General features: G+C 42.5%; 1 protein-coding gene across 2 annotated transcripts; it reads left to right on the forward strand.

Annotated features, from left to right (window-relative positions):
• Window positions 1–14,888: 14,888 nt before the first annotated feature.
• Window positions 14,889–40,755, forward strand: LOC106562158 (uncharacterized). 2 transcript variants are annotated; one of them, XM_014126844.3, is made up of 14 exons: window positions 14,889–15,084; window positions 24,276–24,412; window positions 24,515–24,614; window positions 24,939–25,024; window positions 32,008–32,179; window positions 33,445–33,624; window positions 34,640–34,762; window positions 35,124–35,221; window positions 35,446–35,488; window positions 35,659–35,752; window positions 36,024–36,147; window positions 36,424–36,585; window positions 36,809–37,012; window positions 37,152–40,755. In XM_014126844.3, exons 2-14 carry the CDS (start codon window positions 24,278–24,280, stop codon window positions 37,923–37,925), a joined length of 2,295 nt encoding a protein of 764 aa, XP_013982319.2. In that variant the 5' UTR covers window positions 14,889–15,084; window positions 24,276–24,277; the 3' UTR covers window positions 37,926–40,755. The 2 variants fall into 2 exon arrangements, with proteins under 2 accessions (XP_013982319.2, XP_013982354.2); XM_014126879.3 differs by lacking the exon at window positions 36,424–36,585.
• Window positions 40,756–72,089: the final 31,334 nt, after the last annotated feature.

Raw genomic sequence — 72,089 nt, forward strand, 5'->3', positions numbered from 1 at the left:
AGACCACGATTTGAGGGATTTTCACAAAATGTAATCCATAGAAAGGTCATTTGGAAGAAGGATTGTCGACATATACTGTATATAATATCTGACTAAAACAATCATTTCAAAGCTTGCTTTGTATACGGTGACATATATCAATCAATCAAATGTGTTCATAAAGCACTTTTTACATCAGCAGATGTCACAAAGTGATATACAGAAACCCAGCCTAGAACCCCAAACAGCAAGCAAGGCAGATGTAGAAGCACGGTGGCTAGGAAAAACTCCCTAGAAAGGCAGGAACCTAGGAAGAAACCTAGAGAGGAACCAGGCTCTGAGGGGTGAACAGTCCTCTTCTGGCTGTGCCGGGTGGAGAGTAAATGGCCATTAAATGGGGAAAAACACTAATCTTTTTTAGAACTTCTTTAAACCCTAAAAGCTCATTTGCCAACATTTCTGAAGATGGATAAACGATATAGTGTTCTGGAATTAAATTGTTTATATGTAATGTATAGGCAACAATCAGAAAATAGAGAAAGTAACTAACTGTCAGAGAGTATTATCTATATCATTATGCTGTAGGTAGCCTAGCAGTTACAGTGTTGGGCCAGTAACTGGTAATGGCTCCAGGGTTGCTGTTGATAATGTCTGACCCTGGGTATGACCCCACTCTCTGAGGGTGTCTCAGGGGGAGTTGGGATATGCAAAAAAAACATACCCATACACACACTTGTATATGTGTGAAACAGTACAAATATAAGCACCCACCAAATTACTATTATAATATCCACTACCTCGTCCATACATGGATGAACCTACTTGTCCATATGCTTACCTGGACAAGCTACAGTACAAACTCTGGGGTAGAAACAAACAGGTCTGCAGGCTATAACTAGGCCATAACAAACCGGTCTACAGGCTGTAACTAGGCCATAACAAACAGGTCTACAGGATATAACTAGGCCATAACAAACAGGTCAACAGGATATAACTAGGCCATAACAAACAGGTCTACAGGATATAACTAGGCCATAACAAACAGGTCTACAGGATATAACTAGGCCATAACAAACAGGTCTACGGGATATAACTAGGCCATAACAAACAGGTCTACGGGATGTAACTAGGCCATAACAAACAGGTCTACAGGATATAACTAGGCCATAACAAACAGGTCTACAGGATATAACTAGGCCATAACAAACAGGGCTACAGGATATAACTAGGCCATAACAAACAGGTCTACAGGATATAACTAGGCCATAACAAACAGGTCTACAGGATATAACTAGGCAATAACAAACAGGTCTACAGGATATAACTAGGCCATAACAGACAGGTCTACAGGATATAACTAGGCCATAACAAACAGGTCTACAGGATATAACTAGGCCATAACAGACAGGTCTACAGGATATAACAAAGCAATAACAAACAGGTCTATGTGATATAACTAGGCCATAACAAACAGGTCTACAGGATATAACTAGGCCATAACAAACAGGTCTACGGGATGTAACTAGGCCATAACAAACAGGTCTACGGGATGTAACTAGGCCATAACAAACAGGTCTACAGGATATAACTAGGCCATAACAAACAGGTCTACAGGATATAACTAGGCCATAACAAACAGGGCTACAGGATATAACTAGGCCATAACAAACAGGTCTACAGGATATAACTAGGCCATAACAAACAGGTCTACAGGATATAACTAGGCCATAACAAACAGGGCTACAGGATGTAACTAGGCCATAACAGACAGGTCTACAGGCTATAACTAGGCCATAACAGACAGCTCTACAGGATATAACTAGGCCACAACAATCAGGTCTACAGGATATAACTAGGCCATAACAGACAGGTCTACAGGATATAACTAGGCCATATCAGACAGGTCTACAGGATATAACTAGGCCATAACAAACAGGTCTACAGGATATAACAAGGCAATAACAAACAGGTCTATGGGATATAACTAGGCCATAACAAACAGGTCTATGGGATGTAACTAGGCCATAACAAACAGGTCTACAGGATATAACAAGGCAATAACAAACAGGTCTATGGGATATAACTAGGCCATAACAAACAGGTCTATGGGATATAACTAGGCCATAACAAACAGGTCTACAGGATATAACAAGGCAATAACAAACAGGTCTACAGGATATAACAAGGCAATAACAAACAGGTCTATGGGATATAACTAGGCCATAACAAACAGGTCTATGGGATATAACTAGGCCATAACAAACAGGTCTATGGGATATAACTAGGCCATAACAAACAGGTCTATGGGATATAACTAGGCCATGACAAACAGGTCTACAGGATATAACTAGGCCATAACAAACAGGTCTACAGGATATAACTAGGCCATAACAAACAGGTCTATGGGATATAACTAGGCCATAACAAACAGGTCTACAGGATATAACTAGGCCATAACAAACAGGTCTACAGGATATAACTAGGCCATAACAAACAGGTCTACAGGATATAACTAGGCCATGACAAACAGGTCTACAGGATATAACTAGGCCATGACAAACAGGTCTATCGGATATAACTAGGCAATAACAAACAGGTCTATGGGATATAACTAGGCCATAACAAACAGGTCTACAGGATGTAACTAGGCCATAACAAACAGGTCTATGGGATATAACTAGGCCATAACAAACAGGTCTACAGGATATAACTAGGCCATATCAGACAGGTCTACAGGATATAACTAGGCCATAACAAACAGGTCTATGGGATATAACTAGGCCATAACAAACAGGTCTACAGGATATAACTAGGCCATAACAAACAGGTCTACAGGATATAACTAGGCCATAACAAACAGGTCTATGGGATATAACTAGGCCAGAACAGACAGGTCTACAGGCTAAACATATATCTTTTTTATAAGTTCTTTAAACCAAAAAAGCTAATTTGCCAACATTTTTGAAAATTGATATATATATATATATATAGTGTTTTGGAATTAAACTGTTCACATGTAATGTATAGGCAACAATCAGAAAGACAGAATGTAACTTACTGTCAGAGAGTATTATCTACAGTTGAAGTCAGAAGTTTACATACACCTTAGCCAAGTACATTTAACTCAGTTTTTCACAATTCCTGACATTTTATCCTAGTAAGAATTCCCTGTCTTAGGTCAGTTAGGATCACCACTTCATTTTAAGAATGTGAAATGTCAGAATAATAGTAGAGAGAATTCTTTTTTTCAGCATTTATTTCTTTCATCATATTCCCAGTGGGTCAGAGGTTTACATTCACTCAATTAGTATTTGGTAGCTTTGCCTTTAAATTGTTTAACTTGGGTCAAAAGCTTTGGGTAGCCTTCAACAAGCTTCCCACTATATGTTGGGTGAATTTTGGCCCATTTTGGCCCAGTGCTGGTGTAACTGAGTCAGGTTTGTAGGCCTCCTTGCTCGCACACGCTTTTTCAGTTCTTCCCACAAATGTTCTATAGGATTGAGGTCAGGGCTTTGTGATGGCCACTCCATTACCTTGACTTTGTGGCCCTTAAGCCATTTTGCCACAACTTTGGTAGTATGCTTGGGGTCATTGTTTATTTGGAAGACCCATTTGCGACCAAGCTTTAACTTCCTGACTGATGTCTTGAGATGTTGCTTTAATAATATATCCACATAATTTTCCCTCATGATGCCATCTATTTTGTGAAGTGCACCAGTCCCTCCTACAGCAAAGCACCCCCACAACATGATGCTGCCACCCCCGTGCTTCACGGTTGGGATGGTGTTCTTCGGCTTGCAAGCCTCCCCCTTTTTCCTCCAAACATAACGATGATCATTATGGCCAAACAGTTCTATTTTTGTTTCATCAGACCAGAAGACATTTCTCAAAAAAGTACGATCTTTGTCCCTATGTGCAGTTGCAAACCGTAGTCTGGCTTTTTTATGGCGGTTTTGGAGCACTGGCTTCTACCTTGCTGACCGGCCTTTCACGGTTATGTCGACATAGGACTCATTTTACTATGGATATAGATACTTTTGTACCGGTTTCCTCCAGCATCTTCACAAGGTCCTTTGCTGTTGTTCTGGGATTGATTTGCACCTTTCGCACCAAAGTACATTCATCTCTAGGAGACAGAACGCATCTCCTTCCTGAGAGGTATCACTGCTGCATGGTGTTTATACTTGCGTACTATTGTTTGTACAGATGAACGTGGTACCTTCAGCCTTTAAGAAATTGCTCCCAAGGATGAACCAGACTTGTGGAGATCTACAAACGAGTTTTAATGACTCCAACCTAAGTGTATGTACTGTAAACTTCCGACTTCAACCGTACGTGTTAGGCCTATCTGGCTTATATGATTATGATGGTTATAATGCTTCTTGACAGTGTTATAAAGTGCATTTATTACATTTTTGTCAACAGTGGACGACACATATTAGATAAACAAATGAACAAACTCTGAAATACACAAATTAGTTATTTGACACTCTATAAACCACAGGTGGGTCATTCCACCAATTGAGTGCCTTTTGGGTAGTGGAATTTGGTTAAAAGAAACGTAGAATTTAGTTAACTTTCCATAGTCCCTGTGCCCAAGGACACCAAGGTAACCTGTCAAAATGACTATCGCCACATAGCACTCACATCTGTAGCCACTCTACCTCAACGTTAGCAAGACAAAGGAATTGATCGTAGATTACAGGAAACGGAGGGCCAAGACACGCCCCATTCACATTGATGGTGCTGTAGTGGAGCAGGTCGAGAGCTTCAAGTTCCTCTGTTTCAACATCACTAAGGATCTATCATGTTCCAAACACACCAACACAGTCGCGAAGAGGGCACAACAAGATTTGGCATGGGCCCTCAGATCCTCAAACAGTTCTATAGTAGCACCATTGAAGGCATTTTGACTGGCAGTATCACCGCTTGATATGGCAACTGCGTGTCATCCAACTGAAAGGCGCTCCGGAGGGCAGTGCTTACGGCCCATTACATCACTGGGGCCAAGCTCCCTGCCATCCAGGACCTCTATACCAGGCGGTGTCAGAGGAAGGCCCCCAAAATTGTCAACTACTCCATCCACCCAAGTCATAGACTGTTCTCTATGCTACTGCACGGCAAGCGATACCAATGCACAAATTCTGGAACAAACAGGACCCTGAACAGCTTCTACCCCCAAGTCATAAGACTGCTAAATAGTTATTATATAGTTATCCAAATAGCTACCTGGACTATCTGCATTGACCCTTTTTGCACTCACTTTTTTGACTAATCACACTGCTACTGTTTACTATTTGTCACTTTATTCCTAGTTATATGTACATATTTACCTCAATTACCTTGTACCTCTGCACATCCACTCAGTACTGGTACCTTGTGTATATAGCCAAGTTATCATTACTCATTGTGTATCTATTATTACTTTTCTATTATTTCTCTATTTTCTTTCTACCTGTATTGTTGGGAAGGGTCTGTAAGCAAGCATTTCACTGTTAGTCCACACCTGTTTTTTATTTTATTTGACAAAATATTTACATTCTGTCATAAAGGCCACATCATTTTCAGCTCCATTAAATAAAGCATGTTTTCCCATCTCAAGAGGTTAAATTACGAAAAAGGACTATATTAAGTGGCAATTAAGTGGCAATTAAAGTAACAGGGTTGAAGATTATCTTAAATCAGCCAATACTCTTAACCAATTGTGTGATTTAGTGATTTTTTTCTACATTGTTTGTAACTTATTTTGTACATGGCCTCCGCGACCGGGAGACCCATGAGACGGCGCACAATTGGCACAGCGTTGTCCAGGTTAGGGGAAGGTTTGGCTGGTTGGGATGTCCTTGTCTCATCGTGCTCTAGCGACTCCTTGTGGCAGCCGGGCGCATGCACACTGACTTCAGTCACCAGTTGTATGGTGTTTTCTCTGACTCAACGGTGCAGCTGGTTAAATGAGCAGTGTTTCAAGAAGCACTGTGGCTTGGTGGGGTTGTGTTTCGGAGGACGCATGGCTCTCCGCCTCTACCGAGTCCACACAGGAGTTGCAGCGATGGGACAAGACTGTAACTACCAATTGGATATCATGAAAAAGTGGTATTTTTTATTTATTTTGTACATAATGTTGATGCTGCTGTCTCTTATGACCGAAAATAGCTTCTGGATATCAGAACAGCGTTTACTCACCTTGAACTGGACGAAGATTTTTTCTTTAATGAGTCTGACGCGAAAGACATAATGTTGCTCCCAGACAAGGCCCAAATCCCCGTCATTCGCATGACGAAAATAAGGAAATACAGTGGGCGGAGATCAGGGTGCCTTGTGAGAATTCGTCAGCGAGTGGGAAACCCGCATCTACCATCCGTTCTATTGGCCAACGCACAATCATTGGAAAATAAACTGGATGAGCTCCGTTCAAGACTATCCTACCAATGGGACACTAAAAACTGTAACATCTTATGTTTCACTGAGTCGTGGCTGAACGACGACATGGATAATATACAGTTGGCTGGGTTTTCCGTGCATCGTCAGGACAGAACAGCTACATCCGGTAAGAAGAGGGGTGGGGGTGTGTCTATTTGTCAATAACAGCTGGTGCGCACGGTCTAATATTAAAGTAGTCTTGAGGTATTGCTAACCTGAGGTAGAGTACCTCATGATAAGCTGTAGACCACACTATCTACCAAGAGAGTTTTCATCTATTTTTATCGTAGCCGTCTATTTACCACCACAAACGGACGCTGGCACTAAGACCACACTCAATGAGCTGTATAAGGCCATAAGCAAACAAGAAAATGCTCATCCATAAGCGATGCTCCTAGTGGCCGGGGACGTTAATGCAGGCAAACTTAAATCCGTTTAACCTCATTTCTAACAGCATGTCACATGTGCAACCAAAGGGAAAAAAACTAGAGACCACCTTCACTCCAAACACAGAGATGTGTACAAAGCTCTCCCTCACCGTCCACTTGGCAAATCTGACCATAATTCTATCCTCCTGATTGCTGTTTACAAGCAAAAACTAAAGCAAGAAGTAACAGTGACTCGCTCGGTAGGGAAGTGGTCAGAAGACGCGAATGCCTGTTTTGCTAGCACAGACTAGAATATGTTCCGGGATTCATCCAATGGCATTGAGGAGTATACTTCCTCAGTCACCGGCTTCATCAATAAGTGCACCGACGACGTCGTCGTCCCTTTAAAAAAAATGTATTTCACCTTTAATTAACCAGGTAGGCTAGTTGAGAACAAGTTCTCATTTGCAACGCAGATGGACGTTCAGGTTACGTCGTGACGGAGGGGCCAGTTGGATAACTGCCTCGGGCAGATAACGTCGGTAGTCCAGTCGTGAAGGCCCGGTGGGGCTCCGCATCGGCAGTAAAACGGGTCCGGATAGGTGATTATAGCCCAGGAGTGGCTGACGGAACTCTTCAGCTGGCTAGCTCCGGAATAATTTATGTTTGCTCCGGACCAATGTTAGCCAATAGTCACTCGGATAGCAGCTAGCTAGCTAGCTGCAAGATCCAGGTGTAAATGTCCAGAGCTTGCGGTAGAAATCCGGGGATATGGAGAGAAATTAGGTCTGATATGCTCTGGTCTGAGTCGCGTTGTACAAAAACTGGCAATAGCATTTCGAGCTAAAGGATAGCTGATGACAGTGAACTGGCTAACTTCTGGCTAACGTCTGGAATATGGAATCATCTAGTAACCAAAAAAGTGTTAAACAAATCAAAATATATTTTATATTTGAGATTCTTCAAAGTAGCCACCCTTAGCCTTGTTGACAGCTTTGCACACTCCTGGCATTCTCTCAACCAGCTTCACCACGAATGCTTTTACAACAGTCCAGAAAGAGTTCCCACATATGCTGAGGACTTGTTGGCTGCTTTTCCTTCACTCTGCAGTCCAACTCATCCCAAACCATCTCAATTGGGTTGAGGTCGGATGATTGTGGAGGCCAGGTCATCTGATGCATCACTCCATCACTCTCCTTCTTGGTCAAATAGCCTTACACAGCCTGGAGGTGTGTTGGGTCATTGTCCTGTTTAAAAACAGATGATAGTCCCACTAAGCGCAGAGCAGATGGGATGGTGTATTTTTGCAGAATGCTGTGGTAGCCATGCTGGTTAAATGTGCCTTGAATTCGAAATAAATCACAGACAGTGTCACCAGCAATGCACCCCCACACCATCACACCTCCTCCTCCATGCTTCATGGTGGGAACCACAAATGCAGAGATCATCTGCTCACCTACTCTGCGTCTCACAGAGACACGGCGGTTGGAAACAAATTTGGACTCATCAGACCAAAAGACAGATTTCCACCGGTCTTATGTCCATTGCTCGTTTTTCTTGGCCCAAGCAAGTCTCTTCATATTATTGGTGTTCTTTTGAAGTGGATTCTTTGCAGCAATTTGACCATGAAGGCTTGATTCACACAGTCTCCTCTGAACAGTTGATGTTGAGATGTATTTATTTGGGCTGCAATTTCTGAGGCTGGTAACTCTGCTGAACTTATCCTTTGAAGCAGAGGTAACTCTGGGTCTTCCTTTCCTGTTGCGATCCTCATGAGAGCCAGTTTCATCATAGCGCTTGATGATTTTTGCGACTGCACTTGAAGAAACTTTGAAAGTTCATGAAATTTTCCGAATTGACTGACCTTCATGTCTCAACGTAATGATGGACTGTCATTTCTCTTTGCATATTTGAGCTGTTCTTGCCATAATGTGGACTTGGTCTTTTACCAAATAGGGCTATCTTCTGTATACCACCCTACCTTGTCAAAACACAAAGGATAGGCTCAAACGCATTAACAAGGAAAGAAATTCCACGTATTAAATTAACAGGGGACACATACACGTGCTTAGCAGATGTTATTGCCGGTGTAGCGAAATGCTTATGATGTAGAATGTACAATGTAAAAAATAGTAAAAATAAAGAAAAACCATTGAATGAGTAGGCGTGTCCAAACTTTTGACTGGTACTGTATATGAAAAAGGTAAACCTTATTTACATAAGTATTCAGCCCCTTTGTATGAGACTCGAAATTGAGATCAGGTGCATCCTGTTTCCATTGATCACTCTGTTTCTACAACTTGATTGGAGTCCACCTGTGGTAAATTCCATTGATTGGAAATGATTTGGAAAGGCACACGCCTGTCTATATAAAGTCCAACAGTTGACAGTGCATGTCAGAACAAAAACCAACAAGCCATGAGGTCAAAGGAATTGTCCTTAGAGTTCCGAGACAGGATTATGCCGAGGCACAGATCTGAGGAAGGGAACCCAAAAAGAACCTACAGCATTGAAGGTATCAAAGAACACAGTGGCCTCCATCATTCTTAAATGGAAGAAGTTTGGAACCACCAACATTCTTCCTAGAGCAGGCTGCCCAGCCAAACTGAGCAATCGGGGGAGAAGGGCCTTGGTCAGGGAGGTGACCAAGAACCCAATGGGTGTTGGTCAACTCCCTGAATTTGCTAAAAGGCACCTAAAGGACTCTCAGACCATGACAAACAAGATTCTCTGGTCTGACGAAACCAAGATTGAACTCTTTGGCCTGAATGCCAGGCGTCACATCTGGAGGAATCCTGCCACCATCCCTACGGTGAAGCATGGTGGTGGCAGCATCATGCTGTGGAGATGTTTTTCAGCTGCAGGGACTGGGAGACTAGTCAGGATCGAGGGAAAGATGAACAGAGCAAAGTTCACAGAGATCATTGATGAAAACCTGCTCCAGAGCACTCAGGACCTCAGACTGGGGCAAAGGTTCACCTTCCAACAGGACAATGACCATAAGCACACAGCGAAGACAATTCAGGACTGGCATTGGGACAATGTCCTTGAGTGGCCCAGCCAGAGCCCGGACTTGAACCCGATCGAACATCTCTGGAGAGACCTGAAAATAGCTGTGCAGTGATGCTCCCCATCCAACCTGACAGAGTTTGAGAGGATCTGCAGAGAAGAATGGAAGAATCTCCCCAAATACAGGTGTGCCAAGCTTGTAGCGTCATACCCAAGAAGACTCGAGGCTGTAATCATTGCCAAAGGGGCTTCAACAAAGTACTGAGTAAAGGGTCTGAATACTTATGTAAATGTGATATTGTTATTTTTTTATACATTTGCGGAAGAAAAAAAAAACGTTTTTGCTTTGTAATTATGGGTTATTGTGTTAAGATTGATTAGAGAAAAAATTATTTAATCTATTTTAGAATAAGGCTGTAACGTAAAAAAAAATGTGGAAAAAGTCAAGGGATCTTAATACTTTCCGAAAGCACTGTGCATGTTGATATTGGACTCCCTGCGGTTTCTCCTTGCTCTTATCACTTAATTAAATTCCTTCCAGTAAATGCAGTGAAGGTAGAGAGTCTCCTCTGGAATCTGCAGAGTAATTCAGATAGATTTACCCTGGCTGAGAGTTAGGAGGCCCCAGCCCGAAAAACACTACGATAATACCATCGTACACGAGACATGCCGGCCATCTTGCAACAGAACCCTGTCAGTCCACCTCTCTGTCCTGTCTTTGGCCTACACACTAGGGCGTTTGTGAGCACCTCCGTATCACATTAGCACTGTTATTATTAAGTCCTGACGCTGCTCCTCACTCCTGGAAGAGCTTTAAGTAATTAAGGAAGACCGAACACAACACTCTTGATTGTCTGGCTGGCTGGGTAATGAGACGATGTGGTGGAGTGTGGGGTTAGGGTACCAGTTCATTATTCATTTTGTGGTTGGGAGAAGGTATAGGTTGGGGTGTGTGTGGGGGGGATTGTGTGTGTGTGTGTGTGTCTTTCAGAATCACTTTTATTTGGCAAGTACAGTCGTATGTACCAGTGGCCTCATTTATAAACGTTGTGCAATTACAAAATATCTGCTAAAACATGCGTGCGCCAGTTTTCACAAAGTTGGCATTTATAAAAACTGAACTTGACATGAGAATGTGCTTAGCTTTTCACAAACTTTAGACCTTGTGTTTCTAGTGGTTGAACCACAGTTTCTAGTGGTTGAAGTTATGGATTTCAATTAGGGAAGTAGCCTAGTATTGTATATGTGCAAATGGGGGATATGATGACACACTTATTCATAAAAGAAAACTAAACATAAATATAATAACCAGATATAATCATTTTATTAGGTTTCAGGTATGAACCATATGCAGACAGTGTCGAAGAAACAAAAGTGTATTTCTAATACAGGGGCAGACAAACAACAGGTCAAAGGCAGGCAAGGGTCAGTAGTCCAGAGAGGGTGCGAAAGGCCCAGAACGGTGGGCAGTCTCAGGGTCAGGGCAAGCAGGGGTCAATAATCCAGTGATGTGGGGCAAGGTATAGAACGGCAGGCAGGCTCAGGGTTTGGGCGGGCAGAACAGTCAAAACTGGGTAGGACTAGAAAACAGGAGCAAGGGGAACAAATGCTGATAGGTTTCACGACACAAAACAAACTGGCAACAGACAAACAGAGAACACAGGTATAAATACACAGGGGATAATGGGGAAGATGGGTGACGTCTGGAGGGGGGTGGAGACAAGCACAAAGACAGTTGAAAAGATCAAGGTGTGACACATTTGCCATTGGTGAGAAGAGTGAAGTTAAAAAAGTTTGGCATCTTTGCATTCGAAATAGTTAGAACAGGGATGGGCAACTTTGATGGGGGTGAGGGCCACAAAAAACTGAAACTCATGAGGGCCTGTAGTGGCTCATGAGCAAAATATTTTAGCGGCACCCCTTGTGACAGTGAAGTTTTAAAGTTTCCTGCAATTCTACTCATTTTGCCATGGGGTGTAGAGAAAATTGTGCAGTTTTACCAGAAATTTTCTGCAATTCTACTCATTCTGCCATAGCGTGGAGGCAAATGTTTGCAGTTTTTAATATGATAACCGATGATCAATGGGCCCCACCCCGGTCAGTAATTCAACCATGCTTACTACAAGTTTAGATAGCAAGCCACTAGACTAACTTACCAATCTAAAAACATTTAGCTGTCATGGGCTAATTGAATGACTGCTGATACACATCCAAATCTTGAAATTGCACCTTGTGTACTCATTCTATTATTCTAACAGTCAACAGTAAGTTGAGACCCTGACTGAGTTATTATTTAAAACAAAATGTGAAATTAATCTGCAGGCTGCCTATCCCTTTAATAATTTCCTTAAAACTTTTAAGACTTTTACTAACACGGCTCTCTTATTTTGATTAACTTTTTTGAACTCCAAGCACAGATAGGACACATGGAAATTCATTTCCTTAGGCATTAATCATGCAAACATATTTATTTTTTATTGTTACACAGCATCAGTGACATTCAACCCTATAATCGTCTGTTCTCTACCCATGGAATTAGTCCACTGTGCCACCATGTTCTTGGATTAATTTGAGAACATGAGTTTAAATAGAACCCTGAGGAAACCTGTAAGAACTGTTACACTGAAGTACTGAAATTCCCACAGAAGAATGTTGTGTCTTAACGTTCTCTGAACTATTTGAGAACATTCCCAATGTCAAACCAGTTGGAGAATGTTCCTAGAAAATTACCAAAATTGAAATGAAATGTAACCATGTTTGAACTTTTAGGAAACATTCTGCTAAAGTAATGAAATATTTTTAATACTAATATATATATATCTTTTGTCAAGTTCCTTAAATGTGCTGAGAATGTTCCAAAGCCAAGAATCTATCCTGCACCATTCCTTGAAAGTTGTGGGAAGGTTGTATGCAAAATAACCATGGGACAATCATGCTCTCACAAAGCTCTTAGAAACACATGGTCCTTAGAATGTTATGTGCTAGCTGGGCTATTTCCTATTTCATTTCCATTATCATTTCAGAATAAATTCCTCACCTTGTCTGACTGTGATGGTTTCATGCTCACAAAGTAGCCTATAGGCTTACAACATCCCATCTCTCATTTAATTGGACCCACTTTTCAATAGTAAATAGATAAACTATTTAAAGTATTTTTCTCTGTGGTCAGATCCATTTAAAAATGTTTTGTTGCTATTGTGTATATATGCACCTGAATCGCTTCCTGTAATTGTAATTGTCGCATGCAAACATTATTTCATATAAACATAATACACAATACATATTTTTATAACCATTGCTGAATACATTCCTTGCCACCTTTTCTGGTCATGATGGGTTCATATTCCCGAAGAATCTTTAGCCTTCAACAAATTACCATCTCTCATTAAATTGGGCCTATTAGAATGGCTATTATTTCAAATATTTAGCTCTATGCATCAGAAAGCAATGTAAGGTTTATAACATACAGTAGAATTTAACAGATGAACAGGCAGTTTATATTTTGCTTTGAAGTTTTTAGGCTAGCTAACCCTGTAGTTTACCCTTTTTTTTTTATAGACATACTAGATATGTTTTCAAAATTAGTGGGCGTTGCAGCATATTTAGGTTCGAAAAAAGTGAATGCAAAACGTTATTGAATTCAAACTATCTGTTTACAGTTCCACAGTTCCACAGCAGACATCACTTTAAAAGTTAAAAACAATTGCTATTTCCTTTAGAAACCGTCTTGGCCTAATTCCAATACTTCCAACGTATACAGCAAATAGGGGCTTTATTGTCAACATACTGAACAACAATGCAAACGCAACATGCAACAATTTTAAAGATTGTACTGAGTTACAGTTCATAGAAGGAAATCTGTCAATTGAAATAAATTCATTGGGCCCTAATCTATAGATTTCACATGACAGGGCAGGGGCGCAGCCATGGGTGGGCCTGGGAGGGCTAGGCCCACCCAATTGGGAGCCAGGTCCACCCACTGGCGTGGATTCTCTGGCAACAGCTGTGTTGGACATTCCTGCTGTCAGCATGCCAATTGCACATTCCATCAAAACTTGAGACATCAGTGGCATTGTGTAGTGTGACAAAATGGCACAGTCCTTTTATTTTCACCAGCACAAGGTGCACATGTGTAATGCTGTTTAATCAGCTTCTTGATATGCCACACCTGTCAGGTGGATGGATTATCTTGGAAAGGAGAAATGCTCACTAACAGGGTTGTAAACAAATTTGTGCACAAAATATGAGAGAAATAAGCTTTTCTGTGATCTTTTATTTCAGCTCATGAAAAATGGGACCAACACTTTAAATGTTGCTTTTATATTTTTGTTCAGTATAAAAGGTGAATAATGCCGTTTTTCAGGCGTTGTTTTAATGCTTGTTCATGCATGCACAGTTTCTGGACAGGTCTGATTTATAACAGAAAACATGCTTATGTGTGGTGTGCCCCAAGTAGATAAATCTCAATATTTTTGTATTTGCACATTTTTTTTCTTCATAAATGGCACACACAGATATTTAGTGTGAAATGTAGGCTATGCAATGGTTATAAATGAGCCCCCTGGTTTACACAGGCAGACAATTCTGATATTCTTTGTCACTAATTGGTCTTTCGACCAATCAGATCAGCTCTGAAAAAGAGTTTTGACTTGAAAAGATCTGATGTGATCTGTCTGGCTGTGTAAACACAGCCTACTATGCCCACTCTTGTTGCTGGGCTGAAAAGAGAAGCATTTCTCAATGATTTGACTCCATCTACTGTTCAACGGCTGCGTCTACACAGGCAGCCCAATTCTGATCTTTTTTTCTCCACTAATTGGTATTTCGACCAATCACATCAGATCTTTTCATATCATCTCTGTAATTGTAAAGCACCAGTATCACACACACATGTTGTGAATATATTAATATGTAGCCTAGTCTAGGATAACTTCAAATAAATGCTTTTATGATATCAGAGAAACAGTGCAAATCAAGTTCTAACTTGGAAAGAATTTAGAGGATATAGGCCACTATATAAAAAAAAAACAATCTTGCACTTTGCTCTTATAATGTTTTAAATAAATATTTGAGACATCAGTCGTATTGTGGTCCCTGGTTGGGTATGTTTGCATTGCACATTCTCTCTGACCCAGCAGCCAAAGAACGGAACGCGCGCATCATGGGGAGCGTACGCACTGTTGCGCAGGCTACAAGCTATTAGCAACCTAGGCGTTCGTGGGTTTAAAAAAAACATTCAAGGAATAAACCGTATAGTTGGTGCAATAGAAGTAAAAGAAACTGCCTACGTGTCATCAGCAGGATTAAGGTACATTTCCGATTATTTCACGAACAACACAATGTAGTTTAAATTGGAGATATTTGAAGATTGTTGCGGGAGTGTTTGGAGTCCCGAAACGCGCTGATGTGAGATGGTTGGTGTGGCCACTGCTTCGGCCCTGCTGATGAGGGGAAGCATCACTTTAGACAGGATTACAGAATGACTCACTGAGAACAGCTACCATTTTCGAATTTTAAATGTACGTATGGGGTGGTTTTTTTTTTAATTTAGGACTGTGTTGGATGGATATGTTTGGATAGGGCCGGTGTTTTCACAAGTGACGGCATCCAAGAGCACTGTAAGGAATTTGGAAATTGAATCTTAAGTATCGGGTGACGTGCTGTGGGAAATCGGGGATTCACAGAAGATTAGGGCCGAAGTTATTGTTCGTTCACCTGTGTTACTAGATCTAATTGCATGTCGCATTGTGTTTGTTTGATGAACTTCGATAGGCCTACATAGTGGCACGTTTTTGCTGACTCGGCCCTAACGCTGCCACGCCTCTCCTATAACCTACGAGAGATCGTAAAGTTGATGTGCGTGTGTATTGTACTCTTCTCGTTCACCAAGGCAAAATTATAGTATAGGAGATGCGTCCCTCTTCTGACGTTTCACATTATTGCCACCAGATAGGGCTAGGCTACTTAGAAACGTTAACACAGAGTGAAGGTCTGGATAAGGAATGTTATGCAACTTCAGAGAGGTGTGTTTTTATATATACATCTCCCAGAGAGAGGGGATGTGTGAGGGTATGTAAGGAAAGCAATCCATTATGTTACAGCAAGCAAAACAATGTTTCTATAACGTGTGTTAAAACAAGCAAAACTGTTCAAGATTTTACACTTCGCTATTGGTATCATTGGTATCTGAGTGCACACACTATTAAATGTGTGTGTGGTGGCTATAGGGCTACATCTGCTGTGTGACATCACACATTCTATATGTACCTATGAGCAAGCTCTGATGCCCCGACTGGGTGTCTGTTTCCTGCTCTGCCCCTATAGACCAGTGTTATGTAACATATGCTACACACAAGTGCACAGCCTGGCATGCACACAAACGTGCAGTCGAGAGTTAACTACATCAGGTATTTACTGTGTGTGCGTTGGATAGGTATACGTTGTGCTTTTGTTTCTATTTGGTTGTTTGATGGTCAATCTGGATTAGAATGTTTTTAGTGCAATTAGTGCGGAGCTCTTTTGGCCTTTGTCAAATAAAATAGTATTTGTAACATGCGCCGAATACAACAGGGGTAGACCTTACAGTGAAATACTTACTTACAAGCCCTTAATGAAATAATGCAGTTAAGAAAAATATGTGATAAGTAAGAAATAAAAGTAACAATTAAAGAGCAGCAGTAAAATAACAATAGTGAGGCTATATACAAGGGGTACCGGTACAGAGTCAATGTGCGGGGGCACCGGTTGGTCGAGGTAATATGTACATGTAGGTAGAGTTAAAGTGACTATGCATAAATAAACAGAATAGCAGCAGCATAAAAGAGGGAGGGGGGGGGGGGGGCAGGCAATGTAAATAGTCTGGGTAGTCATTTGATTAGCTGTTCAGGAGTCTATTGGCTTGGGAGAAGAAGTTGAGAAGCCTTTTGGACCTAGACTTGGCGCTCCGGTACCGTTTGCCGTGCGGTAGCCGTAGAGAACAGTCTATGACTAGGGTGGCTGGAGTCTTGGACAATTTTTTGGGGCCTTCTCTGACACCACCTGGTATAGAGGTCCAGGATGGCAGGAAGCTTGGCCCCATAGATGTACTGGGTCGTACGCACTAACCTCTGTAGTGCCTTGCGGTCGGAGGCCAAGCAGTTGCTATACCTGGCAATGACGCAACCAGTCAGGATGCTTTTGATGGTGCAGCTGTTGAACTTTTTGAGGATCTGGGGACCCATGCCAAATATTTTCAGTCTCCTGAGGGGGAAAAGATTTTGTTGTGCCCTCTTCACGACTGTCTTGTTGTGCTTGGACAATGATAGTTTGTTGGTGATGTGAACACCAATGAACATGACGCTCTCAACCTGCTCCACTACAGCCCCGTTGACGAGAATGGGGGCGTGCTCGGTCCTCCTTTTCCTGTAGTCCACAATCGTATCCTTTGTCTTGATCACATTGAGGGAGAGGTTGTTGTCCTGGCACCACACTGCCAAGTCTCTGACCTCCTCCCTATAGGCTGCCTCATCAAAGTCGGTGATCAGGCCTACCACTGTTGTCATCAGCGAACTTAATGATGGTGTTGGAGTTGTGCCTGGCCATGAGTGAACAGGGAGTACAGGAAGGGACTGAGCACACACCCCCGAGGGGCACCTGTGTTGAGGATCAGCATGGCGGATGTGTTATTTGTGTTGCACTTTTTTATATTCAAAGGTGGGAATATATGGGAATTAATATTAACACCATTTAAATGTAGATGTTTTTTGCATTGAATATATTTACCATATCATATGGAGACAGAAACAAACCTTTTACCTTATCATAAGTAGACATAATTGCAAATGATGACATCCTTCCAAAATAAGTAATAAAAAAACGATTTAGTTACGAATTGAACTTTAATTGAATGAGTTGACTCCTCACATGGGATGATTTCACTGAACAACAAAATGGAAAATTGAATGATCCCCCAATGATCCATCACATCTCCCAAAATGTTTTCAACATGCATCTGTTAAATGACAGTCTAGAAACTAAAGCTTTGGTTGTCTTCCTCAGGCTTCCATGTCATCTCCCTGGACCTCGTCAATGTTCACCTCTTGAACACTCTGAGGCCTCATCTTCACTGTCACTTTCCAACCTTGTTGAGGATGGCTTGTCAGGCTCAAAAAGCCTCAAGTTTGCCCAGATGGCCCCCAATTTTTCAACCCTTGTATTTGTCAGTCTGTTGCGTGCTTTGGTGTGTGTGTTCCAAAACAAGAACCAGTTGCACTCCGAGTTGGCTGATGTTGGTGGGATTTGGAGGATGATGGAGGCAACAGGGGAAAGAGCCTCGGAGCCACGAAGTCCCTTGCACCAGGTGGCTGATGAGCTATGTTAGCACGACTGCCATATTGCATCTCCATCCCAAAGCCCTTGCTTGGAAGTGTACTTCACCAGACTGCCAAGAACCTTGCCCTCATCCAGGCCAAGGTGGCGAGACACTGTAGTGATGACACCATAGGCCTTGTTGATCTCTGCACCAGACAGGATGCTTTTTCCAGCATACTTGGTGTCCAACATGTACAGTTGAAGTTGGAAGTTTACATACACTTAGGTTGGAATAATTAAAAATTGTTTTTCAACCACTTCACAACTTTCTTGTTAACAAACTGTAGTTTTGGCAAGTCGATTAGGACATCTACTTTGTGCAATGCACAAGTAAAATTTCCAACAATTCTTCACAGACAGATTATTTCACTTAATTCACTGTATCACAATTCCAGTGGGTCAGAAGTTGATACACTAAGTTGACTGTGCCTTTAAACAGCTTGGAAAATTCCAGAAAATGATGTCATGGCTTTAGAAGCTTCTGATAGGCTAATTGACATCATTTGAGTCAATTGGAGGTGTACCTGTGGATGTATTTCAAGGCCTACCTTCAAACTCAGTGCCTCTTTGCTTGACATCATGGGAAAATCAAAAGAAATCAACCAAGACCAGTCAGGTTCATCTTTGGGAGCAATTTCCAAACGCCTGAAGGTACCACGTTCATCTGTACAAACAATATTACGCAAGTATAAACACCATGGGACCACACAGCCGTCATAACGCTCAGGAAGGAGACGTGTTCTGTCTCCTAGAGATGAACGTACTTTGGTGCGAAACGTGCAAATCAATCCCAGAACAACAGCAAAGGACCTTGTGACGATGCTGGAGGAAACGGGTACAAAAGTATCTATATCCACAGTAAAATTAGTCCTATATCGACATAACCTGAAAGGCCGTTCAGCAAGGAAGAAGCCAGTGCTCCAAAACCGCCATTACAAAAGCCAGACTACAGTTTGCAACTGCACATGGGGACAAAGATTGTACGTTTTGGAGAAATGTCCTCTGGTCTGATGAAACAAAAATAGAACTGTTTGGCCATAATGAACATCGTTATGTTTGGATGAAAAAGGGGGAGGCTTGCAAGCCAAAAAACACCATCCCAACCGTGAAGCACGGGGGTGGCAGCATCATGTTGTGGGGGTGCTTTGCTGCAGGAGGGACTGGTGCACTTCACAAAATAGATGGCATCATGAGGGAGGAAAATTATGTGGATATATTGAAGCAACCTCTCCAGACATCAGTCAGGAAGTTAAAGCTTGGTTGCAGTTGGGTCTTCCAAATGGACAATGACCCCAAGCATACTTCCAAAGTTGCAGCAAAATGGCTTAAGGACAGCCAAGTCAAGGTATTGGAGAGGCCATCACAAAGCCCTGACCTCAAGCCTATAGAAAATTTGTGGGCAGAACTGAAAGTGTGTGCGAGCAAGGAGGGCTACAAACCTGACTCAGTTACACCAGCTCTGTCAGGAGGAATGGGTCAAAATTCACCCAACTTATTGTGGGAAGCTTGTGGAAGGCTACCTGAAACGTTTGACCCAAGTTAAACAATTGAAAGACAATGCTACCAAATACTAATTGAGTGTATGTAAACTTCTGACCCACTGGGAATGTAATGAAACAAGTAAAAGCTGAAATATCATTCTCTCTACTATTGTTCTGACATTTCACATTCTTAATAAAGTGGTCATCCTAACTGACCTAAGACAGGGAATTCTTACTAGGATTAAATGTCAGGAATTGTGAAACTGAGATTAAACGTATTTGGCTAAGGTGTATGTAAACTTTCGACTTCAACTGTACCTTCTGTGGTCCAAGGTCATTGATGACTGCCTTCAGCTGATCTGCAATGTAGAGACCGGTGTGTCTGTTGTCCCTTGTCTGTGCTCTTGTAGAATACTAGTTGAGGGGTGGAGATGTAGTTAATTATTCCTTGCCCATGAACGTTTGACCACCCATCAGAGATGATTGCAATACAGTCTGCTTTTTACATGATTTGCTTGACCTTCACATGAACTCTGTTGAACTCTGCATCCAGCAAATTAGTAGATAAAGGATGTCTGGTTGGAGGGGTGTATGTTGGGCAAAGACCATTCAGAAATCTCTTCCAATGCACATTGCCTGTGAGCATCAGAGGTTGCATACACAGCTCGAGCAAGACATTCATCAGCATTTATCTGACTACGTTCCTCTATTGAGTCAAAAAAACGTTTGATTCCAGGAGGACCATGAGCTGTTGCTATTGATAAGGTGTCTTATTCATCATTTTCACCTCAAATAGAAGTAGAGGGACTTTTGTCAGAGGTTGCTTGTTGTGAGCGCTTAGGGAACTTTATGGACTTGCCCAGATGATTCTGCATCTTTGTTGCATTCTTCACACATGATTTGGCACAGTATTTGCAAATGTACACAGCTTTTCCTTCTACATTAGCTGCAGTGAAATGTCTCCACACATCAGATAGTGCCCGTGACATTTTCCTGTAAAGATTAGTAAAAACAAATGCAGTTCCATGTACAGATAAATAGTTAAGCAGTTAGATTAAACATCTCCTTTTGTAAGAAATGTTTTTAAATGAAACGTGTATGGAAACAGGTGAATTAACACTGCTCAGTTAGCAGGCTCAAGCAAGCTAAAACCCACATGGTAGCAAAAACTAACTAGCAGAAATTGTTAGAAATGGGTTAAACAGACTTTGCTGTAGGCTACTATTTACTAGTTAACAAGCAGTCATATAAAATATATTAACCCCACCCAGTATTGTAATCAAAACTTACCAGAAAGCATGTAGTCCTTGGCTCAGACAGTGTAATAGTGTGGGCTCAATAGCATTTAATTTAGTGTGCAAGATCTTGAGAATCAGCTGTACATGTGATGGAAGAATGCACTGTGCATGCAGAGGGTTTCAATTCCATTGAATTGGGGATAGTTTAACCAAAACATCCCGCAAGACCTAGAATTGCCTTGTGTGTCTCACAAAAAAGGCTCACTGTTATAAGCTAACCTTTCTTGATGAATTTAAGCAAAATTCCCGTTCTTAACTTCCCATGGAAAATTTCTGAAAAGATTTAGTTGTTACCTACCCTTACCACATGGGGGCAGCCCGTCAGGAAGTTCAGGATCCAGTTGCAGAGAGAGGTGTTTAGTAGAGATGGAAGTTTAACTTGAATTCACATCTCCACTGCACATAGACGCACTACATAAGATCACTTAAACACAGACTTCTCAATTTCCAAGCAATAACAGCAGTAGGTTTTCCTCAAACTATTCAGAAATGAAGAACCTACTATAGTTACGCTGAGATTATATCCCCCTGCTTATTATCTCCAATTTCCCCAGTGTGACAGTAGCGTGTAACATGGGAGCAACCAGAAATGGTTCACAGGAGCAGCACAAAATGTCAGCAGGGAACAGGGCAGGTTTTGTAACACCACACCCCCGCCCTGGCCTAATGGAAAGCAGAGCAAAGCTCTGGAATGCCATGGTAAAGTTCTGCGGGTGGGGGGGCGATTCAGAGAGTGTCTGTTTCTGATGTTGGGAGAGGGTTGATGTGTGTGTCTGTGCAAAAGAGACCTACCCCAAACCTGGATTATATTTTTTATTTAACTTGGCAAGTCAGTTAAGAACAAATTCTTAGTTACAATGACGGCCTACCGGGGAACAGTGGGCCTTGTTCAGGGGCAGAATTACAGATTTTTATCTTTACAGATGTTTATCCCCAGCTCGGGGATTTGATCCAGCAAACTTTCTGGCCCAGCGCTCTAACCACTAGGCTGCCTGCTGCCCCATGTAGGCGGGGTGCTGAGCCCCCGAGGTTGTAGGCAGTAGTGACCCGTGCCAGCCCAACCCAAACATGTTCGCCTGAAACCAGTTGGAACCAAATCATTCTGGTCCAGAAAAGGGCTAACATGCTGACCAGGCCGCACGTAAGTTGATTTTGTCCACCCACATCAGGACACACAGGTTAAAATATCAAAACAAACTCTGAACTAATTATATTAATTTGGGGACAGGTCGAAAAGCATTACACATTTATGGCAATTTAGCCAGCTAGCTTTGCTGTTGCTAGCTCATTTGTCTTGGGATAGAAACATTGGGTTGTTATTTTACCTGAAATGCACAAGGGCTTCTACTCTGACAATTTGTTTCTAGTCATCTCTCCTCTTTCCTTCAGGCTTCATCTTCTTATTTTGGACTTTATATGGCGGTTGGCAACCAACTTTAAGGTGCATTACCACAACCGACTGAAGTGTGGACCTCAGTTCATCTTTCAATCACCCACGTGGGTATATGTTCCTAAAAACCAATGAGGAGATGGGAGAGGCTGGACTTGCAGCGCGTGGAGCGTCACAAATAGAACCAAGTTCTATTTTAGCTTCTGGCCACGCAGACGCTGGCTGACCCGTGCAATGATTGAATAACATGTATGTGTAAATGTATTTTGCAACGCGAGCGTTGTGGTCAGCATGTAAGGGCTAGAGGGGGAGCACAGTTGTAGTGCTAGCTGCAAGAAAGGCAGTAGGGGGCTGCCTCAAGTTGAGGGATGCCTATAGGGAAACACACTCACCCAAAGTAACTAACATGTCATAAGGGCTGCAATTACATGAGGACCCCAAGGTCCGGACCTCTCTTTTTTTTCTAATTTGAGGGGGAAAAAAGGATAAATGTGGCACACACACACACACACACACACACAATCAATTACGGGTCAACATCTAAAAATATTACACCCCAAGTTGATCAAAACTCAGAAAGCTTATATTCTTGATCGGACTGAGTTTTAATTGCGTCTGCCGCTTTGCGTAATGAGTGGAATCATAGTAGCCTGTTGGTTGTGTGACTCCTCCTTTAGTTCTCAGTCTTCTGTCCTCTTTTTCTGTGTCGTCCTGGTAGTGTGAGGCTGACACAGATCGCGGGTGACAGATAGCCACAGAAAATCTCTGGATGGCTGGGACTACTGCCAACTTTCTGGGACGGGAGGGAACCTGTGTGTGTAGGCTAGTGTACGTGCGTCCGAGAGTGTTTACCTGTACACACCTGCGTTAAATTTGTGTGGTCGTGTCTGCACCCCTTGAAAGCCTCTGGTGTGCGCGTGTGTGTCTCTGAGTTGTGACAGTAACACAGAACTGTGTGTGAGAGAGGTCAGTCTGTGAACTGGGTGAAACTGGCAACGGGCCTGCGTCACTGACATGAACTGGTTTTCATTAGTGCTGATGTGTGTGTCTGCTTCGGCTCACGGAACAGGCCCAGAGCCCTACTGTAAAGTCTCCTCCGGTGGACTTTGTCCTTCCAGTGTCTAATAGGAAACCGGTGAAACAGCATTGGTAGAAAGCGTGCACACACACACCCTCTCTCTTGTTCGTAGACTGTTCAGTGTGTTCTATCTAACCTATCCTGAAGGAAAAATATTGCCTCATAACATTTAGCACAATGGACCCATTTGTTTTCAATTTCCATATCTGATTTGAATGTTCTTTTGTTTGTCCCTTAATTCAATAGCTGACTATTCATCTATAACATATAGTCTTGATCTCCTTCATATTAATAATTCTCATGTGAGGGACCTTTCTGCAATAAGACCGTGGTGACTGTCATTTCTAGATACTATAAATAGTACAATTAATTTGCTGACAAAATGTCAGTGTTTTTCCTCCGTCCTCTTCAGGGTGCATGTGGTTGGTTGTGTAGTGGCCAGATAGAAGTAGCCTGTTCTCTATTGTAGTCCATGTTGAGGGTTCTATACATAGGTGGGATGTTTCGTCCTTCAAGGGAGGGCAGCATTGGAAGTGTGTCACTGAAGTAAGCATTTCACTGTTAGTCTACACCTGTTTGCGAAGCATGTGACGAATAAAATAACAATTGACGTCATGGTAAGTTCAGAATAGCATGGCTCTTATTGTGCAGGCCTTGTCTGATGACTGAGCCACAGAGTTAGTGTTTCAGCACTTTATACTTTGTGTGACTCCATTTTCATTGCTTTGGGTTTATTTTGGATATGAAGAGGTGGTTTTACGTTGGGCCTAGGGGAAGACAGAATACAGGTGTAAAGTTTGGTTTGTTTAATCCATTCCCAGTGCGTTCATCAATGGGACCAGACATTGTATATTTTATTTGGCATGATGAGTGACCCTGTGACTCCTGACCTTTGCCCTGTAGGGATGGAGTTCCCTGTGGACGTGTTGGATTCAGTGAGGCAAGAGGAGGAGGAGCAGGCAGCAGAGGGCTACATGACCCAGCTACGATACGTCAGACCCGACAAGACCGAGAGCTTTACCCTGCCCAGCCACAGAAAGGTATGTGTGTGTATGTGTATACACACACACACACACACACACACACACAGTTAGTTTAGTCAACTCTAACACCATGTCACTCTTTCTCTCTCCCCCTCTCAGATCAGTATCAGTCTGTGTAACGTTGGTTTTGTTCCCATCTATGGAGGAGACCTGAAGCACAAGGTTATGGCCCTGTTCTCCCCAGATGATCAGCTCACAGGTACACACAATGCTATACACCCCCCCCCCCCCCCCCCCCACACACACACACACACACACACAGCCCCAGCACAGTCTGAAAACCCATCCCGAGCCCCCCTGTCCCTATCCTTTGACAGAGTGTACGCTGATAGTTTCCACCACATAGATACTGTAGGTGTAAGCTGTTTTTGTTTGAAATGACCAGCATACACACATCCGATCCCTTCAGATCTACTAGAGTTTAGGTTATGGTCTGGGGGTTTATATTTCCTACAGCCTAAGTTTGGATTCTAATCACATGGTCATACTCATCGAATTCTATTCTCAATGTCTCCCTCTCCAGCGGTAGCTCTGTACCTGGCAGGACAGTGGTGGTCAGTAGAGGACATCCTCAGAACCTCAGACCCCTCCAGAACTGGCCTGGTCAAGGTACACGCACACTACAACCCAAGATGAATGTAAAGCTAGCACATTGAAACACACAAACACACTCTGTAGAGGTAGGATATTGGTTTTGTCTGGTGTAAGGAGAAGCTCTGAATCTGACACAATATGAGAGGACACACGGGATTAGGGCTGTCCCCGACAAAAAAAACCTCGGTCGACCAAAAGTCGTCTGCCCAATCAATTGGTCTACATTTTTAAACGTGAATTTTTCCTTTATATAGACCCACCCTATGTGTTTTTAATAAAATCAACTATAGGCCTATGTATTGAGATTGCCTGGTGCTTTAAGTGCACTGTTTGATTAAATAAGACACAAATGACTCAAAAGGGAGCCAGAGATCACGATAACCAGAAGACAAATAACAAAATTCAGTTTCCTGTGCCAGTGAGCTTGGGACAGACACAGCTGTAGGCTATTTGCGCAAGGGATACGAAATCATCAGGTAGGCCTTTTTTTTTATGACGTTTTCACTGGATCAGAGCATGACATTTTTCCCTTTCACGCTGAGTGGTTATCGAAAGGGAGAGAACTGGAGAGATTTTTCAAATACATTGAGGAGCTATTGTCATTCTCAATGGATGTAAAACAGACTTAGTTTGATGGGAAGAAAACATTACTTTGAGAAGCTCCACAGCTCATTAGTGGTGGTGCGTTAAGCCAATCCAAAATACTGTCAGATCCCCAAATAAGCACATTTTATATGCAGGCCAGGTAACCTATAGGCCTACTTCTATCCATAATCATGTGCGCGTCGTTAATTAATTGACAGGAGCGCTCCAAACAAAAGACGATGACTACATTGACAAGGTCGTACAGTGCATTCGGAAGGTATTCAGGCCCCTTGACTTCTTCTACATTTTCTTACGTTAGTCTTATTCTAAAATGGGTAACATTGATTTTTTTTCCCCTCATCCATGTACACACAATACCCCATAATGACAAGCCAAAAACAGGTTTTTAGAAATGTTTGCCCAAAAAATATCAAATTTAATTAATTATTCAGACCCATTACTCAGTAATTTGTAGATGCACCTTTTTGCAGCGATTACAGCCTTGAGTCTTCTTGGGTATGACACTACAAGCTAGGCACACCTGTATTTGGGGAGTTTCTCCCGTTCTTTTCTGCATTTCCTCTCAAGCTCTGTCAGGTTGGACGGGGAGTGTTGCTGCACAGCTATTTTCAGGTCTCTTCAGAGGTTTGATTGGGTTCAGGTCCGGGCTCTGGCTGGGCCACTCTAGGACATTTGGAGATTTGTCCCGAAGCCACTCCTGCATTGTCTTTGCTGTGTGCTTGTGGTCATTGTCCTGTTGGAAGGTGAACCTTTGCCCCAGTCTGAGGTCCTGAGTGCTCTGGTGCAGGTATTCATCAAGGATCTCTCTGTACTTTGCTCTGTTCATTTTTCCCTCGATCCTGACTAGTCTCCCAGTCCCTGCCGCCAAAAACATCCCCACAGCATGATGCTGCCACCACCATGCTTCACTGTAGGAATGGTGCCAGGTTTCCTCCAGACGTGAAACTTGGCATTCAGGCCAAAGAGTTCAATCTTGGTTTCATCAGACCAGATAATCTTGTTTCTCATGGTCTGAGTCCTTTAGGTGTCTTTTGGCAAACTCCAAGCGGGCTGTCATGTGTCTTTTTACTGAGGACTGGCTTTCATCTGGCCTCTACCATAAAGGCCTGATTGGTGGAGTGCTGCAGATGGGAGATCCTTCCAGAAGGACAACCATCTCCACAGAGGAACTCTGGAGCTCTGTCAGCGTGACCATCAGGATCTTGGTCATCTCCATGACCAAGACCCTTCTCCCCTGATTGCTCAGTTTGTCTGGACAGCCAGCTCTGAGAAGAGTCTTGGTGGTTTCAAACTTCTTCCATTTAAGAATGATGGGGGCCACTGTGTTTTTGTGGACCTTCAATGCTGCAGAAATGTTTTTGTACCCTTTCCCAGATTTATGCCTTGACACAATCTCATCTCAGAGCTCTACTGACAATTCCTTCAACCTCATGGCTTGATTTTTGCTCTGACGTGCACTGTCAACTGTGGGACCTAATATAGACAGGTGTCTTTCCAAATCATGTCCAATCAATTGAATTTACCACTAGGTGGAATCCAAGCAAGTTGTTGATCATCCTTGAGAAGTTTCTATGGAAACCGGATGCATCTGACCTCAATTTTGAGACTCAGCGGTTGGAACCAAAAATCTCCAATTTGGACTCATCAGACCAAAGGACAGATTTCCATTTCTCGGCTCAAGCAAGTCTCTAATTATTTTTGGTGCCTTTTTAGTCAAGGTTTCTTTGCAGCAATTCGACCATGAAGGCTTGATTCACGTCTCCTCTGAACAGTTGATGTTGAGATGTGCCTGTTACTTGAACTCTGAGCAATCTGAGGTGCAGTGAACGTTTTAACAAGGCACACCTTTTAATTGAAATGCATTCCAGGTGACTACCTCATGAAGCTGGTTGAGAGAATGCCAAGAGTGTGTAAGGCTGTCAAGGCAAAAGGTGGCTTCTTTGAAGAATCTAAAATATATATTTTTTATTTGTTTAACCCTTTTTTTGGTTACTACGTGAATCCATAAGTGTGTTCATATTTTTAATGTCTTCACTATTATTCTACAATGTAGAAAATAGTAAAAATAAAGAAAAACCCTTGAATGAGTAGGTGTCCAAACCTTTGACTGAGTGTGTGTTCAGTTGAAGTCGGACGTTTACATACACTTAGGTTGGCATCATTAAAACTCGTTTTTCAACCACTCCACAAATGTCTTGTTAACAAACGATAGTTTTGGCAAGTCAGTTAGGACATCTACTTTGTGCATGACACAAGTGTTTTTTCCAACAATTGTTTACAGACAGATTATTTCACTTATAATTCACTGTATAACAATTCCAGTGGGTCAGAAGTTTACATACACTAAGTTGACTGTGCGTTTAAACAGCTTGGAAAATTCCAGAAAATTATGTCATGGCTTTAGTAGCTTCTGATAGGCTAATTGACATAATTTGAGTCAATTGGAGGTTACCTGTGGATGTATTTCAAGGCCTACCTTCAAACTCGGTGCCTCTTTGCTTGACATCATGGGAAAATCAAAAGAAATCAGCCAAGACCTCAGGAAAAAAAGGTCTGGTTCATCCTTGGGAGCAATTTCCAAATGCCTGAAAGTACCATGTTCATCTGCACAAACAATAGTACGCAAGTATAAACACCATGGGACCACACAGCCGTCATACCGCTCAGGAAGGAGACGCATTCTGTCTCCTAGAGATGAACGTACTTTGGTGCGAAAAGTGCAAATCAATCCCAGAACAACAGCAAAGGACCTTGTGAAGATGCTGAAGGAAACGGGCACAAAAGTATCTATATCCACAGTAAAACGAGTCCTATATCGACATAACCTGAAAGGCCGCTCAGCAAGGAAGAAGACACTGCTCCAAAACCGCCATTAAAAAAGCCAGACTACGGTTTGCAACTGCACATGGGGACAAAGATCGTACTTTTTGGAGAAATGTCCTCTGGTCTGATTAAACAGAACTGTTTGGCCATAATGAACATCGTTATGTTTGGAGTAAAAAGGGGGAGGCTTGCAAGCTGAAAAACACCATCCCAACCGTGAAGCATGGGAGTGGCAGCATCATGTTGTGGGGATGCTTTGCTGCAGGAGGGACTGGTGCACTTCACAAAATAGATGGCATCATGAGGGAGGAAAATTGTGGATATATTGAAGCAACATCTCAAGACATCAGTCAGGAAGTTAAAGCTTGGTCGCAAATGGGTCTTCCAAATGGACAATGAACCCAAGTATACTTCCAAAGTTGCGGAAAAATGGCTTAAGGACAACAAAGTCAAGGTATTGGAGTAGCCATCACAAAGCCCTGACCTCAATCCTATAGAATATTTGTGGGCAGAACTGAAAAAGCATGTGTGAGCAAGGAGGCCGACAAACCTGACTCAGTTACACAAGCTCTGTCAGGAGGAATGGGCCAAAATTCACCCAATTTATTGTGGGAAGCTTGTGGAAGGCTACCTGAAACGTTTGACCCAAGTTAAACAATTTAAAGGCAATGCTACCAAATACTAATTGAGTGTATGTAAACTTCTGAACCACTAGGAATGTGATGAAAGAATTAAAAGCTGAAATAAATCATTCTCTCTACTATTATTCTGACATTTCATATTCTTAAAATAACATGGTGATCCGAACTGACCTAAGACAGGGAATTTTTACTAGGATTAAATGTCAGGAATTGTGAAACTGAGTTTAAATACATTTGGCTAAGGTGTATGTAAACTTCTGACTTCAACTGTGTGTGTGCATGCTACTGCTTAAAAAAAAATGTATCAGTTGACCAACAGCCTGTCGACCAGTCAACTACAGTCATGGCCAAAGGTTTTGAATGACACAAATATTAATTTCCACAAAGTTTGCTGCTTCTGTGTCTTTTAGATATTTTTGTCAGATGTTACTACGGAATACTGAAGTATAATTACAAGCATTTCATAAGTGTCAAAGGCTTTTATTGACAATTACATGACGTTGATGCAAAGAGTCAATATTTGCAGTGTTGACCCTTCTTTTTCAAGACCTCTGCAATCCGCCCTGGCATGCTGTCAATTAACTTCTGGGCCACATCCTGACTTATGGCAGCCCATTCTTGCATAATCAATGCTTGGAGTTTGTCAGAATTTGTGGGTTTTTATTTGTCCACCCGCCTCTTGAGGATTGACCACAAGTTCTCAATGGGATTAAGGTCTGGAGTTTCCTGGCCATGGACCCAAAATGTTGATGTTTTGTTCTCCGAGCCACTTAGTTATCACTTTTGCCTTATTGCAAGGTGCTCCATCATGCTGGAAAGGCATTGTTTGTCACCAAACAGTTCCTGGATGGTTGGGAGAAGTTGCTCTCGGAGGATGTGTTGGTACTATTCTTTATTCATGGCTGTGTTCTTAGGCAAAATTGTGAGTGAGCCCACTCCCTTGGCTGAGAAGCAACCCCACATATGAATGGTCTCAGGATGCTTTACTGTTGGCATGACACAGGACTGATGGTAGCGCTCATCTTGTCTTCTCCGGACAAGCTTTTTTCCGGATGCCCCAAACAATCGGAAAGAGGATTCATCAGAGAAAAGGACTTTACCCCTGTCCTCAGCAGTCCAATCCCTGTACCTTTTGCAGAATATCAGTCTGTCCCTGATGTTTTTCCTGGAGAGAAGTGGCTTCCAGTCTGTTATTCGAACTCAATCAGCATGACCGAGTGATCTCCAGCCTTGTCCTCGTCAACACTCACACCTGTGTTAACGAGAGAATCACTGACATGTCAGCTGGTCCTTTTGTGGCAGGGATGAAATGCAGTGGAAATGTTTTTTTGGTGGTTCAGTTCATTTGCATGGCAGAAAGGGACTTTGCAATTCATCTGATCACTCTTCATAACATTCTGGAGTATATGCAAATTGCCATCATACAAACTGAGGCAGCAGACTGTAAAAATTAACATTTGTGTTATTCTCAACTTTTGGCCACGACTGTACTTGGGTTCAGCCCTACACAGGATACTACAACAATATGATGGGTGGCCCACACACATTACCCATGGCATGTTTATCTACCCCATCAGATGCATAATGTTTTTTTTTTTTTTGGACAGAATGCCGAGCACTGCATTTCTGGTGTGTGTGTGTGTGTGTGTGTGTGTGTGTGTGTGTGTGTGTTTAGAGGACCGAGCACAAAGACACCAGTCAAAACAAACTCATGGCTCTCTGCCTGGCTTTGCCCTGCAACTTGTTCTGATTAGTATGGAACAATAGAGAAACACACACACACACACACACTAGGGTTGGGCAAAATCTACTTTTGTTCTAGCGTGATTCTATACTTTATAAAATCGCCCATTAGACAATGTGGCCAGCCCAATGTTTAAAGAAAAAATAATTAACTAAAAACATTTGACAAACTCTTGTAATATATGGGAAATACTCATAACTATCAGGTCTCTTTATGATATTTCAGTAGGATTAGTCTATGCTTTTGGCTGTTTTGGTTTCGTGACAGCACAGAGGATTTTCTTTTCTCATAAAAGCCTAAACTTTGCTCAACTGTAAGGTTGGTTTGAGCTACTTGTTTGATTTTTCTATCTCGCTCATTATTACCTTAGGTCTACCATGTTTTAAGGTTATTCAAAAGCAACAGAACTTTTAGCCTATTTACATTGTTAGATGAATGTAATTGTTTAATCATGAAATGGCACGGCGAGAGAAATCCAGGGTGCATAAAACCTGAAAGAGAAGCTTAATATGTCAAGTCATCCTCCTATCAAATGGAGAGAAAAGAGGAAGGTAGGCTTTAATAACAATTAGGCCGTGTGTGTCTGCTATAAAACAAAATTGTCTTTGGCTTTTAGGCCCAGATCATCCGATTTAGTCAAGGGAGGCAAAAAAAAAATAATCCTGACTTGACATTTTGCTCTGGTGAATCTCTCGGCTCTGTCTACATTGTTCGTGTTCATTCTGTAAATGGTTTATAATATATGTTATGCAGGCTATTGCAAAGGAATAGGCCCCTCGGCATTATCCTGCTGTGCACTGCCCAACTCCGCTCTTTACTTAAAGTTGCCAGTCAAGTTCAAATAGGCTAGGCTATTGTCTGTCACATCACGATGTCGTCACCGTCGACAATGGCTGTCAAATCATCCTCGATAGACAATGCTGTCTTAACCCTGAGAGAGAGAGAGAGAGAGAGATGAAACTAGGAGCAGTACACTGTTCAGGGCCATTTTAGTGGGAGGTGAAAGACGACGATGCCATGTACTGAACCAAGTCCCTTCTGAATCTTGTGTCCTACTACAGTGTATGTAGATTGAGCAGTGAGGAAAGTTTGTGCATTGTGTTGCTGTTGAAAACTCCTGGAGAGAGGTGTGTGTGTGCTACCTTTTTGTTAAGTGTCATTCTGTCTCTGTGTCCCCACCCCAGACGAGGAGTCTTGGTGAGCGGATCGTCCTGTACATTCTGAACCGTATCGTGTACCGCGTGGGTGAGATGGACAAACCTGAGGTGCCCTTCCTGTGCCACGGCCAGCATGACTTCGCCAAGCTCCTCTGGAAGGACGGAAACGCTGTCGGGTTCTACTCAGTCAAACCCAAAGGTGAGCGGTCTCTGTCTGGTCAAACTGTCAAGGTTTTGTTTAAACCAAAACCGCTCTTATTTGACCGGTGACGTTAGCTAGTTAGTGGAGACTGGACAGTACCCCAACTTACACAAGGCTATTCGTTAGCTTCAATCTCCTGAAGATAATTTCTATAATGGCCAACATATAGACTTTATAGTATACCAAAAACATAGTAGCACCTAGTTTAAATTGTTCCGTTTTTATAAGTCAGAACCCATCACAATGTTCAGTATTATTGGTACAAAGTATCGTTCCCTGTGTTAAACTGTTTTAGTGTTGCTCAGTGAAGACTCCGGACCACTGCAGAGCAGGACATCGTAGTACAACAGATGAGCTGGAATTAATTTGTCCAACGTTTTCATTAGATCCACATTGAGACGGGCAGCTCACCAGATGTTTTTCCACTTTTGTTTGACTTTAATGTTCTCTAATCAGAGAAGTGTTCTAGCAATGTATTAAGAATTCAGACTTCACTTTACTGACTTTATCGTCCCCATGGGGACATTTTTGTTGCAGTGACATGTACACGTTTAAATACAAAACAAATTTGACAATACAACTTTCATAACAGTTACATACCAATAAAAAGAGACGAGCCTGCTGGCTTTCCTGGGTCGATAGGAACATTAGCCCGAGCTATTTAGGAGGGATATCACACCTTGCCCAAATGATTGTCTAGTTCTGTTTTTCCTGCCGAGGGGAGTAGTTAAAATGATTTAGATGCACTATTGTAAAGTGGTTGTTCCACTGGATATCATAAGGTGAATGCACCATTTTGTAAGTCGCTCTGGATAAGAGCGTCTGCTAAATGACTTAAATGTAAATGTAAATGTTAAATGTCCGGGTACAGGGGGTGGCTTGGGTCTAAAATGATTTTGTTAGCCTTGGGGAGGGCCCTGACCTTAAAGATCTTATCCAGGCCTGTCTGTTTGACTCCAAGTACCTTGCTTGCTGTGGTGATAATCCTTCTCAGCATATTTATCTGGCTGACATTGCCAAACCAACAAACAATACAACAAGTTAAAATACTCTCAAAAGATTTGTAAAACCGAGAAAGTATATTACAGTCAACATTAAAAGATCCCAGCTTTTTGAAAAAGTAGACTTCAGTTTTGATCTCTTGCAGTGTATCTTGTTTGATTATCCTGTGTTTTATATGACAATCAATAACGTATCAATCAATTATAGCATACCTTACAGACATGAACTAACAGTAAATCTCTCTTCCTCTCACTCTCCAGACAGCTTGTGTAATAACTTTGTGACCCAGCGCTATCAGCTTCCTGTCATGGACTCCATATTTGTCAGGAAGTGTCACCGTGGAAACGGCCATGGCCTGCAGATGCTGGAGGACTTTGTGGACTCTTTCAAAGACGACCAGCTTGGCCTGAAGTACCCTCTCTCTCTAACCATGTATAAAGGTTGGTGGTAGTAGTACTCTCTTTCTCTAACCATGTATAAAGGTTAGTAGTACCCTCTCTCGCTAACGATCTATAAAGGGTAGTAGTTGTAGTCTCTCTCTAACCATGTATAAAGGTTGGTAGTAGTATTACTCTCTAACCAGGTATAAAGGGTAGTAGTAGTACCCTCTCTCTCTAACCATGTATAAAGGGTGGTAGTAGTAGTACCCTCTCTCGCTAACCATGTATAAAGGGTGGTAGTAGTAGTACCCTCTCTCGCTAACCATGTATAAAGGGTGGTAGTAGTAGTACCCTCTCTCGCTAACCATGTATAAAGGGTGGTAGTAGTATTACTCTTTCTCTAACCATGTATAAAGGTTAGTAGTTGTACCCTCTCTCTCTAACCATGTATAAAGGGTAATAGTATTGCTCTCTTTCTTTAACCATGTATAAAGGTTAGTAATATTACCCTCTCTCTGACCATGTATAAAGGGTAGTTGTAGTCTCTCTCTGACCATTTATAAAGGGTAGTTGTAGTACCCTCTCTAACCATGTATAAAGGGTGGTAGTAGTAGTATTACTCTCTGACCAGGTATGAAGGGTGGTAGTAGTAGTATTACTCTCTTTCTCTAACCAGGTATAAAGGGTAGTGGTAGTGCTCTTTTTCTCTAACCAGGTATAAAGGGTAGTAGTAGTAGTCGTCTCTAACCAGGTATAAAGGGTAGTAGTAGTAGTCGTCTCTATCCAGGTATAAAGGGTAGTGGTAGTAGTCTCTCTCTAACCAGGTATAAAGGGTAGTAGTAGTAGTCGTCTCTAACCAGGTATAAAGGGTAGTAGTAGTAGTCGTCTCTAACCAGGTATAAAGGGTAGTAGTAGTAGTCGTCTCTATCCAGGTATAAAGGGTAGTGGTAGTAGTCTCTCTCTAACCAGGTATAAAGGGTGGTAGTATTTCTCCACAACACTCTAGAGCTGTACAACTTTCCATCCCCAAAATAAATTGGTCAATCAAAGTGTATCATCTCTCCCTGACCTGCAGTGTGTGGCCAGTACCTGTGTCGGTACCCAGCTGACCAGGATCTGCTGTGGGTGGTAGAGGGAGTGGGAGGACCCTACCAGAGAGAGAACGTGGCCAGCAAGATGAAAGCCCTAGCACTGAAAGGTACTGGCACAGTAGCAGGAGGTATACAGGGATACACTTTTCAACACCATGATCTAACACCGACGGCCTGTTCAGGAAGATGTAAAGTTACAGTACCTTCAGATAGAAATTTGTCGTATGGAGTAGCGAATCACGATGACAGCTCTATTCATCACCTTTCTAACCATCCACATTTCTATCTGCGACCTCACTGAATACAACCCAGCTAATCCATCGGGACCATAGCAGGATGATAGCAGGAGACCCAGATTAGCTCCACTGTAATGTGGGCTGGGGACTCGGTGACATCAGACAGACAGTGGTCAGACTCACATGACTGGTAGCTAATTGACTTATGATTGTTGTGCTGATTCCCATAAAGCGGTGCTCCACGCGGTGACTTCTAACGGAGAGCAACGAGCAGCCTCCCTGGACCACACAGACGTCGGCATGGAGGAGGACAACTTTCTGGACATCACCGTACGTCTCTGGCTCTCGCTCTATCCAACTTGGTCTCTTGTCTTTCTCTTTTTTTTATCTCCTTTGCTATGCTTTCTCTTCTTGGGTCTCTCGTCTCCTCGAACAGCCCTTTGGATGTATTTGTTTATACTTTAAGAATATCTTCAAACCTCAGTTCTGTAGTGTAGGGACAATATAATCAAGTAATGAGGAGTTGATTTTGGTCTTGATATCTTGTTTTATAGGAGGATGTTTTGGTGGTAAATACTCCCCTGAAGTTAATAGAAGGTAAGTAGCTCAGAGAAGTCTTCAGGATCTCCATGGAGTCCTGAAATAAATAACCAATAAGAACAATTTTGAGATTTTCTGAATAGAGAGAATTGTATTTTTTTTGTGTGTGTGACTACACATTGGAATGAAAATGGCTACTCTTTTTCTATCCCTGGATGGCACACCAGTGTCAACACGTAGCAGGAGTAGTGGACATAAGAAGCGTGGCAGAGAAGAGACAGAGAACTCCACGGAGGAGAGCCAGCCTCTGAAGATGAACAGGTTAGACAAGGAGTTTCAGTGAAATAGAAACTTATATTAATGTAAACGTGTAGAATTCAATGTATACAGCTCCTTAATTCTCATAAATTCAGTGACTATTTTACTTGTCAGGCATCTGTCAATCAATAGACTCATACCCATAGTATTTTCAACACAGAAATGTGACCTTTTCTTTCAGGTTGTAACCCAACCTATATATGGTTTTCAAGTATGAAAGCTTCCTTTTTGTCTCTAAATTATAATAATACCACTGGTCTATTGTGCGTTTTAGATTGGAGGGTGCAAAGTCCGAGCCCACCAACACGGATGTGGAGGCGGAAGGAAGAGAGGGGGATGAGTCCGGAGAGGCAGAGGCTGCTGTGGCCCCGGAGGAGGAGAAGACAACCAAAGCTCAGGTGAGAAGATATGGGGGGGTCAATATATGAATACAGCATTAGAAAACAACGGATCATTTGGCTGTTCTGTTTTGCTTGTCATCGTTGTGTTACTATGGTTACTGTTAGAGAATAACCAGTCACTCATAGATTGTCACACTTGTTGTGTCAAATGGCACCCTATTCCCTTTGGCCCCTGGCCAAAAGTAGTGCACTTATATAGTGACTAGGGTCTCATTTCAGACCACACTGATTGGCTTTAATTCTATTATCCCATAAAAACACATTGAATAACAGATTCAGACATGGGAAAAACAGATAGTCAAGATGAACGGAGAACTGACTGATGACCAGAGAGAGGAGGTAAAGGATGGGGTGGAGGGAGAGGCTGTGCTGGAGAACAGAACGACAGAGGAAGACGTGGAAATGGAGGAGGAGGAAGAGTCCATCGAGGCTGAAGTATGTGGTTCAATTCCTCAGGAGGATTAACCTTGTAAGACAGTTGGAAATGTGTGGGATGGGGCCATTATTGGAGCAAGGGGTTCACAGATGAGACGATGGGAGCATTTCATTGTTGGAAAGCTTCTTTTTTTTTGTACCGTGGACATGTTTCTTTCTAGAAAGGGAATTGGGTAGTTTTTAACAAATGCACGTTTTTCTGTCTTTTTTTTGTCCTCTGCAGGACATGTTAGAAGCAGCTCCTGTGGCGCCAGAGGGGTTGGCTGAAGCTGTGGAGGAGGAACTGGAGGAGGACCCTCTCACGTTAGTAGAAGAACCAGCGTCTGTTTCAGAGGAGGCCCCCTCGCCTGCAGAACCATCCCCAGCAGAGCCCTCACTCTCTGGGGCTGCGAGTGAGGAGGCTACACCCGTGGAAGAAAGAGAGGAGGTAGAAGGAGGAAAAGGCGGAGAAAGCAGTGGATTTGTACTGTGGACATATTTCTTTCTTCAGTATGTATTAGAAAGGGAATTTGAGAATACGTTTTAAACAAATGCAAATTCTTCTCTTTTTGTCCTCTACGGTGCAGGACACTGACGCCACAGGAGCTGCTACTACAGAGGTGTTGTCTGAAGCTGTGGAGAAGGAGGAGGCTCCTCTCCCATTAGTAAAAGAGTCAGCCTCCGCTCCAGAGGAGGCCCCCTCACCCATGGAAGGAGAGGAGGTAAAGAGAGAAAAGGAGGCGGCGGGGGAGAGCGCAGTGGAGGAACCAGAGGTAAAGGAGAAATCCGTGGAGGTCATTGAGGTGGACAGCAGTAGCCAGGAAACAGTGGTCCAGGTTGGGGTAGCAGACCTGTCCTACCAGCCTCTGGAGGAAGGAGAGACCCAGCCTCCTGCAGAGGAAGAAGAGGAGGAGGAGGAGGAGGAAGAAGAGGAGGCGGCGGCGGCGAAGGAAGAGGTCCTGGTCGCGAATGACGAAAATAAAGGGGTAGAGGAGATGGAGAATGCTACGACTACAGAGGAGTTCGAGGAGGGAAGTGAGAGCTCAGACGAGGGAGGCAAGGGTCAGGCCCTTTGGAGGAGAGTTGGCGGCAGTGGCCCGGCGGCGCCTAAACGTAAATCTAAGAGACTGAACAGAGTGGTCATCGAGCCCGAGGAGCAGGACAGGGAGCAGCCAGAGGTCACAGTGGAAGAGGAGGAGAAAGCTACAACTACAGAGGAGGAGGAAGAGGCTGTAGAGAAGAGTTGGGCTGAGGAGGAAGGGGAGCAGCCACCAGTGATTGACCAGAGGGCATTGAGAAGGAAGAGCAGACCGGTCCAGACTCCAAATAAAGCCAGAGGGAAACGACACGGCAAGATCTGAACACACCAGAAGGCATGCACAACACACACACAGTGATGTTTTCTGTCTGGTTTTAGGGTTTGTAAGGGGTCCAAAGTTTACTTGTATTATCTCAGTATGATGTTTAGATGCGTTTACTTTAGGTAGTTCATTTTTTTTTTTTTACAGAAAACGACAAAAAAAGTATTTGTACAGGAAAACGCAATACTCGCTGTTGTAATAAGTCAATGTGAAGTCTTTTAATGTTGTTCACATGTCATTGTAATCTTGTTTTTACTGCCTTGTTCTTTAGGAACTGACTGATATTGAGTTTAACAGGCCTGTTGTGCTTTGAATGTGATTGTCACTCAAAGATTTTCACTATCAAGCCCAGGTCCATGTTCTCCTATAGCCTGCTCCCATACTAGTCTTGAGGTGCCGCTGTTATGTTTGTACTAGTTACAATATTTAAGTAGTTTGGGTCGAAAGGCACCTCTTTAGTTCATCGTTCTGGCAGGAGTTATTTTATTAAAAAGTAATTGAAGTTCTGTTCCAATGAAAGCCAGCAGACCCATTAGCTTTCGAAGACCAGTTTTTTTTTTTTTATGACAATATGGAACTCGTATTAAGGAAGGAAACTTTCCAAAAAATGCCTTCAGTTTTCTCGCTATCTTCTCTTGGAGTGATGAGATTATCTTTTCCGATGCGCCTTTAGAAAAGCTGTGAATGAACGTCAATCGTGACCTTTAGGTTGCACGGCACGTACTCAAGCACATGCATATTAATACTATATTTAGTGAATACATCCATAAACTGTATTTTGAATAGGAAGAAAACATTCGGATGTTATTCATCTTAATTTAGCAATAAAATAAAACATTTCTGATATCATAATTGTCTTTCCCATGTATAATTTAAGATGGTGATTTATAATATAATTAATAGCATGTTTAATTGCAATTGGATAAAATATGTATTACAATAACTAGATTATACCAGAATTTTGAAGTAACTATGTACCATCGATATTTTTTATATAAACATTTGTAAAATGACAACTTTCACTATTGGGAGAAAAATATTTGCAACCCAAATTCAGTTGTTTCCATGTGAATTGTATGCTGTCATTGAGTGTTGATTCACTAGTAGAGGGTACATTGAACCAAAAATGTGAAGCAGAATGCATCAAATGGGCTATTGATGTACCATGGTTATAGGTCAATGTATAGAACCTTAACTAGGGCCATATTCACTAGGCACCAAACGGACTACCTAAACTTGTTCAATAAAAAAACACTCCGCTGTGTACGAATGAGTATGACCCGGGTTAAGGGATTGGCTGGTGCTCCCCAGTGTTTATGAGATGGTTCGAGCCAGTTGCATTGACTGTAAAGGTGTTTTCCTCTGTATGGAAGGAAACCTGTTCTAGCCTTGGCAGATCGTGTCAATACAACTGTTTTGATGTAAAACGTAGACACAATTAGTCATTGACTTGAATAGGGTCTTGAATAGGAGCTACAGCGTATGACACCTGGTGGAGCGGCTTTCTCTCCTTAACCTGCACTGATCTGAAAACTAGGGGTAAGTGAAGGCAATATGGCAGAAACCTACCAGGGGATTTTGCTTTCACCTCTCCACTTCCAGATCAGTGCAGGAGACGAGGAGAGGATGCCACTCTATACTATTGAGATGCTCACCATGTGCTTGTAGCGGAAATGCCCGTTCTTCCAACCGCTGCTATTCTTGTGGATGGGTTCCATTAGGTCTGTTGCTACTGTATTTTGGATCCCCCAAAGTGTTTAAAGGCGTATTATGACGCCACGGAACTGATGTACAGAATATTACACAGCCATGTTAGTTCTGGTAGTTTTCTGCTTGAATGTATTCTGGATATGATGCAACAGCAGAGGGAGCCAGAGTAGGTGTCATTGAGCTGCAGCATTAGGTATAGTGTATATAGCCTGTCTTGGCCCTGTTGTACCATTTTCAGATGTGGGTTGAAAATGGAAGTCGCCACTTGGTGGCGCTCACGTTCTGCCACATTCGGCTGCTGTGGTTCCCACTGTGTTCTGTCTGGTGGTTTTATACATGCTTCGTAGATATGTCTGACTGGGTTTGTGCTGGCTTACCCCAGGGCTGTGTTCAGTACGGTGCAACGTACTGATAGAAATAGTTTGTTAGCCGGGTACAAGACACTCCTGTTTGCAACGTTCAGAACATTGCACCTTCCTGAATGTACCTCTACTACTCTAAATCAGGCATCCTTATTTGCCTCATTCACAACCAATAGATTTTAGACTGTCCTGAATGGCAAGTGATGCCCTATATAGTGCACACGTTTGACCAACGCCCTATTGGCGCTGGTCAAAGAGTACAGGGTGCCCTTTAGGGTAGTGTTCTGTTGATATGTTTGCACGGTAACGTGTACTGTTTGTGGTTGGAGAGATTAACCGTTTCAGCGCTGACGCCTATCTTTAGTCACGGGTACTATCAGGGTCTCAATTCAGGAGCTGAATCAAAGTGAAATGAATAGGAAAGATGTCTATTTCAAAACAAAGAAAAATGTGTGCCTTTATTGAATGATCCCTGCCTGTGTAAGGACACCCCCCCCCCCCAATGAGTTTTTACATGTGATATTTTTCAACTAATAAGTAGGATTTCAAATCAGCTGAATTCACTGAGTTATAATAGATTGCAACTCATTCCTGCATCTTCACTTCCACATAATCTGCCTCTTGTGATGTTACTGGACCTATCCTGTTGGTTTCTCAGCTGTTTTATCAGAGGCTACTCTTTATCTTATATCTCGCAGAACGTATTTCAACTTATGATTTCCTTGTTCTTAATAAAAATAAAAGTTTTTCTGAAATTACGATTTGGATTTGTTTGGTGTTTATCTAGCAGCCAGAGTGGCTTGACTGTGAAATCTCAGACTGGCAAACACTTACCTTTTCCCCCATTTTCATTTTTTATCGTATGCATGCATCATTTGATTCTATCTGTATATCAAGTAAACCTTGTAGAGTGGCGTGTGTGTAAAACTCTGTGTGCCAGAGTGATGGCTCCAGATCTGTCTTGTCCCTGTAGTGTTGGCCCCACATCTCTTTGAGTGATCTCAACTCTGCTTCCTCTCCCCGCAGCCTGTCCTATTCCCCACTGGAGCACAGCCCTGTGTGTGTGTGGTGTGTGTGTGTTTGCCATCAGATAAGCCCAGCAGAGCCTTATCGTCAGCTGTCTAGAGTGCAGCAGCGAGAGGGATGTCCGTGTGTACCACAGGAGGTTGGTGGCACCTTAATTGGGGAGGACTGGCTCATTGGTAATGGCTGGAGCGGAATAGGTGGAATGGTATCAAACACATGGTTTCTGTGTGTTTTTGATGCCTTTCCATTCGCTTCGTTCCAGACATTATGAGCCCGTCCTCCTCTCAGCAGCCTCCACTGGTGTGGACGTGATGTGTGTTTGTGTGCGAGCCAAGCTGCAGGTCTTCTGTGTAGCCGTTTTCTCCTGTTTATGTGTTCCTGCCTCTCTCACCTACTCCTTTTCTCCCCCTCCCAGCCTCTCTCTCTCTCTCTCCATTGATGGTCTGGTGTGTGTAATTGATAGCGCCATATTGCTGTGGTGTAGCTGGTTTAATGGGGCTTGACACAGCAAGGGAAAGCTGCATGCAGCCAGGGAGAGGACTTAACCCTTTAACCTACCACTCTGTATATACACACACACATGCAGTATACAAATTCACTCTTCTTTAAATTCTCCTTTCTTTTTTTCTGTATCTCTCTCACACACACCCATGATGGTAGTAACATCAATGTGTTGTTTTCTTATGCTATTTTTCTCTACTGATAACCGTATATTAGGGGGGTGTGTGTGTGTGTGTGTGATTGAGACACCGAGGCACCACTCTCGCTCTCTCTGACTCGAAGGGAACACAGATAGTTCTTCCAGGCAGCGGTAGCTATTGTCCACTGTTTTGCTCGACTGAGTCTAAGTGTGTCTGACGACGGTAAATGACTAGGAGTGTTTCCCAACCCTCTGTGGGTGTCTCAACTGTAGTTCCTGCTCTAACCAGAAGGGGCCAGTGTGGTTCCAAGGTCCCAGAACACAACACAGCCCAGTGGGTAGTTAGCTTGGCTTCCCTCAGGCATCCACCCTGGCATTCAATATGTGTTTATTTTATGTGTAGATTTCTCTGGCATACTGTATGAGACTATCAATAGATAGGGAGTGTTATCCCACCCTTCCGCGCGCGCACTCACACACACACACACACACACACACGTGCACGCACCATTAATCAGTTGAGGCAATAAAATGACGCTATTGTGTAAGGCAAAGCAGACTGATTATTAAAGAATGAACAAGTCAACTATAGGATCATGAATGTCTGCTGTTCCCATGTGACAGAGACCAAGGAGAGGCACTATTTTTAAGAGCCGATATCACACCATTCCTGTTTTATTTTCTCTCTCTCTCTCTGTGTGTGGGGGGGGGGGTTGTTGGAAAGATTTTCTTTGCCTTTTCATTCTCTCTCTCTTTCTCTGCTATTCTTCTCTCCTTCACTATGCTGCTCATTCTTTGTCCACATCTTCTCTGTAGATTTATTGCCCATCTCTCTCTTGCTGTCTGCTCTCCCTCCTCCCTCTCTCTATCGCCCTCCTTGCCAGGCACGCAGTAGATTGGCTGTTTGCTGCACGCGCCCAGTAGAGCTCTTATCGGCGAGTGAGTGCTGATTGTTGCGTTGTCTGTCAGTGTGACTGGCAGTTCAGGCTCGCACACTGAAATGGCTGATTTGGTCAATGTTTGTCTGCAGGACCTTATCTCCAAACCTTATATTAACTGTCTTGACAGTGTATGCAGGCAGTCTCTTTCCATCTCTATACCCCCCCCCCATCCTCCCCCTCTATCTTCATTTTCATTCTCTTTTTCACTCTCTCTCTCTCTCTCTCTCTCTCTCTCTCTCTCTCTCTCTCTCTCTCTCTCTCTCTCTCTCTCTCTCTGGCCCCACTCTCATCCAAACCCACCACCCATCCCTCATCCTCCTCTCTCTGTCGTTTCTCTCGACCTTCGGAACCTGCTCGAGACTAACACACACACACACACACACACACACACACAGTGTTATTGCTACAGTTGTTTCTCTCTCTCTAAAACTGCTCGTTTTATGTAAACCGTAAGGCATACATTATCTTGAAAGAATGCTCTATAGAGAAACTGTTAGGTATTTAGACTTATTGATAACTATCAGTGATTGATTTTGACTTCACTCACAGCAATATGGTTAATATGATAGGGAAGAATAAACAAATGCTAATCTGACAATCTTGTTGCTAATGTGTTCTGTTCACTGCCAGGGAGTGACCAGTATAACCAATGTATAAGCAAGAGGGTTTGGTGAACAATGTTTTGGCGTTGAGTAACTCCACCTTAGATTTGTGTTAGCTCTACCAGAGCTAATACCTGGGATTCAGTTCAGTAGGTTAATGTAGTATTGAGTCTCGAATGACCCTTGTGTGGTTTTGGGGTGACACACCTCTACCCATACTCAAACTCTTGTCTCCTCATCAGTGACATTGGAGCTCATTTGCAGCGTTCGATCGGAGAGCATCGATAAACGTCGACTGGCGGGGTAAACACGCCGTCTTAAGCGGTATTTATTTATTCTCTTTATTAGCAGGAAGCTGTTGGTTCCGTCTGCCGTCTGCAGCTGTGGTGTACACAGAGTTCACGCTCACTGAGACCCCTGCCGTGTGGCGGGCTGTCGGGTTACACACATACACACAAGCATGTGTTTTGCCATTAATGTGGCACCTAGCTGCCTGCCTCGTTTTGGATTTAGAATTTGCTTGAATGTCATGTAAAGAAGGTGTCTGTCTGTCGCCGTCTGTCTGACTTTATCCACCTTGTATTCTGTTTTCCGTGGATTACTGTTTGTGGAAGGTAGAATTTTACTTTCCAATAAAAATACATTTCAAAAGGTGTGAGCGCATATGTACGAGTGTGCATGCTCAATTACCTGAGTGAGATTTTTATAAATTCACCTTTTATTTTGGAAAACAGGCCTTTTGTGGGATTTAATTACATTGTTACACACACACACAAACTTTCAGTTATGGTGCAGTAGAGGGTAAACTTGTGAAGCCTTTAAATTCCTTTGTTTCATAGTTCATTTCAATAATCCACTTCTTTATGGAGAACGAATTAACCAGCACTAAAGAAAAATACGGATTTTTAAAAACGTGTACTATTTAGATACAAATGCTATGCGTGCATAGATGAGGCAAGACAGCAGTCTGTCAGGATCATATCCTCTTGAGAAATGCAGTGTATGTTATGTCCCTGTCCTGAGCTCCTGTGTCTGTGTGTTGCAGTACATACAGAGGGTTATGTTTTGTCAGCGTGCTCAATGTGTGTTGGCTCTGTGCACAAACACGGGGAAGCTCTGCTCACCCATTGTCTGGACTCATGTCCCTACACACACACACACACACACACACTGCTTGCTGGAGATATGCCAACAGAGCTCCACATTGTGCCCACTCAATAGAACAGACACACACAGGCCTGCCTACCTGATGGTCTAACCATGCTGATCTACAAGAGAGATGCATGCAGAAACCCACTAGTTAGAATCGCTGCTTTGGAAATCAATATACAGTACATAGGTCATTTGATTATTTTATAAAAGGTAGAGGTCCTTCGGAAAGTATTCAGAAAGATATAGGCGTCCTTCATAACTCAGTTGCCGGAGAGGAAGGAAACCGCTCAGAGATTTCACCATGAGGCCAATAGTGATTTTAAACCAGTTAGAGTTTAAATGGCTGTGAAAGAAAACTGAGGATGGATCAACAACATTGTAAGTTACTCCACGATACTAACCTAAATGAAGGAAGCCTGTACAGAATGCAAATATTCCAAAACATGCATCCTGTTTGCAATAAGGCACTAAAGTAATACTGCAAAAAAATGTGGCAAAGAAAATAACTGTGTCCTGAATACAAAACTTTATGTTTGGGGCAAATCCAACACAACATCGAGTACCACTCTTAATAAAATGTTCAAGTTTGGTGATGGCTGCATTTTGGCTATGCTTGTCATCAGCAAGGTTTCCCAGACTCACAGCTGTAATTGCTGCCAAAGGTGGTTCTAACATGTACTGACTCAGGGTGTTGAATACTACAATTTGAATCCCACTTTGTAACACAGAATGTGGAAAAAGTCAAGGGGTGTGAATACTTTCAGAAGACACTATGTAAGAACAAGACAGTGTTTTCAGCTTTTCACCTAACAATGAAATACTTGAAGACAAACAGATCAGGTTTCCTCACAAACAAAGAAAAATCAACTTGTAGAGGTCCACCCCTCGGGGCTCCCTACAGTATCAGCCTCCTCCCATGGTACATCACTCTGGGGCAAAATCCTAACTTACAGTTTTGCTTAGTCATGCGTTTATCAATAGGTGGTACTGTAGTATTTGAATACCCCGGCTGCGTCTGAAATGGCACACTATTCCCTATATGGGCCATTCTACAGAAGTGGTGTAAATTGGGGTTTGGAATAAAATTCACATTTGTATACTGTTTTTCCCCAATCTTTCAGCACACGTCTTCCTACATATGTCATGATACATAAAGTGCTTTCATTTCTAAGCAGTAAAACAGAAAGGTATAAAAAATATCCGTAAATAAAAAGTGGCATTCTGTACTGTTGCCTCATATATGAAAAATGGAATCTTAAATCCAAAATGCTGGAGTATAGAGCCAAATTAACAAATGTTGTTTCACTGTCCAAATACAATGTATAGGGAGTATAGTGCACTACTTTGGATCAGATCCTATGGGGTTCTGGTCCAAGGTAGTGCACTATATACTGCAGGGGTGCCATTTCAGATGCACCCCCCAGGCCACAAGCATCTGATACAGGTTCTACATTCTGTGTGGATACTGAACAGCCAGCAGACTAAAAGACTGCACATTCCTGCTGACTTATTGTCACATCTAATTGTTATTGAAAACTGTGGACCCGTTACTCTATCAGCGATTCCATTTGGTACACTTATTCCATGGGATCTGGGGAGGAGGTTGATAGGCAGTGCCTGGCCTGACGGGGTTGGGATCTCTACCAGGAAGTGTTCTTGTTTATTTGTCCTGTGTTAGAGGAGAAGACTCACCTGATCGACTGTTTTTATCTTTAAAACTGTTCTTGTATTTAGATATATTGAGCATAGTGGCGGCCTGTGCCGTTTTAAGATGAGGGAGGACGATTGTTTTTTGTTGTTGTTGTGGTCATGGCCTTATTTCTATTACAGCATATTAGATGGCTGTCATTCATATTCTGTTCATCCAGCTCAATGTAACATCGATAGGTTTAGGGTACTACATGATACTAACATTTTCCCTATACCCATCATAACGTTGCTACAACCTAGCCTATGAATGGAAGTTTACAACGTAGGTGCACAAGGCAACTAGCTGATCTAGGTTGTAATCATTAGTCCAACAATTGCAAACAAAAGTTTCTATAGGACAAATTCAGGTATGTTTTTCACTGTTCCATTTGCTTCCATTTAAGACATGTTTTTCAATAGAATCGGCAGAATGAACACACCCCTGATCACACACAAACACAGTTCACTTTCATAGCAGCCACATACAAGCATCATGATCACTTTGCTCGTTAATTCCTTCTAGCATCTATGCGCTCTCCTCTTACCTTTTCCTTTCGCTTGTGGACTTCAGTGCACAACACATCAGCTGTCTGTGACCAGGCGAGAACCTTTCCAAGCCAAACCTTCATTTCATAACCGCTAACCGCTACACACAGCCTACATCGTTGTCACCATATTAGCTGATGTCATGGTTAACATAGCTACTAGAACTAATGCGTTACTAAACCCGCTACAATCATGCAGTAAGTACAGTGTACAGCAAGCAGTTTAGCAGTTACACCGGCGGACCCAGATGGCAATAAATGAATAAAACCAAAAGCTTACCTTGACTTAGAAAAGTTCCAGTGCTGGATAGCCATAGCCAGCTAGCTAACATGGCATCCCTCTCTGTTTGAGCCGGGTATTTAAGTAGGCTAAACTAGCTAGCTGCATTCACTAGCTAAGTAAGTGAAAGTTAGCTCTCTCTCTCTAGCTTCTCCTTAATTTGTTCAAAACTGTTCAACTATTGTCTATCTTTGAGTCTACTCACCTCATTTTATGCACTGCACTGCAGTGCTAGCTAGCTGTAGCTTATGCTTTCAGTACTAGATTTATTTACTTTGATTGGGTGGTAAACATATCATTTTATGATGCAAGAGCTCTGACGGGTTCTCCGGAAGTTGTCATAACTGTGTAAGTCTATGAAAGGGGTGATAACCATGTGCCTCCGAGGTTTTGTATTGAAGTCAATGTACCAAGAGGAGGACACCCTACATAGTGCTGTTGTTTTATCTTTTTTTAATGTTTCGCAATTTTTATTTTTATGAAATTCACTGAGGAGATGGTCCTCCCCTTCCTCTGAGCAGTCTCCACTGGTTGAGCAAGTTCAACCAAAACCAGATCTTGTGATTTTTTTTCACATTATTGACATTTTGCTCTTTTCATAAGATATTTTGGCCTACATTTGAAAAAATGTCATAACATTATAATTGACATTGACAGTAATCTTTGGTTGTCATATGGTTTCATTTTGGGTTAATGTTCCAAAAAAGTCCAATGCAGCTGTTTTTATCTCAATATCAAATTATTTCTGGGTAACAATTAAGTACCTTACTGTGATTGATTTCAAACAAAATTGTCAATAATAAACAAAAATTGCTTCTTACAAAAGAGCAATTTCTCAAGCAAGAAATTTGCTAGGACTGTCTGGGAGTGGTCCGGGAGGGGAAATCAGAAAACTAGCTGTTATTGGCAGAGATGTTTTGGAACTGTTAACTAACTGGTGATGTCACCAGGCAGGCCAAAACTCCATCCCGCTGAAATTTCAGGCCGTCTTTTCAAACAGCTCTTTATATTAAAATGTCATTATCATAATTTTCACAATTTCACAGTCTTACTCCATCCTCATAGTATGGAAATATATAAAACATGGGCAAATCATATTTTTGATGGCACTGGGCCTTTTACGCCAAAAATAACAAGTCATGTTATTTAGTTTGGGTCAGGTATGTGGTCCTAAAGGGCCGGTTCAGAGCTGACATTAGCGTGCACAACTCTTGACTTTCTTATTAATCATTCATAAATGTCAATGGGAGACTTACTGTAACAAATGTATGGCAGTGTTCTGTTTTTCTCTTCAACTGTAATACAAATAAGATGCATGCAACATGATTAGCCTGAGTCTCAGAAACTTCATCCTAGTCAGCTATCAACTGAAACCTCCATCCTCAAACTCTGAGGTAAGTTTTTCCTTTAATTGAACTATAGTCTACTCTACCTGACAGGTATGTGACAGGTATGTGGCAGGTGCCTGAATCTGAAATCTGAATATTCACAGTTTTTATTGATAATGAATGAAAAATTGTGTTTTCTATGTGCTGTAGTAAAGAATGAAGACCTTGAGTGTGTTACTGCTGTTCGCCCTGCTGGGTGTCCTGTTAGCAAGCCCGTTCATTGACCGCCTGCAGCAAAGTACGTCTAGTGTGTGTGTGTTTCTGCTACTCCTATCTATCTTACATCTGTCTGTCATATCTATCGATTTATATATCTTTCATCTATCTATCTACAGTGCATTCAGAAAGTATTCAGACCACTTGTCGTTTTCCACATTTTGTTACATTACAGCCTTATTCTAAAATGGATTAAATAGTTGTTTTCCCTCATAAATCTACACACAATACCCCCTAATGACAAAGCAAAAACAGGTTTGTAGAAATGTTAGCAAATGTATTTTAACAAAAAAACTGATATGACATTTACATACTGTAAGTATTCAGACCCTTTACTCAGTACTTTGTTGAAGCACCTTTGGCAGCGATTACAGCCTCGAGTCTTCTTGGGTATGATGCTACAAGCTTGGCACACCTGTATTTGGTGAGTTTCTCCCATTCTTCTCTGCAGATCCTCTCAACCTCTGTCAGGTTGGATGGGGAGCGTCGCTGCGTAGCTATTTTCAGGTCTATCCTGAGATGTTTGTTCAGTTTCAAGTCCGGGCTCTGGCTGGGCCACTCAAGAACAATCAGAGATTTGTCCAGAAGCCACTCCTGCGTTGTCTTGGCTGTGTGCTTAGGGTTGTTGTCCGGTTGGAAGGTGAACTTTCACCCCAGTCTGAGGTCCTAGACCTGTTCCAGAGCGCTTTCATCAAAGATCCTCTGTACTTTGCTCCGTTCATCTTTCCCTCGATCCTCACCTAGTCTCCCCAGTTCCTGCCGCTGAAAAACCTCCCCACAGCAAGATGCTGCCATCACTATGCTTCACCGTAGGGATAGTGCCAGGTTTCCTCCAGACGTGACACTTGGCATTCAGGCCAAAGAGTCGAAGGTTCTCCCAATTATTATTATTATAATATATTTTTTTAAAACATTTATTTAACCAGGCAAGTCAGTTAAATTCTTATTTACAATGACGGCCTACCCCGGCCAAACCCTAACCCGGACGACGCTCCCAATCATAGCCGGTTGTGATACAGCCTGGAATTGAACCAGGGTCTGTAGTGACGCCTCTAGCACTGAGAAGCAGTTCCTTAGACCGCTGCACCACCTGGGCGCCCTCTGTGGAGCCCATCTCCACAGAGGAACTCTGGAGCTCTGTCAGAGTGACCATCAGGTTCTTGGTCACCTCCCTGACCAAGGCCCTTCTCCCCCGATTGCTCAGTTTGGTCTGACGGACAGCTCTAGGAACAGTCTTGGTGGTTCCAAACTTTTCCATTTAAGAATGATGGAGGTCACTGTGTTCTTGGGGACCTTCAATGCTGCACGCATTTTTTGGTGCCTTGACACAATCCTGTCTTGGAGCTCTACGGACAATTCCGACCTCATGGCTTGGTTTTTGCTCTGACATGCACTGTCAACTGTAGGACCTTATATAGAGAGGTGTGTGCCTTTCCAAATCATGTCATCTCAAGGATGATCAATGGAAACAGGATGCACCTGAGCTCAATTTCGAGTCTCAAAGCAAAGGGTCTGAATACTTATGTAAATAAGTATTATTATTTGTCATTTGTATTGTGTGTAGATTGATGAGAAAAAAAACAAGGCTGTAACAAAATGTGGAAAAGTCAAGGGGTCTGAATAATTTCCGAATGCACTGCGTCTATCTATCATATCTATCTGTCTGTTAAATATATCTCTTTATATGTGTTGTCAGATGCTAAACAACAGGAGGCTGAAGAGGGGACCAAGGACCAGCCTCTTCAAATGATGTATAGAATGCTTTGTAGCTGGAGTTGTTTGCCTCATTATGAAAAAGTAACAAGAAACGGCCATTGCTATTGTGAAAAGAAAACGTATCCTGTAAAGGAAGGAACTTATCATAAGGGATGAGCTATTGCAAGTCCTATTCTACTTCTGGTTTGAGCTGTGCATGAGTGCTTGCATGGTGTGTACAAACAATCATGGACTATAAACATACAGGGCCAACAACGTAAAAACATAAATATACAAGGCCAACAATAAACCCAGATAATGAAGAAAACAATTGTGGAAAAGAAAAACAAGAATCAATCTTACAACTCACATAACAAGCTACAATCTAAACATGGCCTGAAATATGTCCTTAATTTATACAACGGGTGGGTCTAATCCTGAATGCTGATTGGTGTCTATTCCACAAGTCACCACCAGCTAAATCTATGACGTTAAAGTGCCTATTTACTCTGTTCCATCTGACTGCGCAATCCACTGTCTCATCAGCCCAGCCAGGTAATTTATAAACTTGATCTCCACTTTAAAAAGCATCAAGACATTATCTCATTTCTTTTAGACTAACATTTAGTTTTCAACATCGGAGATTTGTATAAACCTTGCTGTCTGTCTTGCAGACTTTTGCAACATTGTTTCAATATTCAAATTCGTCTCCAGCTGTCCCATAGTAATGAACATATCGGGGGACGAGACAGAGAGGCAGCATTTCTCAGCCAATCGAAATCATGAATCAGCTAGCATTTTTATGGATATGTACACACATGCCAATTTGGAAAAAAGCGTACCACGAAACAAAGTGCAGCTAGTTTGCACTTTCCAGCTTCAGTTTGAAGTGATTGTGTTAGCTGTGTTGTTGGCTAGCTCCTTTGGACAACAGTGTCCTGACGAGTGAGCACATGTTCTATGCCAGGCGTAATCGCGCCTCATTATCCCATTGTTATGGATGTATCCAAATAAATGTCACTAGAAAACAGCTTAAACAAAGGCAAACGCAGCTACTTTGCTGTTAATCTTGCTGCACTTTTTGACGAGGCTGTAAGTTAGCCGTAGTTGGCTAGCTAGCAGCAAAGGATAAGAACGTTAGCAGCCAGTATGGCAATGGAACATTTTAATGAAAATATGTCAATCGTTATTTGAATATGTTGGTAACCCGTTGTATAAAAGTTACAATGCCCTCGATGCCGGTGTTTGGAGGATATATTGGCACGGTTTGCCGCCCCTCGACTTCGTCTCAGGCCTAACGACACCCGTGCCAATATATCCTCCAAACACCGGCTTCGAGGGTATTATCACTGAAATATATCCTTCATATTATTATATCCTCAATGTGTGTGCGTGGGCAGACTGAAGACGCAGACATTGAGGATCCTCTCCCGTCACCTGATGGAATGGAACACACTTCACCTTTCATCATCACCAACACATACATGACCATAACGCTATCCACATGTATTTACAACTATGTAGTAGTAGTAGTAGTAGTATTTTTGTATTTATTATGGATCCCCATTAGCCAAGGCAGCAGCTACTCTTCCTAGGGTCCAGGAAAAATTAAAGCAGCTATACAATTTCATTAACATTACAATACATTCACAACAGATTTCACAACACATAACTACCACACCTGCTCTACCACCACATATCTACAACACAAAATCCATGTGTACATGTGTATGTTGTGTGTTTGTATGCATGTGTCTGTGCCTGTTTGTGTTTCTTCACAGTCCCCGCTAAGGTGTCCATAAGGTGTATATTTATGTTTTTTAAAATCAGATTTTACTGCTTGCATGAGTTACTTCATGTGGAAAAGAGTTCCATGTTGTAGTATTAGTGGTAGTGGTAGAAACGGTAGTAGTAATAGCATAATTTCTTTGTCCCTGCTGTATGATTGATCATTTTTCCTTGTGTAATTTACTTTTGAACTTGCTGTAGTGATGTCATGTTTATAATTGTTATTTTCTTATATTTTGGGTGTCCTTGGGTATCTTGATTAGCAAATTCTAACTTTAGAACCATGATGATGATTACGACAATGATGATTACGATGATGTAATGCTGCATGGATTTATGTGTTGTATTGTGATCCTACAATAAACACGCAGAATACATGACAAGGCCTGATTCTTGACTAGTACAGGCATCAGCTCTGTTTTCACATCTGATTTCACCACATATCGATGTTTAGGATGCCTTCTGTCTTCTCCTCGTTTGTCTCTCTCCCTTTAACTTTTACTTTACATCCATGCCCCTCTTTCTCTCTCCTCTCTCACCCTTTTCTTTTACTCCCTACTACCCTCCCTCTCCCCCCTCTTTGCCTCTGTCTTTCACCCCTGCTCTCTTCCCTCCCCCTCACTTTCTCTCCCCTTTCCCCTTTCTGTCCCACTCGCTTTCTCTGGCTCCCGCTTGCCCTCCCTCTCTTTTCCCGCGGTAGTCTGGTGATTGACACTTACAGATTGCCCTGCGGTGGAAGCGGTGTGTGTGTGTGTGTGTGTGTGTGTGTGTGACCCCCTCTCTCTCATCTCCAGCCGACACCGTTTTGTCATCTAATTACTGTGAATCCCTGGCCTGCTCCCCAGCGCTGCATTTATAATGGGTCTGCCAGCCTGCCTGGCTCCCCCAGCACGCATGCACGCACACACACATACACACACGCAGACTCACACACAGTCCATGCCTATGTGCTGCCCTTGTGAACCCCATGCTGTACTGGGTGTCCAGAGCTTCCAGTGGAGGGAGGAGGACGACTAGGATGGGACAGGCTGCACACATACTGTAGGAATTGAACATGATCAGAGGGAAACGGGAACACCACAAACCCCTCAAATGTTTACTCTCTATCCCCTTACTCTTAATCTGTCTGTCTGTGTGCAGACTCCACAGCTCAGCTGCCCCCAGTCAGACTGAGCTCCCCCGCAGCTCAACATCTCACAGCTAGAACTCAGCAGAGCATAGCAGACCATGACGGAGGGTGGGAGAAAAAAAATAAAAATACATAGGAGGGTGGAAGGGAGAGAGAGGGTAGGAGGGAGAGAGAGAGAGGAAGGAGAGAGAGAGGAGGGGGATAGAGAGGAGGGAGAGAGGGGTTGGGAACTGGGAAGGAGAGAACAGAGCATGACAGACTAGAGCGTTGGCCCAAGGTACGATTGTGAACATATTGCCTGTTAAAGCAGGCTTTTCAGTGATCAATGACAGCACACCGTGATTACTGTTAGTTGAGAGTGGGTGACATATGTCACAGCAGCACTTTTACACACACACACACACACACACACACACACACACACACACACACACACACACACACACACACACACACACACACAGACAGAAGAAAGGAGTGCCCTGCCCCTCAGCCCTTTTCTAGCCCCAGGGCATGGCTGGACTTACTATGGGCTCATTATCATGTCAGCAGTTAGGATAAATATTAGTCCCCAGGGAGAGAGAGAGAGAGTGAAATAGAGAGTGGGAGAGTAAAGAGGGAGAGAGGCTCAGGTACAGGGAGACTGAGGGAGAGGTACAGGGAGACTGAGGGAAAAACAGAGCATGAGGAGAGGTAACAAAATCATGGATGGAGAGAGAGAAAGAGGGGAGGGGACTGCGGAGGGATGGAGAGAGAAAAGAGGGGAGGGAGGGGGAGTGGCGAAACTAATGGTCCTGGTCAGGAGAGATAGCAGTCAATCAATCATGCTTAAACAAAAGCATTGGGCCCAGGAGGACTCTTAAGAAGTGCTTATTTAATTAAATGTCCCTTTGCTCATATTTATGAACTATCCCTCCTTCAAATATTCACCTTCCAGCCAGTCCACCGAGGGTTGGGGGGGGAGAGAAGGGAGGTTCAGGACTGGGCTTTTCCTGTCCTTGAAAAGCGCTACATAATTACCATGTATTATTAATATTATTGTTACATGAAGGAGGGTTGGCTTTTGATAGCCCCAACTTGTGAATCCGAATTCATTGTATTTGCTTTTAAAATGTGGACGTTGTCTTCCGTCACTGAAGGCATACATATAATCTGGAACGCCTAGACGGTCTAGCCGGATTGTAAAATTTGTGAACCGCTCTAAAATATATGTTGAAATCCGATTTTTCTACTTAGTCACTCACTTATTTGCTCATTTCAGTGTCTCGTTTAGGGCACATAACGAATGAACAAAATATGCTAAACATGTCTGAGATATGGAAAGCAACAACACGGCTCCATAGGTGGTAAATCTAACACATTCCCACAGGCTGGGCTGCAGCCACATCTGGTGTTCCCTCACAGAACGCAGCTCCGGCACACCACCGTTCTGTGGTTAATTGGCAAACATCTATGGTGTGTTCTCACCTCACGCACACTCAGAAGTATGGCTAGCACAAACTCTACTGCAGGGGTATTCAACTCGTACCTTAAGAGTGCATGGAATGTTTCCAAGAGACCATTACCTTCATGTCAATTAGAATTGACCCAGAATGCGGTTGCCATGTTCTCACAATATAAGACGTTAATGTGAATATGAATTCATTGTGTTTGCTTTTAAAATGTGTAGTGTTGCATTCCGTCACTGAAGGCGTACATATAATCTGGACCGCCTAGACGTTCTAGCCGGATTGTAAACGTCTCTAAAATATATGTTGAAATCAATTTTTTTTCCTACTTAGTCACTCACTTATTTGCAAGGGGTACTCACACACAATGTTTTAAACTTCCATATTTGATATAGGTGATTACTTTGTGCATGTTCATTTGTACAGACATTATTATGCAACATGTCTTTCCCTGGGATTTGAACTCACAGCCTCTTGGTTCACAGTACTCTGCTCTTCCTGCTACACCACCACGTCATGTACCAGTTAATCTGACTCTTCTCATCATTGACTTGATTAACTTATTTCAGCAATTTAAGATATTTCTGTACCGTTGTCTAATGTTGGTGGATCGCGTTAACCTGTTTTAATGATACTCCTGAATTTTCAGGAGTGTACTTTTAACAGAGCTGCGATTTACTTCAAAGTGCATTCACCCTATTTCTTACAGCCTTACGCCTACCAAGTTGTTTCACATCTACATGCATCTATGCTGACCCAATAAGCACATGCCACAGAGGTATCCCTTATTGGGACAGTGGTTAGGGCGTTTGTGATTCCCCTAGCAGGTCTTGAACCCAGGCCACTAGCAGGAAGATGTAGCAGGAAGATGACAAACCCCCTAGACTTGCTTATTGGGTCAGTATAGTAAGGCCCTGTCCTGTCCAGAAGAAACCCTCCTTCCTAGACACTAGTGTAGATCTGACACACCTGGATAGGTGGAAGACACTTTGAAGTAAATCTCAGCTCTGTTAAAAGTACATTCAAGAAACAAAATGGATTAGTGATTCAGGAGTATCATTAAAACAGGTTTAACATGCCTCAACAAGAGAGACCTATACTGAAAGCCCTTAAACTGCTGAAATAAGTCGATCAAATCAATGATGACAATAGTCAGATGAACCAGTACATGGCATGGACTTGGTGGTGTAGCAGGAAGATGAATGTACAGTGAACCAAGAGGTTGTAAGTTCAAATCTCAGGTGAGGACTGTTAAATAATAATTACTGTGTAAGTGGACATGCACAATGTAATCACGTGTGTCAGACATGTCAGTAGGAAATGATGTGCGTTAAAGTATCTCTAACCTTGTCAAAGAGCTAGGACCTTCATTGGCTGGGCAACATTAACAAGGCGTGATGTATAATGGAACTGTCTATTGGAAGGGCGAACGTTCAATTGGTTCCAACTGATACACATAAATGTTGGTGAAACGTGTCTAGAACATTCATGTCTTATATTCTGAGAACATGGCGACCATTTTCTGTCGGTGGGACGTTGATGGAATATTCTCCTAACCCACAGAAAACTGGACATATGAATGTTCTTGCCACGTCCCATGAAATGTTCTTCTACCTTCAATGCCAAAACACGCTGCAAAAGGTTCTCTGAAGGTTTTTGCTAACATAGATAGAATGTTTCTCTAACTAACGGACAACTGGACGCGCAAACATTAGAGGAACATATTTGGGAACATTACGAAAATGTTCTCTCTCCCTAGAATTGTTAGCTGGGTAGTCACAGATGCTGACACGTACTCGCACGTTCACACACACACACACACACACACACCACACCACACACACACACACACACACACACACACACACACACACACACACACACACACACAAACAACAGGCTGTGGGAAGCGTCGCCACTTAAGAATCCTCTTAGTATCTAATGAGAATGTGATCCCTAATGCTCACCTAATACCTTCACAGAGATTCACTTTAAACAATTACTGCAGACATGTCTGTAGAACCACCATAGACATGTTTATAGAACTACTGTAGACAGCTCTGTGGCGCTACTGTAGACAGGTCTGTAGAACTACTGTTGAGAGGTCTGTAGAACTACTGCAGAACTACTGAAGACAGCTCTGTAAAACTTTTGTAGACAGCTCTGTGGAACTACTGTAGACAGCTCTGTGGAACTGCTGCAGAACGGTCTGTAGTTCTACAGTAGACAGGTCTGTGGAACTACTGTAGAACGGTCTGTAGAGCTACTGTATACAGCTCTGTGGAACTAATGAAGAACGGTCTGTAGATCTACTGTAGACAGCTCTGTGGAACTACTGTAGAACAGTCTGTAGATCTACTGTAGACAGCACTGTGGAAATACTGTAGAACGGTCTGTGGATCTACTGTAGAACAGTCTGTAGATCTACTGTAGACAGCACTGTGGAACTACTGTAGAATGGTCTGTGGAACTACTGTAGAACAGTCTGTAGATCTACTGTAGACAGCACTGTGGAACTACTGTAGACAGCTCTGTGGAACTACTGTAGACAGCTCTGTGGAACTACTGTAGAACAGTCTGTAGATCTACTGTAGACAGCACTGTGGAACTACTGTAGACAGCTCTGTGGAACTATTGTAGAACAGTCTGTAGATCTACTGTAGACAGCACTGTGGAACTACTGTAGACAGCTCTGTGGAACTACTGTAGACAGCTCTGTGGAACTACTGTAGAACAGTCTGTAGATCTACTGTAGACAGCACTGTGGAACTACTGTAGACAGCTCTGTGGAACTACTGTAGAACAGTCTGTAGATCTACTGTAGACAGCACTGTGGAACTACTGTAGACAGCTCTGTGGAACTACTGTAGAACAGTCTGTAGATCTACTGTAGACAGCTCTGTGGAACTACTGTAGAACAGTCTGTAGATCTACTGTAGACAGCACTGTGGAAATACTGTAGAACAGTCTGTAGATCTACAGTAGACAGCTCTGTGGAACTACTGTAGAATGATCTGGGGATCTACTGTAGACAGCTCTGTGGAACTACTGTAGAACGGTCTGTAGATCTACTGTAGAACAGTCTGTAGATCTACTGTAGACAGCACTGTGGAACTACTGTAGACAGCTCTGTGGAACTACTGTAGAACAGTCTGTAGATCTACTGTAGACAGCACTGTGGAAATACTGTAGAACAGTCTGTAGATCTACAGTAGACAGCTCTGTGGAACTACTGTAGAATGATCTGGGGATCTACTGTAGACAGCTCTGTGGAACTACTGTAGAATGATCTGGGGATCTACTGTAGACAGCTCTGTGGAACTACTGTAGAACGGTCTGTAGATCTACTGTAGAACAGTCTGTAGTTCTACTGTAGACAGCTCTGTAGATCTACTGTAAACTGCTCTGTGGAACTACTGCAGAATGGTCTGTAGATCTACAGTAGACAGCTCTGTGGAACTACAGCAGAACGGTCTGTAGATCTACTGTAGACAGCTCTGTGGAACTACTGTAGAATGATCTGGGGATCTACTGTAGACAGCTCTGTGGAACTACTGTAGAACGGTCTGTAGATCTACTGTAGACAGCTCTGTAGATCTACTGTAGACAGCTCTGTAGATCTACTGTAAACAGCTCTGTGGAACTACTGTAGAACGGTCTGTAGATCTACTGTAGACAGCTCTGTAGATCTACTGCAGAACGGTCTGTAGATCTACTGTAAACAGCTCTGTGGAACTACTGTAGAATGGTCTGTAGATCTACTGTAGACATCTCTGTGGAACTACTTTAGAACGGTCTGTAGATCTACTGTAAACGGCTCTGTGGAACTACTGCAGAACGGTCTGTAGATCTACTGTAGACAGCTCTTTAGATCTACTGCAGAAAGGTCTGTAGAGCTACTGTAGACAGCTCTGTGGAACTACTGTAGAATGGTCTGTAGATCTACAGTAGACAGCTCTGTGGAACTACTGTAGACATCTCTGCTCACTTCCTGTGTATAGTCAAAACTATCCAACTGTATATTCAGTCATTTTGTATCATTGATACTGCACAGAGAATGTGTTTCTCTTGTATTTCTTGGGTAAGAGTAAGTCATGCTCTCTGTGCACTTCAGTACAATTTTGTTTTATACACTGAACAAAAATATAAATGCAGCAATTTTAAAGATTTTACAGAGTTACAGTTCATGTAAGGAAATCAGTTAATTGAAATAAAGTCATTAGGAGCCAATGTATGGATTGCATATGAATGGGAATACAGATATGCATCTGTTGGTCAAAGCTATCTTTTTTTTTTATGTAGGTGCGGGGATCAGAAAACGTGTCAGTATCTGGTGTGACGACCATCTGCCTCATGCAGCGCGAAACATCTACTTTGCATAGAGTTTATCAGGTTGTTGATTGTGGCAAAGGAGAAATGCTCACTAACAGGGATGTAACAAATGTGTACAGAGAGTTTGAGAGAATGAAGCTTTTTTTTGCATATGAAACATTTCTGGGATCTTTTATTTCAGCTCATGAAATATGGGACTTTATATGTTGCATTTATATTTTTGTTCAGTATACAGTACCAGTCAAAATATTGGACACACCTACTCATTCCAATGTTTTTCTTTATTTGTACAATTTTCTACATTTTAGAAGTAGCCAATCAACAGTCACCTGGAATGCATTTCAATTAACAGGTGTGCCTTGTTAAAAGTTAATTTGTGGAATTTCTTTCCTTCTGAATGTGTTTGAGCAAATCAGTTGTGTTGTGACAAGGTAGGGGTGGTATACAGTAGATAGCCCTATTTGGTAAAAGACCTAGGTTCATATTATGGCAAGAACAGCACACATAAGCAAAGAGAAACAACAGTCCATTATTATTTTAAGAGATGAAGGCCAATAAGAAATATTTCAAGAACTTTGAACGTGTCTTCAAGTGCAGTTGCAAAAACCATCAAGTGCTATGATGAAACTGGCTCTCATGAGGACAGCCACAGGACAGGAAGACCCAGAGTTATCTCTGCTGCAGAGGATAAGTTCATTCGAGTTACCAGCCTAAGAAATTGCAGCCCAAATAAATGCTTCACAGAGTTCAAGTAACAGACACATTTCAACATCAACTGTTCAGAGGAGACTGCGTGAATCAGGCCGTCATGGTTAAATTTCTGCAAAGAAACCACTACTAAAGGACACCAATAAGAAGAAGACACTTGCTTGGGCCAAGAAACACTAGAAATGGACATTAGACCGGTGGAAATTTGTCTTTTGGTCTGAGATTTTTGGTTCCAACCGCCGTGTCTTTGTGAGACGCAGAGTACTGTAGGTGAAGGATGATCTCTGCACCTTAGAGTCTGCTAACCTACAGTTGAAGTCGGAAGTTTACATACACTTAGGTTGGAGTCATTAAAACTTGTTTTTCAACCACTCCACAAATGTCTTGTTAATTAACAAACTATAGTTTTGGCAAGTCGGTTAGGACATCTACGTTGTGCATGACAAGTAATTGTTACAACAATTGTTTATAGATAGATTATTTCACTGTATGAGCCAGGATGAACCAGACTTGTGGAGGTCTACAATTTTTTTCTTGAGGTCTTGGCTGATTTCTTTTGATTTCCCCATGATGTCAAGCAAAGATGCACTGGGTTTGAAGGTAGGCCTTGAAATACATCCACAGGTACACCTCCAATTGACTCAAATTATGTCAATTAGCCTATCATAAGCTTTAGAAGCCATGACATAATTTTCTGGAATTTTCCAATCTTTTTAAAGGCACAGTCAACTTAGTGTATGTAAACTTCTGACCCACTGGAATTGTGATACAGTGAATTATAAGTGAAATAATCTGCCTGTAAACAATTGTTGGAAAAAAGACTTGTGTCATGCACAAAGTAGATGTCCTAACCGACATGCCAAAACTATAGTTTGTTAACAAGACATTTGTGGAGTGGTTGAAAAACGAGTTTTAATGACTCCAACCTAAGTGTACGTAAACTTCCGACTCCAACTGTAATTTAGCAGACTCTAAGGTGCAGGGTTGAGTAACCGGTTGGTAGCCGGCTAGTGATGGCTATTTAATAGTCTGATGGCCTTGAGATAGAAGCTGTTTTTCAGTCTCTCGGTCCCAGTTTGTTGCACCTGTACTGACCTCGCCTTCTGGATGATAGCGGGGTGAACAGGCCATGGCTTGGATGGTCGATGTCCTTGATGATCTTTTTGGCCTTCCTGTGACATCAGAATGAGCCTGTTTGTTGAAATGTGAAGACAATTTGCCGCGGACCTGAATGCACTCATGACATTGTATACGCATCAAAATTACAATCTGCTTCTCTGAATTGCCTTCTGAAAGCCTAACACTAAGATGGTATTTTATCATTTAGCTAGTAGTCATGCTGGCTATACTGCAAGGATTCAAATTATACCCACCTGACCCAGAATGCAATTTATAATGGACTGTTTTTGGATTGCGTAAACAAGAGTAATTGTGTGATGATGGGGATGCAGGGCTGTGTTCCAAACAAAATATCTACAAGTGTGCTTGCTCTAGTACCTCAACGGCACAGCTAGGAGAGCTCAAAAAAGCACCTTATAGTTGAAGACTCTTTGAGTTATGAATGTGCATTGCATTTACTCAGGAACTGTGCCCGCTTTGGAGAGGTGTATGGCCCCTTGGAGACATCAGTTTGACCTCTCACCTCGTCATTTTTTTTGTCTTATGTTTCACCTACATAAAACATAATATTCTAATCATGTTACTGAATATATACAGAGTATTTTCCGATTTTGTTATCAACAAATGCGACAAAAAGTACAGGAAATGTAAAATGCACATACAATCAACAGTATAATGTTTGGATTCAGTCTTGTGTCAGGTGAACTGTTGCGTCCTCACCTTTAGTCTAATAATTTCCCCATAGTCTCCAAACCTAATCAGATATTTATGTAGTTAGTGCTGTATATTAACTAGTATACATGGGTTCTAGCTTGAAAAATGATTTGTTAGTTTAAACAATTGTACAATTAATCTCCCTGCATATAAAAACCACGAAGATTGCCGGAAAGCCCCAAACGCAAGATGGTAATTCCTATGACTCACACGGCGTAGGATTATATTGCCAGTAGCCTACTATACATGCTAATTTGTTATACAATAAGTGGCACATCACTTGTTAGAATGGAAAGCATCTGTGATGATTTTACTACAATATTCACAACATATTGACACAATTACAATCTTTATAGAATAAAAATCTAATTTCAGTGAACATTAGCAAGCCAGCAGCGGATGAAACATAAAGTGAATTCTCTTTTCACTCTCTCCCACGTTTTAGCTTGCGACGATCACTGTCTAACTGACTAGGTTTAGGATATTTACAAGCCATATCAGTGACAAACTTAGCTATGTTATCCACATACAGCAGACAAACAAAATCTAGCTCACTTATTTTTCCAGCAAGAAAGAAATAGCCACAAATTCATTCAGTTCAGAAATGGAGGAAGATGATAGCTAGCTATAGCAAGCTAACCGTATCCACTGCCTCTTCAACCAGAAGCAACTGTGACCACATTGATCCTAAATTATAATTTAAAAAACTTGTAGCAAAATCCACAATCCACCCCTCCCAAGAAAGCATGGCTCCGGGGTTCTCCAAAATGCCACCCAATTAGCGATCGGAACCATGGCCAAAGCGTCACATTTCAGTTTAGCCAGGCCGTTTAGAAAGCTGCCCCAAAACCACATAACGACCGAATTACCAGAACACGCAGCCTCCACAAACACCTTGAAAACTACTCTTTCCCAAACGCTTGTACTATCAATGTCAACATCAGCAGTTAGCTACTAACAGCTGGCAGACATCTTTACATTTAGTTAATTTTATCAGTATTATTTAGATAGAAGACATGAGCTAGATGCGATAGCTCTATAGATAGCTAATATTAACATAGAGGTAGCAAGCTAGCTCTTTCATTTACCCAGTTCACTTCCATGCCAGTGGAATTGTTTTAAGATGGTCGTACCATGGATGATTTAACTATTTGATTTTGAATTGTAGGACCCCTGTAGTTAAACAAATGAGGCCTTACTGCTATTAGCCCTTAGAAACACAATGAATAACATATTCATACATGGCAAACAGATAGTCCCCAAAAAATAAAAAGGGAGTTTGTTTTGAAGAGTCTGTCCTATATCTGAGAGATATAAGAAAGATCAGGATTTTTTTTATCATTACCCATATTTAACCCCTTTTACTGGGCACTAAACTACTTCCATATATACTTCCATAATATTTTTTAACTGGTATCGGGCTAACTTCAGACGAGACTTCCCTTTTCCACATTTTGTTACGTTTCAGCCGTCTTCTAAAATGGATTAAATACACAATTTTTCCTCATCAATCTACACAAGATACCATAATGACAAAGTAAAAACAGGATATTAGAAATCTTTGCAAATGTATAAGGAATAACAAAACAGAATAACCTTATTTACATAAGTATCCAGACCCTTTGCTATGAGACTCAAAATTGAGCTCAGGTGCATCATCAAATCAAATCAAATCAAATTTATTTTTATATAGCCCTTCGTACATCAGCTGCTATTCTCAAAGTGCTGTACAGAAACCCAGCCTAAAACCCCAAACAGCAAGCAAAGCATGTGAAAGAAGCACGGTGGCTAGGAAAAACTCCCTAGGAAAAACTCCCTAGAAAGGCCAAAAACCTAGGAAGAAACCTAGAGAGGAACCAGGCTATGAGGGGTGGCCAGTCCTCTTCTGGCTGTGCAGGGTGGATATTATAACAGAACATAGTCAAGATGTTAAAATGTTAAAATGTTCATAAATGACCAGCATGGTCAAATAATAATAATCATAGTAGTTGTCGAGGGTGCAACAAGCACGTCCGGTGAACAGGTCAGGGTTCCATAGCCGCAGGCAGAACAGTTGAAACTGGAGCAGCAGCACGGCCAGGTGGACTGGGGACAGCAAGGAGTCATCATACCAGGTAGTCCTGAGGCATGGTCCTAGGGCTCAGGTCCTCCGAGAGAAAGACAGAAAGAGAGAATTAGAGAGAGCATATTTAAATACACACAGGACACCGGATAAGACAAGAGAAATACTCCAGATGTAACAGACTGACCCTAGCCCCCCGACACATAAACTACTGCAGCATAAATACTGCAGGCTGAGACAGGAGGGATCAGAAGACACTGTGGCCCCATCCGATGATACCCCCGGACAGGGCCAAACAGGCAGGATATAACCCCACCCACTTTGCCAAAGCACAGCCCCCACACCACTAGAGGGATTTCTCCAACCACCAACTTACCGTCCTAAGACAAGGCCGAGTATAGCCCACAACGATCTCCGCCATGGCACAACCCAAGGGGGGGGCGCCAACCCAGACAGGAAGACCACGTCAGTGACTCAACCCACTCAAGTGACGCACCCCTCCCATGGACGGCATGGAAGAACACCAGTAGGCCAGTGACTCAGCCCCTGTAAAAGGGTTAGAGGCAGAGAATCCCAGTGGAAAGAGGGGAACCGGCAAGGCAGAGACAGCAAGGGTGGTTCGTTGCTCCAGCCTTTCCGTTCACCTTCACACTCCTGGGCCAGACTATACTTAATCATAGGACCTACTGAAGAGATAAGTCTTCAGTAAAGACTTAAAGGTTGAGACTGAGTCTGCGTCTCTCACATTGGTAGGCAGACCATTCCATAAAAATGGAGCTCTATAGGAGAAAGCCCTACCTCCAGCCGTTTGCTTAGAAATTCTAGGGACAATTAGGAGGCCTGCGTCTTGTGACCGTAGCGTACGTGTAGGTATGTACGGCAGGACCAAATCGGAAAGATAGGTAGGAGCAAGCCCATGTAATGCTTTGTAGGTTAGCAGTAAAACCTTGAAATCAGCCCTTGCCTTAACAGGAAGCCAGTGTAGGGAGGCTAGCACTGGAGTAATATGATCAAATTTTTTGGTTCTAGTCAGGATTCTAGCAGCCGTATTTAGCACTAACTGAAGTTTATTTAGTGCTTTAAATTTCACTGCTATGCGGACGACACACAGCTGTACATTTCAATGAAACATGGTGAAGCCCCAAAATTAGCCGGAAAGTAGAGCATTGCAGTAGTCCAGCCTAAAAGTAACAAAAGCATGGATTAATTTTTCTGCGTCATTTTTGGACAGAAAATTTCTGATTTTTGCAATGTTACGTAGATGGAAAAAAGCTGTCCTTGAAACAGTCTTGATATGTTCTTCAAAAGAGAGATCAGGGTCCAGAGTAACGCCGAGGTCCTTCACAGTTTTATTTGAGACGACTGTACAACCATCCAGATTAATTGTCAGATTCAACAGAAGATCTCTTTGTTTCTTGGGACCTAGAACAAGCATCTCTGTTTTGTCCGAGTTTAAAAGTAGAAAGTTTGCAGCCATCCACTTCTTTATGTCTGAAACACAGGCTTCTAGCGAGGGCAATTTTGGGGCTTCAACATGTTTCATTGAAATGTACAGCTGTGTGTCGTCCGCATAGCAGTGAAATTTAACATTATGTTTTCGAATGACATCCCCAAGAGGTAAAATATATAGTGAAAACAATAGTGGTCCTAAAACGGAACCTTGAGGAACACCGAAATTTACAATTGATTTGTCAGAAGACAAACCATTCACAGAGACAAACTGATATCTTTCCGACAGATAAGATCGAAACCAGGCCAGAACTTGTCCATGTAGACCAATTTGGGTTTCCAATCTCTCCAAAAGAATGTGGTGATCGATGGTATCAAAAGCGGCACTAAGATCTAGGAGCACGAGGACAGATGCAGAGCCTCGGTCTGACGTCATTAAAAGGTCATTTACCACCTTCACAAGTGCAGTCTCAGTGCTATGATGGGGTCTAAAACCAGACTGAAGCGTTTCGTATACATTGTTTGTCTTCAGGAAGGCAGTGAGTTGCTGTGCAACAGCTTTTTCAAAAATGTTTGAGAGGAATGGAAGATTCGATATAGGCTGATAGTTTTTTATAATTTTTGGATCAAGATTCGGCTTTTTCAAGAGAGGCTTTATTACTGCCACTTTTAGTGAGCTTGGTACACATCCGGTGGATAGAGAGCCGTTTATTATGTTCAACATAGGAGGGCCAAGCACAGGAAGCAGCTCTTTCAGTAGTTTAGTTGGAATAGGGTCCAGTATGCAGCTTGAGGGTTTGAAGGCCATGATTATTTTCATCATTGCGTCAAGAGATATAGTACTAAAACACTTTAGTATCTCCCTTGATCCTAGGTCCTGGCAGAGTTGTGTAGACTCAGGACAATGGAGCTTTGGAGGAATACCCAGATTTAAAGAGGAGTCTGTAATTTGCTTTCTAATGATCATGATCTTTTCCTCAAAGAAGTTCATAAATGTATTACTGCTAAAGTGAAAGCCATCCTCCATTTGCGAAGGCTGCTTTTTAGTTAGCTTTGCGACAGTATCAAAAAGATATTTCGGATTGTTCTTATTTTCCTCAATTAAGTTGGAAAAATAGGATGATCGAGCAGCAGTAAGGGCTCTTCGATACTGCACGGTACTGTCTTTCCAAGCTAGTCGGAAGACTTCCAGTTTGGTGTGGCGCCATTTCCGTTCCAATTTTCTGGAAGCTTGCTTCAGAGCTCGTGTATTTTCTGTATACCAGGGAGCTAGTTTCTTATGACAGATGTTTTTAGTTTTTAGGGGTGCAACTGCATCTAGGGTATTGCGCAAGGTTAAATTGAGTTCCTCGGTTAGGTGGTTAACTGATTTTTGTCCTCTGACGTCCTTGGGTAGGCAGAGGCAGTCTGGAAGGGCATCAAGGAATCTTTGGGTTGTCTGAGAATTTATAGCACGACTTTTAATGCTCCTTGGTTGGGGTCTGAGCAGATTATTTGTTGCAATTGCAAATGTAATAAAATGGTGGTCCGATAGTCCAGGATTATGAGGAAAAACATTTAGATCCACAACATTTATTCCATGGGACAAAACTAGGTCCAGAGTATGACTGTGGCAGTGAGTAGGTCCAGAGACATGTTGGACAAAACCCACTGAGTCGATGATGGCTCCGAAAGCCTTTTGGAGTGGGTCTGTGGACTTTTCCATGTGAATGTTAAAGTCACCAAAAATTAGAATATTATCTGCTATGACTACAAGATCCGATAAGAATTCATGTTTCTATTGATCATCCTTGAGATGTTTCTACAACTTGATTGGAGTCCACTTGTAGTAATTTCAATTGATTGGACATGATTTGGAAAGGCACACACCTGTCTAAATAAGGTCCCACAGTTAACAGTGCATGTCAGAGCAAAAATCAAGCCATGAGGTCAAAGGGAATTGTAGAGCTCTGAGACAGGATTGTGTTGAGGCACAGATCTGGGGAAGAGTACCAAAATATGTCTGCAACGAGGTCCCCAAGAATACAGTGGCCTCCATAATTCTTAAATGGAAGAAATTTGGAACCACCAAGACTCTTCCTAGAGCTGGCCGCCCGGCCAAACTAAGAAATCGGGGAGAAGTTCCTTGGTCAGGGAGGTGACCAAGAACCGATGGTCACTCTGACAGAGCTCCAGAGTTCCTCTGTGGAGATGGGAGAACCTTCCAGAAGGACAACCATCTCTGCAGCACTCCACCAATCAGGCCTTTATGGTAGAGTGGCCAGACAGAAGCCACTCCTCAGTAAAACGTACATGACAGCCCACTTGGAGTTTGCCAAAAGGCACCTAAAGGACTCTCAGACCATGAGAAACAAGATTATCTGGTCTGAAGAAACCAAGATTGAACTCTTTGGCCTGAATGCCAAGCGTCACATCTGGAGGAAACATGGCCCCATCCCTACTGTGAAGAATATTGGTGGCAGCATCATGCTGTGGGGGTGTTTTTCAGTGGCAAGAACTGGGAGACTAGTCAGGATCGAGTGAAAGATGAACGGAGCAAAGTACAGAGAGATCCTTGATGAAAACCTGCCCTATCTATATAGGCCAATTCCCATGAGTATAAAGCATTAAACAGAACCATTGCGAAACCTGCAGAAAACGTTAGTATTGAAATTCCCACAGAAGAACGTTGTTTCTTCACGTTCTCGACTGTTTTGAGAACATTATTTTAAATAGAAACTTGAGGAAACATGTAGGAAACGTTATGCTGAAACACTGACATTCCCAACTAAGAAACATATGGTTCTCAGAACATTATGTGCTAGCTGGGTATCCTGCACTATTCCCAGAACTTTGTGGGATGGTTGTATGCACAATAACTATGGGACAACCACACTCTCACCAAGCACTAAGAAACATATGGTTCTCAGAATGTTATACACTAGCTGGGTAGGATACTATATATACACAAAGTATGTGGAAAACAACTTCAAATTAATGGATTTGGCTATTTCAGCCGCACCCGTACCTGACAGGTGTATAAAATCGAGCACACAGCCATGCAATCTCCATAGACATACATTGGCAGTAGAATGGCCTTACTGAAGAGCTCAGTGACTTTCAACGTGGCACCGTCATAGGATGCCACCTTTCCAACAAGTCAGTTCATCAAATGTCTTCCCTGCTAGAGCTGCCCTGGTCATCTGTAAGTGCTGTTATTATGAAGTGGAAACGTTTAGGAGCAACAACGGCTCAACTGCAAAGTGGTAGTACAAACAAGCACACAAAACGGGACCGCTGAGTGCCGAAGTGCATAACGAGTAAAAATCTTCTGTCCTCGGTTGCAACACTCACTACCGAGTTTCAAACTGCCTCTGGAAGCAACGTCGGCACAAGAACTGTTCGTCGGTAGCTTCATGAAATGGGTTTCCATGGCCGAACAGCCGCACACAAGCCGAAGATCACCATCCGCAATGCTAAGCGTCGGCTGGAGTGTTGTAAAGGAGGAATAATGGTCTGGGGCTGTTGTTCGTGGTTCAGGTTAGGCCCCTTAGTTCCAGTGAAAGGAAATCTTAACGCTCCAGCATACAATGACATCCTAGACGATTCTATGCTTCCAACTTTGTGGCAACAGTTTAAGGAAGGCCCTAACTGTTTCAGCATGGCAAAGCGAGGTCCGTACAGAAATGGTTTGTCGAGATCGGTGTGGAAGAATTTGACTGGCCTGCATAGAGCCCTGACCTCAACCCCATCGAACATCTTTGGGATGAATTGGAATTCCAACTGTGAGCCAGGCCTAATCGTCCAACATCAGTGCCTGACCTCACCAATGCTCTTGTGGCTGAATGGAAGCAAGTCCCCGCAGCAACGTTCCATATCCAGTGGAAAGCATTCCCAGAAGAGTGGAGGCTGTTATAGCAGCAAAGGGGGGGGACCAACTCCATATTAATGCCCATGATTTTGGAAGGAGACGTTCGACGATTGGCCATGTCGTGTACATTATACATACAGTGAGCATTAAACGTGTAGATAGTCGTTCCCATGTTCTACCATATGGCCTGTCTTTCACACTTCTATCTGTGCAAACCTTTTCTCTTTTACAGTGAGATCCTGTCAGCGCCTTTTAGGGAATGTACATTTTGTCTTCACTCAATCACTCACTTTCCCTCTTTTTCTGAAAACATTCAGACACACACGCGCCCGCGATTGCAAGTGCACGCACACACACACAGGGTGGGTGTGTGTGTATTTGCACGCAAGTTTGTACTGTATGTTAGAGAGAGAGAATTGGAGAGAGAAATTAAGTGAGATAGAGGGAGAGAGAAGCAGAGTGAGAAATGAAGTGAGATAGAGCGAGAGACAACAGTGTTTGAATGTGAGAGACAGTGACCGAGAGAATACAAGAAAGAGAGGAGGCGAGAGGGAGTGATAGATAGAACAGAGAGAAGGAAAGAGAGTAAGAGAGAGGCGTGGAGGTTATCAATAGAGAGCGTGAAGACAATAATGTAAACTGACACTTTAGAAATGAGCTGCTTGTTGCCTTGGCGACAATCCTGGGTTGGAAGGGGGAGAGAAATCCCATGGGAGAAGGGTGAGGGGGGGGGGGGGCGAGGAGGGGAGCGAGATACAGACTAAATTATGTTTGATTAGAAATGAAATCTGTGTATTTCAGAGTTCTATAGAATATAGTAGGATTACATTATATACTGTATACTGGTGCAGTTGAATGTACTAGTAAACACCAGCTAGACTGGCCTTACCAATATCACTATCCTTTCTGCAGGGAAATTCTGTTTGCCATTAAAGAGAAAACTACCCAGCTAACAATTCTAGGGAGAGAGAACATTGTTGTAATGTTACCCATAAGGTTGCTTAATATTAGCTAGAACATGGTTACCATGTTCTCAAAATACACGATTTTAAAGTTCTATACACGTTTCATGGGATGTTGCAAAAACATACATGTCTCGTGTTCTGAGGGTTCTGTCAGGTGTGTGCGTACTGGTAGCGAAGTCAGATGCAGGAGAGCAGAGATTTGTGAACAGGCGCACACTTTATTGAGGCAAAAGTGCAAAACACGCAAAACAGTCACAAGAATTATGTTTAACAATAAACAGCTTCGTGAAATACTACGGAAAAAGCAAACCAGTCTGGCGCGTCAACAATAAACACGTAACACAAACAATCTTTCACAAAGACATGATGGGGAACAGAGGAATAAATACATGTAGATTGATTGGGGAATGAAAACCAGGTGTGCAGGGAACAAGACAAAACAAATGGATACATGAAAAATCAACAATGCCAAACCCCCTAACCAATGTCCCAGTAAGGGGTATCTCTGGAGCATGTGCTTATTGGGCCAGTATAGCTAGGCCCTATGCTGAAGACACTCTAACCCCTCCTCCCTAGGCACAGATCTGAAACAACTTGATAGGTGTAAGGAATAGGGGTGAATGCACTTTGACGTAAATGTCAACTCTGTTAAAAGTACACTCAAGAAAATGATTTATTGATCGGAGGGATTCAGCAGTATCCTTACAAGAGGTTAATATGCCCCGCCAACATTAGACAACTATGCAGAAAGCCCATCAATTGCTGAAATTAGTAAATAAAATCAATGATGAGAGAAGAGTCGGCTTAACTAACACCTGTCAAAGGACATGGTTGCGTAGCAGGAAGATGTGAGTATTGTGAACCAACAGGTTGTAAGTTCAAATCCCAGACGAGGACATGTTGAATAATAATTACTGTATAATTCAACATGCACAATGTAATTGTGTGTCAAATCAGTGGCTTGATTTATTTCTTTTTACACAAATGTTTTTGCAATGTTCCCATAAAACATGTCTTGAACATGATTATCTTATGTTCTGAGAACATGGCAAGCATGCTCTGTGTATGTTTGGTGGGACGTTGATGGAAAATTCTCCTAACCAACAGAAAACTGGACACCAGAATACTTTTTGCAATGTTCCCATTAAACGTGTCTAGAACACAAATAGAGTTAAGTTCTGAGAACACGGTAACAACGTCTTTCGTAAGTTCTACAGAAAGTATTCAGACCCTTGACCTTTTCCAAATTTTTTTAGGTTACAGCCTTATTCTAAAATTGATTACATTGTCAATCTACACACAACACCCCATAAAGACAAAGCAAAAACAGGTTTTTAGAAATGTTTGCTAATTTATAAAAATAAAAATATCACATTTACATAAGTATTCAGACCCTTTACTCAGTACTTTGTTGAAGCACCTTTGGCAGCGATTACAGCCTCGAGTCTTCTTGGGTATGACGCTACAAGCTTGGCACATTTGTATTTGGGGAGTTTCTCCCATTTTTCTCTACAAATCATCTCAAGCTATGTCAGGTTGGATGGGGAGAGCTGCTGCACAGATTTTTTTCAGGTCTCTCCAGAGATGTTCGATCAGGTTCAAGTCCGGGCTCTGGCTGGGCCACTCAAGGACATTCAGAGACTTGTCCTGAAGCCACTTCTGCGCTGTCTTGGCTGTGTGCTTAGGATCGTTGTCCTGTTCTAAGGTGAACCTTCACCTCAGTCTGAGGTACTGAGCGCTCTGGAGCAGGTTTTCATCAAAGATCTCTCTGTACTTTGCTCCATTCCTCTTTGCCTTGGTCGTGACTATTATCCCAGTCCCTGCCTCTGATAAACCTCCCCACAGCATGATGCTGCCACCACCATGCTTCACAGTAGGGATGGTGCCAGGTTTCCTTCAGACGTAAGGCTTGGCATTCACGCCAAAGAGTTCAATCTTGGTTTCATCAGACCAGAGGATCTTGTTTGTCATGGTCTAAGATTCCTTTAGGTGCCTTTTGGCAAACTCCAAGCGGGCTGTCGTGTGGATTTTACTGAGGAGTGGCTTCCGTCTGGCCACTCTACCATAAAGGTCTGATTGGTGGAGTGCTGCAGAGATGGTTGTCCTTCTGGAAGGTTCTCCCATCTCCACAGAGGAACTCTAGAGCTCTGTCAGTGACCATTGGGTTATTGGTCACCTCCCCGACCAAGGCCCTTCTCCCCTAATTGCTCAGTTTGGCCGGGTGGCCAGCTCTAGGAAGAGTCTTGGTGGTTCCAAACTTCTTCCATTTAAGAATAATGGAGGCCACTGTGTTCTTGTGGACCTTCAATGCTGCAGACATTTTTGGTACCCTTCCCCAGATCTGTGCCTCGACA

The sequence above is a fragment of the Salmo salar genome, chromosome 01 (genome assembly GCF_965601325.2).
Source record: "Salmo salar chromosome 01, fSalSal1, whole genome shotgun sequence".
Taxonomy (NCBI): Eukaryota; Metazoa; Chordata; class Actinopteri; order Salmoniformes; family Salmonidae; genus Salmo; species Salmo salar.

Bases quoted from the DNA above. Each gene is read 5' to 3' on its own strand.
- LOC106562158 (XM_014126844.3), top strand. From the start codon at position 24,278: ATGGAGTTCCCTGTGGACGTGTTGGATTCAGTGAGGCAAGAGGAGGAG. The intron at 33,625-34,639 runs GTTGGTGGTAGT...CCTGACCTGCAG, and splicing joins CTCTCTAACCATGTATAAAG to TGTGTGGCCAGTACCTGTGT. The intron at 36,148-36,423 runs GTGAGAAGATAT...ATTGAATAACAG, and splicing joins AGAAGACAACCAAAGCTCAG to ATTCAGACATGGGAAAAACA.